The sequence below is a fragment of the Eutrema salsugineum genome, unplaced genomic scaffold (genome assembly GCF_000478725.1).
Source record: "Eutrema salsugineum unplaced genomic scaffold, Eutsalg1_0 scaffold_2, whole genome shotgun sequence".
In the NCBI taxonomy this organism is placed as follows: Eukaryota; Viridiplantae; Streptophyta; class Magnoliopsida; order Brassicales; family Brassicaceae; genus Eutrema; species Eutrema salsugineum.
In genome coordinates, this window is record NW_006256829.1 from 13,083,840 (window position 1) to 13,155,928 (window position 72,089).

The 72,089-nt window shown below is 37.5% G+C and overlaps 4 protein-coding genes across 4 annotated transcripts; 3 read left to right on the plus strand and 1 right to left on the minus strand.

The window, feature by feature from the left end:
• The first annotated feature begins 19,727 nt into the window (after positions 1-19,727).
• LOC112086527 lies at positions 19,728-22,092 on the plus strand. Its single transcript, XM_024155492.1, has 2 exons — positions 19,728-21,249; positions 21,356-22,092. Exons 1-2 carry the CDS (start codon positions 19,728-19,730, stop codon positions 22,090-22,092), a joined length of 2,259 nt encoding a protein of 752 aa, XP_024011260.1.
• Positions 22,093-22,802: 710 nt separating this feature from the next.
• LOC112086528 lies at positions 22,803-23,418 on the plus strand. Its single transcript, XM_024155493.1, has 2 exons — positions 22,803-22,988; positions 23,098-23,418. Exons 1-2 carry the CDS (start codon positions 22,803-22,805, stop codon positions 23,416-23,418), a joined length of 507 nt encoding a protein of 168 aa, XP_024011261.1.
• Positions 23,419-30,376: 6,958 nt separating this feature from the next.
• Positions 30,377-32,033, plus strand: LOC18018204 (gibberellin 20 oxidase 2). The gene is made up of 3 exons (XM_006401844.2): positions 30,377-31,007; positions 31,245-31,566; positions 31,645-32,033. The coding sequence occupies exons 1-3, from the start codon at positions 30,457-30,459 to the stop codon at positions 31,912-31,914; spliced, it is 1,143 nt and encodes a 380-aa protein (XP_006401907.1). The 5' UTR covers positions 30,377-30,456; the 3' UTR covers positions 31,915-32,033.
• A 36,330-nt stretch (positions 32,034-68,363) lies between these two features.
• Positions 68,364-72,051, minus strand: LOC18018205. Its single transcript, XM_006401845.1, has 4 exons — positions 71,094-72,051; positions 70,337-70,789; positions 69,878-69,937; positions 68,364-69,781 (listed from the first exon to the last, which is right to left on the minus strand). Exons 1-4 carry the CDS (start codon positions 72,049-72,051, stop codon positions 68,364-68,366), a joined length of 2,889 nt encoding a protein of 962 aa, XP_006401908.1.
• Positions 72,052-72,089: the final 38 nt, after the last annotated feature.

Consider the following 72,089-nt stretch of genomic DNA (forward strand, 5'->3'; position numbering starts at 1 on the left):
AATTCTTAAAACTATATTTTTTATTTATAACAAAATCCTTCATATTATATATATATATATATATTTAATTTTAAATAAAATACAGATACATTTAAAATTTGCGAATAAAAAATAAAAATATAATAAGATTAACTGAAACTAGAAATAATATAAAATTAAAAATACATAAGAAATACAATAAATTTAATACAACAACTGATTAATAAAAATCCGGTAAACTGCTTCCAGATCCACCAAGATTATTAAAATATTGTCCAAAAATTTTTTGCTCGATTCAGAGAAATCAAAGTTAAAAATACTCATTTCTCACTTTGAAATGTTTTAATTGATCATTTATGAAAAAATATTCAAATAGTGATATTTAAATTAAAATGTACTTTATTTTGTTATTTTAAATGGTGTATAATGTTATTTTTATATTATAGTGGTTGAATTTAAAATAATATTATAATTTATGGAAGTTTTAACAGAAAAAATAAATAGGTTCACTTATAATTTTTATAAATAAAACGCATTATTAGTAATTAATAATAAAATAAAAATGAAGAATATATTTAGAATATTATTTTTGGAGTTAAAAATAGAAAAATACATTAGAGAGAAATCCAACTCAATTTTGGAGTTACTTCATTTTAAAGATAAAATGGAGGAATACATTGGAGATGTTTTAACAAAAAAAAAGAAGAAGTCAATAGAATAAAAGTGTATCATTGAAAAGTCAACCTATAGTACCAGCGTAAGAATATAAAAGTTGTTAATTTACACTATGCACTATCAAAGTTTTTGTTATAAATCCTATTTCAATCAAATATTTATGTCAAATACATAACATTGACATGATATCACTACAAGAAAGAAGGGCATTCACAACAAATTTTTTACGTCGATTCTTGATCGTCGTAAATTTACGATTCAAATGTCGAACTTACGACGTCAAAATATTTCATCGTAATTTCGACGTAAAATATTGATCTCATAAAATTGTCGTAAAATTACGACGAAATTACGGCGAATAAAGAACGAATTTAATTTCGTCGTAACTTTGTTATAAAATTTACATCGATTATACGACGAATTGGCCTCCATTTTGTATTCGACGTAATATCGATGTAAATATGATGTAACTTTTATTTCGACGTAAATTTGATGTAAATATTCAATGGCAATATGTTGGTAACCAAACAAAATTCTATATATACCCTCTCTTCTCTCATTATTCCATCAACCCAAAAAACATATAAAAACACAATTTTTTTGAGTCTTTGAATGTTTGAGTAAAAATTTTAGTAGTTGAAATTTATACCAAAGTTCCTAAACAAAAAGTCAATTATTTGTTTTTGAAATGTCTATATACGATCTACGAAAGTGGATGTATATGCCCAAAAATGTTGATGGGTCGTTGACTGAAGACTTCAAAAACAGATTGGAAATATTCATGTACCAGGATTGGAAATATGCAAACTGTAATTGAAAGCGGCAAAATGTATTGTCCTTGTGTGAAATGCAAAAATAGAAAACATATTCCTATTGACATTGTCTATATTGAATAGAGGGTTCATGCCGCAATACTTTATTTGGTATCAGCATGGAGAGGGATATGGTCAAAGTAGTGATCAGATGGCTGCACGGAGTAATAGTAATCATCAAGAACATGGAGATTTTGAAGCGTCAAATGATTATCAAAATAGTCAAGTTCAGGGTGAAGATCAGGATAGGATGCATAATATGGTTACTGATGCATTTCATGAAACACATGCTGATATTGTTGACGAGCCCAATGCAGATGCAAAACGCTTTTATGATATGTTAAACGCAGCAAAACAGCCTATTTATGAGGGATGTAGAGAAGGTTTATCTAAATTATCATTAGCAGCTCGGATGATGACAATAAAAACTGATCACAATCTATCTGAAGTTTGCATGAACAATTGGGCAGATCTTATTAAAGAGTATTTGCCAGATGATAATTTGGCTGCTGAAACGTATTATGAAATTCAGAAGCTGGTTTTTAGTCTGGGATTGCCTTCTGAGATGATTGGTGTTTTGTGTTGATAATTGTATGCTTTTTTTGGAGAGATGATGAGAAGCTTCAAGAATGCCGTTTCTGCCAAAAGCCAAGATATAGACCGCAAATTGTTGGCCGTAAGAAGATTCTGTTTCAAGGAATGTGGTATCTTCCTATCATTGATAGGTTAAAAAGACTATATCAATCTGAACGGACAGCTGCGTCGATGAGATGTCATACAGAACATTCACAAACAGATGGCAAAATGACTCACCCTTCTGACGGGAAATCTTGGAAACATTTTAACACCGTACATCCAGACTTTGCTAGATCTAAGCGGAATATTTATCTTGGTCTTTGCACTAATGGGTTTAGTCCATTTGGTATGTCTGGTAGGCAATATTCATTATGGCCTGTGATCCTTACGCCATATAACCTTCCTACAGGTATGTGCGTGCAAAGGAAGTTTTTGTTTCTAAGTATCTTAGTCCCTGGTCCAAATCACCCGAAGCAGGCACTTGATGTGTTTTTGAAGCTATTCATACATGAGTTAAACCAGTTGTGGCATGTCGGAGTACGAACATATGACTGTTCGAGTGGTAAAAACTTTACAATGCGAGCGGTGCTTATGTAGACAATAAGCGATTTCCCGGCATACAGAATGCTATCAGGTTGGACAATGCATGGGAGGTTATCATGTCCTTATTGTCTTGATGTGACTGATGCATTTCAGCTTAAACATGGTCGGAAAACCTATTGGTTTGATTGCCACCGTCGGTTTTTACCACCAAGAAGAAACATGCGTTTGTTAAGAAAGAACAAATTGGTTTGTCTCCCCCCACCAGTGTACCTAACAGGGGTAGATCTTGAAGCGCAAATAGATCATTGGGGTGGACTTTAAACGGTCCCCCGAGGAGGAAATTGGCACACTCGAGCGAATATGCCTGAAGGATATGGAGTTCATCATAATTGGCACAAAAAGTATATTTTGGGATCTGCCATACTGGATAGATCATTTGCTGAGACATAATCTTGATGTTATGCACATTGAGAAGATTTTTTTCGATAACATCATGCATACCGTTTTGAACGTCCAAGGAAGAACCAAAGACAGCATTAAATCAGGGATAGACTTGCCTGATATATGTAATAGAATTGAGTTGCATATTTTGAGTAATGGGAAAGCACCAGTTCCTGTATTTCGGTTGGGTGCAGAACAAAATGCGGCATTGTTTAATTGGGTATCATCAGCCGTGAAATTTCCTGATGGGTATGTATCTAATCTGGCTAAATCTGTGGATAAAGGACAAAAGTTTTCAGGGATGAAGAGTCATGATTGTCATGTGTTTAAGCAACGATTACTTTTTTTGCGTTTGCTGAACTCCTACCGGGACATGTCCATGAGGCACTAGGAGGCATTGAAGCTTTCTTTCGTGATTTAAGTACAAGGATATTATCAGCAGATGTAGCTGCACAATTTTCAACAAATATTCCAATATTGTTGTGCAATTTAGAGAAAATATTCCCACTTGCTTTCTTTGATGTTATGGAACATTTACCTATACACCTCCCTCACGAAGCAGAGTTACGAGGACCTGTTCAGTTTGGTAGATGTATCCGTTTGAACGCTTTATGAAGCATTTAAAAGGTAAGGCTAAAAACTTAGCAAAAGTTGAAGGGTCTATCGTGGTGGAAAGTTAGACAGAAGAAACTTCTCATTTAACGTCTTACTATTTTGCTCCAAAGGTTCGTACACGCAAACGGGCTCCAAGACGTTATGACGATGGGGGTGTAGGACAAATTTATGCAGTAGAAGGTGTGCCAGATATATTCTCACCAATTGGACGTGTAATGAGAAACTAAAAGAAATTTGTTGGTCAAACGAAAAGGACTACCACAGCGCACATACATACATACTTCTGAACTGCGACGAATTGGCACCTTACAAGAGATACTACATAATTATATATATGCATGATTATATATTGATTGCCATGAATTGATACTGCCAAAAAAAATATATTCATTAACAATATTTTTTTCAGCACTCTTGTCAGTCAAGTCTGAGAATGCATTGACGGTGTTTCAGAAGATGAAATTGACAATCGAAAAGACCAACATTATGCATTGTGGTTAAAAGCTCAGGTCGATCATGATGACATGAAATATGCAGTATGATTTCATGAGTTGCTCCATGGTCCTATATCTAAGATAACTACTGTAGCTATGTATTTCACCCGTGGCTACGTTTTTCATACTTACAGTCATGGAACTCAACGGGCAACTAACAACTATGGAGTTTGTGTACGAGGTGTAGTGGACTTTTATGGGATTATAAAAGAGATAATTGAAGTGGAATACCCCGGATTAGTAAGGATGAAAACTGTTCTATTCGAATGTGATTGGTTTGATCCAACAGTGGGTCGTGGAGTGCGTATTAACAAATTTGGAATGGTAGATGTAAACGCCTCACGAAAATACAATAAGTTTGAGCCTTTTATGCTTGCATCACAAGCAGAACAAGTCACATTTATTTCATATCCTCGAGTTTGAAGTACTGGAATTTCATGGTTGGTGGTTGTTAAAGTTGCTCCAAGGGGTATAATTGATGGTATAGATCTCCCCGCCTATTTAACAAGATGATTGTGTAGACATTACTGAACCTGAGGTTGAAGAACATGTTCTTTTAATTGATCCACGTAATCGACAAGTTGAAGATCTCCATGGGGATGAAACTGAAGAAGCTGCTGATGAATTTGAAACAAGCAGTGATGAAGACGATGCGATTGAGGACGGCGAGGAAGATGATGATGAAACACAATGACATATCTCCGGAAGACGTACCTGAATGATAAACATAATTAAATAATTAGTTTGTCGTCTCATGCCTTAAACGTTATTTTAAATATTTTGGTCAAAGAAAGTTTGTTAAATGTTATGAAAATAACTTTTTATACTTCGATTATTTTTTAAAAGAAAATTAACAAAAGTTAACTTTGGACATTTATTGACCTTTGCGATGAATATACGACGATTTTTAGGAAATCGTCGTAAATTCGACGTAACGCGTGAAACCCTATAGGATTTGGATTTTCCACCTTATAGAATGTTTTTTTTGTGCATTTTCCTGATGAAACTCATGTATTCTATAAAGTTTGTAGTATAAGATCCAAAAACTTGTAAATCTATGGTTTCTATTACGACGAAATTATGATGATATGAAGAGAATCGTCATAAATTCGTCGTAATTTACCGTCAAAGTTACGACGAAATGTAACCTTTAAATCCTGTAATCATCATTTCCTTGGCTATATGATGGATTTCAAGGATGAGAATTATATGGTTTACCTCCTTATAAGATACTACCACTACAAGAAAACAATCGTTTTCCAACGGCCCATTACGACGGTTTTTAAATCGTCGCAACATTACAACGCGTTTACGACGATCTTACGTCGAATTTTAAAACCATCGTAAAACCGTCGTATAACAAAATCGTCGTAAACTCGACGTACAATTTACAACGATTATACATCGATAACGAGAGATTTGCTAGTAAATGTAAAATCGTCGTAAATTCGATGCAAAATTACGACGAATATACGACGAATTCATTTCGATGTACATATTATGACGATTTTACGTCGAAAAAGAAGTTAGGTGAAAAACATTTAAAACATGTTTACCTAACAATTGTAGATGAAAAAATTTATCGCAAAATCGTCGTAAACTCGTCGTAATATTATTGTTGAATGTAAAACCATCGTAAAAAGTCGTCGTAAAAGCGTTGTAAAGCCCGAAATTTTCCTATAAATAGATCTTCATTCCTTCATTCAATCACAACACATCATCATTCAAACATAAGAGTATCTTCATATTGGAGACCCATTGTAGGTCTCTTAAATTTTAGTATAGTGTTGTAAATCCTTATATATTGGGTTGTCCATTGCTGGAAATCCGAATTAAGAGTTATATTACTTTGAAAAAAAGAAGTAATAATATTATAAGGTTAATTTACTCCATTCACGTGGCTAGACGTGACACAAGAGACTACCTCCTTTATTGTCTAATCAATAAAAGGAGATAGTATTGTGAGTTTATTTTCAAGATGTCTATATACGAGCTAAGAAGTTGGATGTATATGCGTAAAGATTCAGATGGGGCGTTGACAGAAGAGTTCAAGAACGGGTTAGAAATATTTATGTATCAGGCTACAAATATGGAGAGAACGAAAGATAGTGGGAAGATGTTTTGTCCTTGTTTGAAATGCAAGAATACGAGGTATACACTAACCAAAACCGTGTGGACGCATTTATTAAATAGAGGGTTTATGCCGCAATATTTTGTTTGGTATCTACATGGAGAAAGATATGGCAGTAATACTCATGGGAATGCTAGTAGTAGCAGTAATTATCAAAGTCATGTTGATATTGATGAATCGAATTATGGTCATCAGCCTAATCAGTATCAATATGACCAAAGTGTAGATCATGATAGGATGCACGAAATGGTGACTGATGCATTTCATGAAACGCATACGGGTAATGCTGTTGAGAAACCTAATGTAGATGCCAAACAATTTTATGATTTATAGACAATGCTAATCAGCCAATCTACGAAGGATGTAGAGAAGGCTTGTCTAAATTATCGTTGGCAGCTAGGATGATGTCAATTAAAACAGATCATAACCTGGCTGAGGTTTGCATGGATGATTGGGCTGATCTTCTGAAGGAGTATCTACCGGAGGATAACTTGGCAGCGGGAATATACTATGAAATTCAGAAGTTGATTTTTAGTCTTGGTCTACCTTCTGAGATGATAGATGTATGTGTTGACAATTGTATGATTTTTTGGAAAGATGATGATCAGCTGGAGGAATGTCGATTTTGCCAAAAACCAAGATACAGGCCGCAAACTGGTGGGCGTAAAAAGATACCGTACCAACGTATGTGGTATCTCCCTATAACTGATAGGTTAAAACGGCTTTATCAATCTGAAAGGACAGCTGCATCAATGAGATGGCATGCGGAACATACACAAGTAGATGGAGAAGTTGTTCATCCATCAGATGCAAAGGCATGGAAACACTTCAATATGGTATACCCAGATTTTGCTAAGTTCAAATGGAATATCTATCTTGGTCTGTGCACTGATGGTTTTAGTCCATTTGGTATGTCTGGTAGACAATATTCATTATGGCCAGTAATCCTAACTCCTTATAACCTTCCTCCAGATTTGTGCATGCAAAGGGAATTTCTTTTCCTAAGTATTTTGGTTCCAGGTCCAAATCATCCGAAGCGAGCTCTCGATGTATTTCTTCAGCCACTCATACATGAGTTGAATCAGTTATGGTATACTGGCGTTCGTACATATGACTGTTCTACAAGGAAATTTTTTACTATGCAGGCTGTGCTTATGTGGATAATAAGCGATTTCTCCGCTTGTGGTATGCTATCAGGATGGACTACACATGGGAGGCTATCTTGTCCTTATTGTCTTCATCGAACTGATGCGTTTCAGCTAAAACATGGTAGAAAAACTTGTTGGTTTGATTGTCACCGGAGGTTTTTGCCGGATAACCATCCATATCGGAGGAACAAGAGGTTATTTATGGAGAACAAAAGTGTACATGTCCCTCCACCCGTTAATTTAACAGGAGCTGATATACATGCGCATATCGATCATTGGAGGGCAGAAGAAACAGTAACTCATGGGGGAAACTGGCACACTCCTGCAAATATGCCTGAAGGTTATGGAGTTCATCATAATTAGCACAAGAAAAGTAACTTTTGGCAACTACCTTATTGGAAAGATCATCTGCTCAGACACAATCTTGATGTCATACACATTGAAAAAAACTTTTTTGATAACATCATGCATACAGTTATGAACGTAGCGGGAAGAACAAAAGACAATGGTAAGTCAAGATTGGACTTGCCTGATTCATGCAACAGAAGTGAGTTGCATCTACTGAGAAACGGGAAAGCACCAGTTCCTGTATTTCGGTTGAGTGCAGATCAAAAGTTAGCATTGTTCATATGGGTTTCTTCTGACGTTAAATTTCCTGATGGGTATGTCTCTAATCTTTCCAAATCTGTTGAGAAGGGGGTAAAGTTTGCTGGGATGAAAAGCCATGACTGCCATGAGTTTATGCAACGATTATTTCCATTTGCATTTGCTGAACTCTTGCCCAAAAACGTCCATGAAGCTATTGGAGGCATTGGTGCTTTTTTCGGGATCTTAGTACACGAACATTATCAGTTGATATAATATCACAACTGGCATTGAATATTCCAATCTTGTTGTGCAATTTGGAAAAGATCTTCCCACCATCATTTTTTGATGTTATGGAACATCTTCCTGTTCATCTCCCACACGAAGCAGAGCTCGGTGGACCCGTTCAGTACAGGTGGATGTATCCGTTCGAGCGTTTCATGAAGCATCTTAAAGGTAAAGCCAAAAACCTAGCTAAAGTGGAAGGCTCAATTGTGGCGGGAAGCTTGACGCAAGAGACTTCACACTTCACTTCATACTATTTTGCACCGAAAGTACGAACACGCAAAAGAGCTACTCGTTGATATGATGATGGAGGAGTTGGCCATACATATGCCGTTGAAGGTGTACCTGACATATTCTCGCCGATCGGACGTCTTAGTGGAAAACTAAAAGATGTTTGGTGGTCCAATGAAAAAGATTATCACAGTGCACATACGTATATCCTGTTAAATTGGGAAGAGTTGTCATCGTATGAAATGTACCTTTTTAATTAATAATATCTTTATATGAGTTGTTAGTATTAATAACTATTTGTTGTTTTTCTCAGCACATTTGTTGATGAGGTTAAAGAATGCATATCTGAGGTTTCTGAAACTGAAATCAATGATCGTAAAGATCAACACTATGCCCAGTGGTTAAAAGGACAAGTACGTATTAAATTTTAATTAAAAGACTACTTTAATTTGCTATATATCGAAATCAAGAAATAAAAGCGGAATTTTTTTCTTATTAGGTGGACCCGAATGATCCGGATGAATTTCCAACATGGTTCCATGAGTTACTACTAGGTCCGATGGCAAAAATAACTACAGCCTCAATGTATTTCACTCGGGGCTATGTTTTTCACACATACCGTCACTGTGCAAAGCGGGCGACAACTAACTATGGAGTTTGTGTGAGGGGTGAAATCAATTTTTATGGAGTTGTGCAAGAAATAATTGAAGTAGAGTATCCTGGATTGTTAAGGCTGAAAACTGTTCTCTTCAAATGTGATTGGTTTGATCCAACTGTTGGACGCGAGGGGTACGTCTAAACAAGTTCGGAGTTGTTGACGTGAACAAATCACGACGGTACAACAGGTTTGAGCCATTTATATTAGCTTCTCAAGCAGAGCAGGTAACGTTTCTGCCATACCCTCGAGTTCGATCAACAGGAATTTCATGGTTAGCTGTAGTTAAAGTGGCTCCGAGGGGCAATATTGTAGGGGTTGAGGATGTTCCACTTCAACAGGACACTTGCGTAGATTTGTCTGAACCAGATGTTGATGAGGAGATTTTCTTAATAGACCCTCGGAATAGGCAAGTTGAAGATCTTCCCGATGATACAGAAGAAGAAGGTGATGATGATGAGTTTGCTGAAACCGATGATGACGATGTGGCGGAAGAAGACGACGGTGATGGTGATGAAGTAATAGAGGAAGATGAATCTGATTGAGTTTCATGCATTGTATTTAGTGAATGTTTGTTATTATGTAATTTGTAACTTTGTTTGTTTGAATTTTTTTAAAACCCTAAAATTCGATTTTACGACGGTTTTTCGAAACCCTAAACCCTAAGTCTAGGTTTTAAGCCCTGAATGAATAGGGTTTCAACATTACGACGTCTTTACGACGAACCATCGTAATATCGTCGTAACGTTACGACGGTTTTACGACGAGTACACTATTTCGTCGTAAAATCGTCGTAATGTTGAAATCCAAGAATTTGAATCTTTTATATCTTATTGGTTGTAAGGTATTTCACAAATGTTTTTGATTGGTTATCTTATTTTATATGAAATGCTATCAATCTGATCAAAATCAAAAATTTGAAAAAAAACATACATATTTACAAGTTCATGCATGTTTTCGTAAATGTTAAGTGAAAGGTTATATATTAGATTACGGAATTTCAATTTTTATTATCTCATGTCATAAATCCATCATACATGCAAAGTTGTAAACCTTTTGTTATATGTTAGAATACAATAACCTTTGCATTGTTCTTTATGCAATATCCCATTTATAAGATTTAGGGTTTACTCACTTTTTTAAAAAACATCGTAAAACCGTCGTAATATAATCGTAAATTTACGACGGTTTTACGACGATTAAACCGAAAACCGTCGTAAACCCGTCGTAACGCTTGCACCGGATAGACTCTTGATCCGAGGTACGAGGTTATAAATGTTTAGACGTTACGACGATTTGACGACGGTTTTGGGTTTAATCATGTCATGCAGTGGACCGACTGTTATACAACCGAATCGTCGTAAAACCGTCGTAAAGTTACGACGATTTTACGACGATCACAAAATCTATATAAGGGACGCGAGATTTCCTCATTCGTCGCTCATTCCTCTCTTTCTCACTTTCTCTCTAGAAATCTCTCTATCTCTCTAGAAATCTACCTCTCCCTTCTCTCCCTACTCTCCAGCCAATTAATTTGTAAGTATTTTTTTTAAATTAATTTCATTACATATTATTTTAGATCGGAATTTAGATTTAGGTTTGGAATTTAGATTTAGATTTCGGAATTTAGTTAGGCCCGGATTTTGGTAAATTGAAATAAATATTTGAAAAGTTAGTAACTAAATTTTTTTAAATTTTGTAGATTCTGTCGATATGACTCCTCGGGCTAAGAGATTTCACTACCGACAGCTCGTCGATTCTGACGGTACGGCCCCATCTACCTTGGCGACCGGATCAGCCATCCTGGAGTCCTCGGGAACACAACGGACGGTTTCCCAACCGGTCGTTGTTCCGCAGCCGGCACCGCCTTCACCACTACCAGCCAAACCAGCGGCTCCCGCACAGGCCGATCCTGAGGCTGATCCGATCCCACCTGTACCGTATGCCCAGTTTACGGTATAGGATCTTCTGGCGCAACCCGGTCGTGAGACCATGAACAAACTCGACCCGGATTGAGCCCCGGGCACCTTTTGGTACGTAATTTTTTTTCTTACAATAGTTTTGAATTAATTAATATTTATTCTTATATATTTGATATTAATTTACTTTTTTCTCTTTCCATTTGAATAGGTTTACGACCGACAATGCAGTCGGTCGTAACGTTGCGGATATCATCAAGGGGTTTTTCGTACAACCCCATACCAGCTGGAAGAAGCTGGATCAGGCCACACTTGACACTTGGTTCAAGTGTTTTGCGGTAAGTAATTTACCATTTCGTTTAATTTTAATTTTAAATTTTAACTTTTTATAATAATTACTAACTTATTTTTTTTTTCTTAGCAAAACTAGCATTGGGAAACATCCGCACACGGACGTGTGGAGACGGCCTTCAAGGCGAAGGTCAAATTCCGCCTCAACAACACCGTTTCCGACTGGAAACGGAAGTGGGAGGTTGACGGCGACAAGGCCAAGCCGGCGCCTATGGCCAATACCGTCTGGCGGGGCCTTGTCCAGTATTGGTGTGATCCGCACAACCAGACTACGGCCGCCAAGTGTTCCGGATCTAGGTAATTAGTTAATTCCAATAATATTTACATTATTTTTTTTCTTATAATAGATTCTAATGAAAATATTTTTCAGGAACGCTACTGACGATGCGGGAAATCGGAAGAACGTCCCGCACACTTCCGGCCAGATTCCTTTTGCCGGAAGACGGCTTATGATGGTAAGTAAATTAAAATTACTAATTTTCATGTTTTCAAATAATTAACTTTTATTTCTCGATACTAATTAATTTTTTCATTTTGATTTTGTAGGTCGAAGATAACGGAGGAGAACTTCCTCCGATGATGAAGGTTTTCGCCGAGACGCATAAGAAGCGTAACGGCGAATTCACGGATCCTCAGGCGGAGGAGATCTACAACGCCGCCTGTGCGGCGATCGAGGAGCGACAGACGCAGCTGACTCAGCAGGCGCGTCAAACGTCTCCCGGAGGTAGCTCGGTCCAATCGACCCCGGCGCTGACGGTGGCGGATATAGACCAGATCTTCGAAGAGGTAAATTTAATTACTATATTTAATTAATGTAACTTTAGTTTTAAATTAAATTTCTAACCATAATGTTTTTAAATATTTGTAGGTTGCCTCAAAGAAAAAGGGGCGGGTATTAGGGATGGGGTCCATCCGTGATACCCCGAAAGCTACGACGACTGGTCACGTCCGGGTCTTGGATCCGGTTATCCGCCAGGAGATCGATCAGATGCGGATCCGGTTCGAGACGAGGATCGACCAGCTCTACGGTCTCTTCGAGATCATGGAAGCCGACAACCCGGTACTCATGGCGAAGTTGGACAAGCTGCGGGCTGATGGGGTTGTCGGATCGTCTGCCGCCGGGTCATCCACTAGGACGCAACCGCCGGTGCAGACGGACGAGGAGATGTTCCGATCTCTCGGGGTTGAGCCTCCTAGAGCCGGAGATCAGGCGCCGGCGCATCAAACCGAAGACCCGGCAAGGAACACGTCTAGGACGATGGGGGGGAGGCCGGTGACAAGATCGACGCTTTAGATTTAGATTTAGATTTAGAGCTGTAGGGTTTTTATGTAAATTACAATTAATTTTAATTTCAAATTTTAATAAATTTTAAATTGTAAATTTTTTTTTTTTAATTTAAATTTTAATTCGAATTAATTTTTTTTTAATTTTCAATTATATTAAACGTCGTATAATCGTCGTATAATCGTCGTAATAGCTTTATTAAAACCGTCGTACATTCGTCGTAAATATTACGACGAATTTACGACTAAAATCTACGACGACAAATACGACGATTATACGTCCGAACTTTACGACGATTTTACGACGAAATGATTAAATACTTTACAATTGATTTACGACAATTTATGCGTCGTACATTTTACGACGATCTTACGTCGAGAATTAACGACCACTTAACGACGGTCCAGGCGAAGACCAAGTCGACGCAATTCGATGTAAAATCGTCGTAAACTGTACGACGCATTTACGACGATTTTGTTTCCCTCGATGTTACGACGAAACAAAACCGTCGTATATTATACGACGATTTTACGATGATTTGTCTATTACGACGATGACTTTACGACGATTTCGAAATCGTCGGTAGTCCGTCGTAATGGCCCTATTACGACGAAATAACGACCATTTCGGCCGTTGTAAAATGATGTTTTTCTTGTAGTGTACACCTTTATATACAAAAAAAAAATTTAAAATTTTCACATATATATGTTTATCAAGTGTTCTTAAGTACTTATATACATTTAGGGAAACATGTAAGAATTCATCTTAAACATTAACAAATTCATCATTAAGTTGTATATACATACAAGAAGTTTTACTGAATACATATACAATGTTTAGTAATGCATGTAGGTACTTACGGAAGTATAAATTTTTCATTTCATCTAATTTTTAAAAATATGTCGTAAATTCGTCGTAATGTTACGTCAAATTTATGATGATATGTAGAAACTCAGCCGTTATATTAATTATGTTTTATACAAATATATCATAAATTCGTCGTAATATTACGACGAATTTACGACGAATAGCCGTGATAGTCGTAAATCCGTATTATCACCCAAAAACAGCCACGTGTGTTTGTCTTATTTGATTTGTGGCTCGGTGGCTACTGTGCGTTGGAATTACGACGAATTCGTCGTAAAAACGTTGTAACTTTACGACGACTTTACGACAAATATAAAAACTATATATATGGACGCACCCCTCCCCACTTCGTCGCTCATTCCTCTTGTCCTCTCTCTCTCTCCACCTGCCTTCTCTCCACGTCTTCTCTCTTCTTTAAGGTAAGTTTTTTTTAATTTTTTAAATATTTAATTAATTTTAATTTTTATTAATTTAAGATTGGAATTAGTTTAGGTTTGGAATTAGTTTAGGTTTATAATTAGTTTAGGTTTGGAATTTGTTAGAATTAGGTTCAGAATTAGATAATAGGTCTGGAAAATAAATTTAATTATTTTTTTACGTTTTGCAGACGATGTCTCCTCAGAAGACGCACTATATCAACTTTATGGCAGACGGACATTCTTTTTCCCGGATGTCTGCCTCGGGAAATACCAAGATCCGAACACTGCGGCTGAGCAGTCTCCACCACCGCCTCCACCACCACCACCACCGGCACCCGAACCCTGCCCTCCGCAATCGTATGCCCGATATACGGTTGATGACTTATTAGCCCTACCAGGACGGGGGGGGGGTTACGACGTCTGGTCTCCGGAAAAGCGGAACCAGGCTCTTATTGGTAAGTAAAAATTTGTTTATCTTATTTTTTTAAAAAAAATAATTCATCAATTGACTTAATTTTTAATATAATACGTTTATGTGGTTTCATAGGTTTGGCTTGGATAATTGTGTCGGTCGGAGCGTTTCCGACACAATTAAAAGCCATTTCATCGAGCCTCACTACAACTGAGGCAAAGTGTCACAAAATACGTTCGACACCTGGTACAAATGTTTCGCGGTAAATTTCTTTTTCTCCATTTTAATTCTAATTCATTAATTATTTAAAATTTAATATTAAGTTTATATTGTTTAATATTTTGTTTTATTTTGCAGCAACGGTGGCACTGGGACATCGGGATCAACGAGGAGGTCCGGACAGCGTTTCGCCTGAAGGCGCAGAGACGCCTAGTCAACACCGTTTCCGATTGGAAGCGGAAGTGGGAGATCGACGGCGATGACGCAAAGCCAAGCTCGATGTCCCCTTAGTGCTAAAATGGGTTGAAAGCATATTGGATGGACCCGCATGCCCAAGACGTAACTGCTAAGTGTTCGGGGTTCGAAACCGGGTCGGTTCTGACGGTCGGAAGTTAGTGATCCCGCACACTTCTGACCAAATACCATTTGCGGGAAGACGTCTGATGATGGTAAGTAATTTTAATTATTTACATTTAATTTCTATTTTTCAATTATTTACAATTATATAATATATTTTGTTTATATTTACTAATGTTTAATTTTAATTTTTTTGGTAGGCCGAGAAGAACGGAGGAGAGCTTCCTCCAATGACGAAGCTCTTCGAGACCACTCACTGGAAGAAGGACGAGACTTTTGTAGATGCTCGGTCAAAGGAGATCTACAATGCAACTATGCAGAGGTACTATCCAAGTACCTTTGACTGTCCTCGAGCAAGACAAGATCTTCGAGGAGGTATGATTTCAATATTTTTTTAATTTAATATATATACTTAATTATCTGTATATATGTATAGTTATGATCTAACGTTTTCACTTTTTTTTGCAGGTTGTTCCGAAGAAGAAGGACCACACCTTAGGGATGGGCTCTATTAGAAACTGTCCCGCTGCCTCGTCTTCGGGATGCCGCACACACGAGGATCCGAGTCAACTGCGACAGGAGCTTGCTACAGCCAATGCTGAGATCACCAGTTTACGGCATGAGCAAGTGGCCCAGAAGCAGGAGCTCTCCGAGATGAACGGTCTCTTCGACATCATAGCGGCAGCAGTTCCGCAGTTGGCCACCGCAATTCGAGATAGGCAACGGCGGGCATGGATTATTGCAGGGGGTTCTTCCGGTGGATCTTCTGACCAGCCGACGACACAGGGTCAGACTTCGAATCCCGTAGTTCATACGGAAAACGACGGTACAGCGGCTACGGGCGAACATGACGGAGAGCCTTATTGGGACGTCGATCTCAACCTCGACGATTATGAAATAACTTTGTAGATTAGTTTTATTTTTAAAAACATTTTGTATTTAATTTTGTATTTTAATATATTAATTATTTTTGAATTTAAATTTTAAATTATAATTTTATTTTATTTAATATTCATTTATTAAATTTTTAATATTAATTTATGAATTAAAAATCAAATTATCATAATTATTTTTCTTTACTATTCGACGTAAACTCGTCGTAAATTTACGGCAAACGTTTTACGACGAATTAACGTCGACAAGTTTTACGACGACTTAACGTCGATATTTTACGACGAATTTACGTCGATCTTTAATAAATTTATTTGATTTTGATGAAAAAAATCGTCTCGTAATCGTTGTAAATTTGATATAACACTACATCGATTTTACGTCGATGTTGTGTTGAAATAATTTCGTCGTACTTGCATTGGAAATATACATTGTTTTTACGACGAATATTTTTCAACCAGATTACAACGATTTCCCGGTGTTGGAACTTTTACGATGATTTTATGATGATTTCTCATTTACGACGATTGTTTTATGATAATTTTTGATTCGTCGCTAATTCAACGCAATGGAACTATTATGTCAATTTTACGTCGATATGTTCCGACATAAAAAAACCGTTAATGAAAATGAAGTTGATTCAAAATAAGTATGTAACAGTAAAAGTATTGTCGGCGATGATTTGTTTAAAAATATCACATAAATAATAAAGTTGTCAAATCTAAATAAAAGGTCAGAATTAAATAAACGTAATACAAAAACTATTTTCAAAATGTTTTAATCAAATACAGAAATATCAAATCAATTATTTTTCGTTTTTTGAATAAATATAAACTTTATTAATCAATTTAGTTTATGTTAAAAGCTAGTAATTTCAAAAATCAAAAGAAGAAAAAAAAAAAGACAGCAAAGAATAATTGAAAACATAAGGTGAGACCTCGAGCTCAAAATCACCTTCTAATCAAATGAACAATCTCGACCAAAAAAAAAAGAATCAAATGAACAATTTTCTCAATAGTTACATTAAACTTACCTTTTTTTATTTTCATGACGGTAGTCTTACTTAGTATAATATTATTTTTGTAAGTATATCTTAGATTATATGAAAAAAAAAATCAAAAATATATTTACAGTTTAAAATTATTTTTTTGCATAATTAGAATCCGTAAAGTTAGTATTAAATTAAGATTGTGTTAAATAATTATAATTTATGTTTTTTAGTTTATAATTAAAAATTATAATTTGATTTATATTATTCATAAATCTGATAAGTAACTACTTTAAATAAATGATAAAATTCTAATAACATAATTTGTATTATATTGTCCTCTGTTTTTTTCTTATTTTATTTGTCTAATTATTATTTAAAAACATAATTAAAATTTAATATTGATAATTTGCGTAAATATGATCTTTATATTTTATATTCTAAATTAAGATTTTGTTAAGTTATTCATAAATTATATTTTATAATTTACTATTAAGAAATTAAGAATTTATCCAGATTGTCCATAAATCTGATAAAAAAAATTTAATAAATGATAAGATTTCAAAAACATAATTAATTCAAAAAAATAGTTTTTTGAAAACCTTTATCTTATTATATAGAAGCTGAATGCGCTAACCATAACACATATACTCACAAAATTATGATATGTGTCATTGTTAATTTAGATCATAACATATGTTAATGTAATAATATAAAATTTTAATTTTTAACTAAAAATAATAAATTATATTTTTAAAATAGAAATTACTAAATAAAATAATAAAGAAAGGTAAAAAAACAATTTATTATACTATTATTTATTAGTTGTGTTATATATTTTGATTTTAACTTCTTTTTTTATAAGTGATAAGTGATATACAAAATTTTGCATATAAATAAAAAACATTTTGTTTTCCGATGAAACAATTTTTTTCTCTTAATGAAACCATTTATTTTCTTCCAGTATTTAATTTATATTAAAAACGGATGGAGTACTTAGATTTGATACATTAAATGGTTGGACACAGCCATGTGCGATGACTGAACTTTCTATTTTGAGATTGAACCAACAAATATCTTATGTCTGTAACAAATATCTGATGAACTTTCTATTTTGGTGACACGCCTATTACGTTGTCTCGTCTGAATGGAGTTATCGTGTATTTCATGGAAACATCATTAATCGTAAATATCTTAATGTCTGTAACAAATATCTTATGCTTAATTTTAATAAAGTATATTTGATTGAAAAATCATTTATCGTAAAGTAAAAATAGTACTACTGAATATGCATGTAGCGGCAAAGTTGCCTCGGTTTTCCGGAAAAAGACGTAAACTCGTTACTGATCGATTTCACCGTGTGCAAACATTATACTTTAATTATTTAATTACTTAAACTTTGAAAAATTGTATTCAATTTAGCATCTGAAATGATTTGTATTTAAATCATCCTACATCATTCAAACAAAGAAAACTTATCTCTAATATATATCTCTAAAATCTGATATCATGTTAAATTCCACGGATTTCTAAATTTTAAATTAGTTGACAATATAGATTGACATACATCTATTATAGCATATAGGTCACTAAATATAGCCAATATAGCTCAATAAAAGTTAATCTCTAGCCAAATAAACGATTTTCAAAGGAATTATAAACCATTTTACACTTCTTTTCCATGATTCATATTTAGTGGAAATTGGAATGTGATTAGGAAGAAAAAAGGGAGAGTGAAGTGGCGAATGTGGGCTATTTGGATTCCGTTAAACGCAATAGAACTCATGCTTTCACATAGCTCCTCAGTCCTCAACTCTCTTTTCTTTTCTCTTTTCTTCTCCTTGTGGCATTTGTGGCTATGGCCCCACCTCTCTCTTCACCAAACACTTCTTCTCCTCTTTGTCCTTTTCCATGGAAAGAATGGCCAATATGCCATAAAATGAAGAGAAAAAATTTTCAGTGCCATAACAAAGTTTCAGTGTCATAAATGAAGTGAAAACCCTATTATGCCCTTAATGAAAAGCAATTGTGGCATTGCTGAATTTTCGTTTTTGGTTAATTGGTTTAATTAAAAAATAAAAAAACAAAACAGAAAATAATTTTATTGTTTTAAAAATTATATTCTGTGCTCTCTCTCTCTTCCTCTCTCTTCCTCTCTCTCTCTTCGAATTAGACATTTCTGAGAAATTGGATTTGCCTGATCCGAGCTGAATCTTGCGCTGGACTCGTGACCCAGCTCGCCGGGACATATTAGCCACCGTGTCGTCCTCCTGTACAGCACGACTTCGTTTTCTGAACTCGAGTGAGCTCCTTGCGAAGCATCAAGTATGATTTTGGAGTTTTATAATTTTGTGGGTCGATTTGTGAAATTTGTTAGTTTTAGCATGCACATTGGATATTTAAGACAACTATATGGGTCGATTAGTGGATGGTTGTTGGTGAATCGAGCTGAATCGTAGTCTTCTAGGTTGTGAATGATGAATCCGTCAGATTTGCGAGAATTGGGACAAGTGGTATAACTAAGAGTGTCGGGATAATTGGTACAACTGGTACAACTTAGATAGATTGGACAAGTGGTACAAATGGGACAACTTTAGAAACTGGGACAACTGGTACAATTGGTAGAACTTTAGAAAGTGGGACAACTGGTACAACTGGTACAGGTACAAATTGAGAGAAAGCTGACAATTGGCAATATTTTTTTTTGTTTTTTTTTGTATTTGCAGGAGAGAATGAGTAGGCCCACAAACATATATTTTGAGTATGGAGGAAATTATTCACCGAAAGGAGAAGAGTTTAAATGGAATTCTAAAAACTCCATATATGCTATATCATTTAGAAACTTATCTATGGAGGAGTTAACCTATTCGGTGCTTGTAGATGGTATATGCAAGAAGATTGGGTTGAATGACAGTATGAGGAATCTGAAATTGAGCTATATTCCGTTGGTAGCTAAGCCTTTTAGAGAGTCATGTATTGTTGATGATGGTGATGTTTATGTGTATCTTACGACAGTGGATAAAGAGGGACTTAGAGCCATTTTGAATGTGGAGCTAATGGAAGATATAGAGAGTGAAGAGCTTCCCAGAACAGAAGACGCCCCTGATATTGAGGGACAACAGGGACAACAAAGAGACCAGTTGATTGTTTACAACCCGGAAGAAGCAGAGGAACAACAGGGACAACCGAAGAGGATGGAGAATGTTGATTTACGGGTAAGCTGTGAAATTGAGGGACAACAGGGACAAACTGAGAGGATGGAGAATGTTGATTTACGGGTAAGCTGTGAAATTGCGTTACCAGAGGAGAATGCGGAGTGTGGCATGCATGAAGATGTAGATGAACATGATCATGTTGAGCCTCTACGGCCTGTGGAACAAACTCGGTTTGTTCTAGAATGGGAGGATGGAGCTGGGTTTGAAAAAGGTCAAGAATTTCGATCCAAGGAGGCTTTGCGAGTTTTGGTCGACAGAGCTTCACATAAGGGCTGTTTTGAGGTAAAAACGGTAAAGTCAGATACAGGGCGACTCATACTAAGATGCCGGCAAGCTGAACTTGGTTGTACATGGTATCTACACGCCGTACGAATTGTGGATTCAACTTATTTCAGTATTAGGGTGTATAGGAATATCCATACCTGCTCTCGGGTTGTTTCGAGCACAATTCGGAATAAAAGGAAAGGCACACCACAAGTAGTAGCAGAAGTTTTGCGTGGGTGCTATCCAGGAGAAGTAGACACCCCTGCGCCCAAAGCTTTGATTAAAGTTGTTCAAAATGAAGCTCACGTGAATGTGTCATACTCTACAGCCTTGAGAGGGAAAAAACTAGCTATTAGTGAAGTGAGGGGCAGTCCAGAAGAAAGCTATCAAAAGTTGTATTGTTATCTTTACATGTTACAGCTTGTTAATCCTGGGACAATAACCAGTGTGAAACTGGATGCCAAAAATAAGTTTAAGTATCTCTTTGTCGCTTTGGGCGCTAGTATTGAAGGCTTTAGAGCAATGAGGAAAGTCATAGTTGTGGATGCGACCTTTCTTAAGAGTGTGTACGGTGGTATGCTAGTATTTGCCACAGCGCAGGATCCTAATCATCACTATCCAATTGCAATGGGTGTTATTGATAGTGAGAAAGATGCTAGTTGGAAGTGGTTTTTTGAAACACTCAAAACTGTTATACCTGATGATAAGGAACTGGTTTTTATGAGTGACAGACATAAGAGCATCATTGGAGCAGTGAAGGAGGTGTACCCTCAGTCTCAGCATGGATATTGCATTTGGCATTTGTCGCAAAACGTGAGAGGAAAAGCTGGGATTGGCTGCAAAGATTTGTGTGCAGTAAAATTCAGAGAATGCGCTCACAAATACACTGAAAGTGAGTTCTTATGTGCGCACTGATTTTAGGATATGGTTTCCAAAAGCTGCTGAGTATTTAGATGAGCATGTTGCGGTTGATAAATGGGCAAGGTGATTCTTTAAAGGAGACAAGTACAACTTGGACACAAACAATGTGTGTGAGTCTATGAATAGTGTCTTCAAGAAGGCAAGGAAGTATGCCTTATTACTGTTGATTGATGCATATGTTGAAAAAATCTCTGAATGGTTCAACAAGCATAGGAAAGACACTGCATATGCATCAGATTCGAAGACATTGGTGCCCTATGTTGAGAACCAGTTGCATAGTCTATGTGCAATTGGTACAAGATTATTTGTCACTGAGCTTAACGCTACTCATCTGGAATACAGTGTGATTGGAGATGATGGGAAGAGTTATCTGGTCGATTTGTTAAGTAAATGTTGTAGCTGTAGGCGTTTTGATATAGACAAAATTCCCTGTGTTCATGCAATAGCCGCTGACATTGCAATGATGCGTTCGGCTGAGAGAAGAAGGGAAATCCACTTACATGAGTTGTGCTCAAAATATTACCACATTGATACTTGGCCCCTGGCTTATTACAGGACTATTTATATGGTGCCACATCAGTCTACATGGATTATCCCTGATGAAATCCAGAAGTTAGTCGTTTTACCACCGGACTACACTAAGAAACATGGAAGAAAGCAAGATAAGCGCTATCCCTCTACCGGAGAAGCTCGCCGTAAAGGATGTAACAAGTCAAAACCGGGAATACATCTCGGACGTTGGTTTGAGCCATTAAACCCTCGCGAAAATCAAAGTGGGAACCAAAGTGGAAATGAAAGTGGAAACCCAATTTAGTTTGTTTGTGGTCTTTGTATTTTGATGTAGTTTAACTCTCAGGTGCAACCGGACAAGTTGGTACAAACTAAGTTATGTTTAGAGTTTGTTTGGATTTTGCATTTTTTGCGACAACTGGACAAGTTGGTTCAACTACGTTATGTTTTTTTGTATTTCTTATATGTACTGGATTTCTGGAAAAGTTGGTACAACTACGTAAGGTTTCTTGTTAACCTAACAAATTAAACCAAATGATACATGTAACTCTTTGATATTATCGGTTTGTTGAAACAATGTATGGGTTTCACATCAACATCCTCATATGATACATGTAACTCTTTGATAATGGAGCATCTTACAAAGGGCAAAACGAAATTTATATGATTTTGATCAAATTTCCTTGCAATGTAATAGTAAATAGTAACCATGAGTCTATCGTCCCCTGGACAACTATTAAATACAGATTTATGTTACCGGACAAGTAGAATAATCAAAATGGACAACTATGACCAATTTTGGACAACAGGACGTATCGGTACAACTATGTGTTATTTTCGGTATTGAGCGCGTTAAGCACGTGTTAAATCAATATTTGCGGCGCCGCCAAATATTAGAATGAAACTCAGCGTTTTGATCAGTAGGCTCCTTTATAAGGAAATTCTTAGAGAAGAAAAAACAGAATTTCCCCCAAATCGAAATCTAGGGTTTAGCGGCCGCCGCTGGACAACAAGATGCCAAGCTACAGTTCGGGTTCTTCTTCTTCCAGTCACTCGTGGGACAGTTCATATTACCGAGCTGATGGAGAAGATGGTATGAGAGAATCGTGTTGGTGTGGTCTCCTGATGGTTATCAGGGATTCGAAGTCAGAAGCCACCCGAGGAAGAAAAATGTACACTTGCCCAGATTGGACATTTAAGGTAAAAACTTTTGGATTTTAGGTTATTTCTACAATTTTAGATTTAGATGAATTTTATTTTAGGGTTTAGAATATGGCGAATTTACTGATTTTCGCTTCACTATTATAAGAGGCCTTGCCCGAATCATAACCACATATGGAAATGGTGGGAGGACGCGGTTACAGAAGAGCTATCAACTCTGAAAATTCGAGTTGATAATGCCACATCTGGGATGAAAAGTTTGCATAACATGGGAGTTGTCCGAAACTGCCTTCCTGAGACTAGCTCGTTTGAGACACATCAATCCGAAATTAGGCAACTCAGAGAGCAACTATCTGGGATGGAAAGAGAGATTGGAAGGATGAAGGAATTGATTGCCAACCGAGGTGATGGATATGTGATAATCTCTTTTTTCATGCTGTTTGCTGTGTTTTCATATCTTTTCAAGTAGAATTTTGTATTGTTCAGGGGTTTGGATTTGGATTCCCCCTACTATGTCTATCTATGCTTATTGTTGTCCCAGTTATATAACACTGTCGTTATTGTTCCAGTTGTCCAAACATTAATAATTTCATTGTTATCATTATGTTAAATAATTGTCCTTGTTGTCCAATGTTATCATTATGTTTAATAATTGTCCCTGTTGTCCTAGTTGTCCACAGACCAAAATTAAATTACAACTATTAGTTGTCCTATTTGTCCGAGTTGTCCACATACCAAAATTAAATTACATACTAAATAGTTGTCCAACCTAAACCCATAAATATCCAACAAACATGCAATATCCAGCAAACAAGCCATATCCAGCAAAACAAGCCATATCCAAAAGCATAAGATATCAAATATACATAAGTTCATAAGAGCATAAGTTATCCTAAAACCATAAGTTATCAAATAAGTTATCAGTTCTTCTTCTTCTTAGCAGGTCTCTCTTCAGTAAAAGGGGATAACACATGTCTGGATTTAGCTTGGGTTCTCTTAGGGCGTTGTGGGACCTCGCTTGGGCCCTCGCTTGGTTGAGGTTTCTTCTTATATCCTTTCTTCGTCCTCTTAAATGGTCCTTTGCCCGGTTCGTATGTCAGAGCTCTCATTGCCTCTCTCTCTTCTTCCACTGTCGGTGAACGTGCTGCGTATAAGGAGGGACCTGGTGCAAGAGGTGTGGTGGCAACAGCTGGAGGATCGGATACAAGTGGAGAGTGCTCTGAGGCTGGTGGCGCTGGTGGCGCTGGTGGCGCTGGTGATCGTGTTGGACTCGTCGAGTGGACTGGTGAGCATGGTCGTGATGTATCGGAGACTCGTCCTGATGGATGTACCATCCCCTCAAGAGTTTTCAATCTTCTATCCATTCCTTCTACCTTCTCTACAATCTCCTCTTGCTTCTTCTCCATTGACGCCTTCAGCTCCACCAATGACGCCTTCAGCTCCACCAATGACACATTCAGCTGAGCCACTGATATGGGCTCATCTTCCCTTGGTTCCATAGCAGGGACTTGAACCCGAGAAGCAATATCAGCCTCATACAGCTCTCTCCAAACAATCTTTTTCTTCTCCTTGGTTAAGTAATCCATCCAGCCCTCAACGGTTATGTCAATATATCTGATACCATCATCGAATCCAGGATCTGCGATCTCAGCCAAAAGCTCTTCTTCATCCGAGTCAGCCTCCAAAATGCTACTAATGTTCTGATAATATCAACAAATACCACTTATTACATTTCATCACCAACCATGTTTAATATCAAGCTAATAGCAATAATCAAAAAATCACTGACCTTAGCACTAGTGCCAATAGCTTGGTTGATGTAATCCAAAGGAATACCTCTCATGGCTACATCAGTGAACCTATGCTTGCAAATCCTTGGACAGTTAGGCTCAGCATGGACAGCTACACGAAACCTCTTTCCCATACTTGGAATGCACTCAAACGCAAGAATCTACAAAGTCAAAACATAAATCAATCTGAATATTTGTCCCAGTTGTCCTAGTTGTCCACATACCAAATTAAATTACAACTAAATAGTTGTCCCATTTGTCCGAGTTGTCCACATACCTGAAATTAAATTACTAACTAAATAGTTGTCCCATTTGTCCGAGTTGTCCACATACCAAATTAAATTACAAACTAAATAGTTGTCCTACTTGTCCATGTTGTCCATCGACCTAACATATATTAATCTAAAAAGTTGTCCTAGTCGTCCACATACCAAACAGATAATCTATTAACAAAGACATACCTGTAGAGGAAGAATGAAACCACCGATTGTGCATTCAGCTCCTTTAGGCTTTACGCTGCCATTGAACTTGGTAACCACACGCTGGATCTCCCTTATAGTCTCGTCAAACGTGTAACGCCCCCAAGGAAACGTTTTGCACAGCTTCAGATCTCCAGCTGCTGCGAGCAAGAATGGGTCAATGTTTCCGTCAAGCTTTGACTTCGCCTTCAATACTTTGCATAGAAACAAAAGTAGTGCCATCCTCTTCCTGTCCAAAGAGGGTTCCTTCATTTCTGCTAGCTTTGCTTCCACTTCTCCGATCTTGATTTTGTCATCCCTGCCAAAATGCTTTTTTACAAAGTTCAGCTTACCCAACTTCTTATAATTCGCAGGGTAGTCATGGCAGTCAAGACCACATAGCAGTGCATGCTCCCTCAAAGATTATCGAATAGGCGCTCCATTTACCACAAACCACGCCTCATTTTGCTTCTCAGTATAAGCTGTGTGAAGAAGAAGCATCCACAACCCTTGATTCATATGATTTGGCTCCTTATACATATGAAACAGGTGCTTGAATTGCGGATGCGATTTGAACCACTCCATCTCTTCAGGTAGCTCCCCGATCACATCAAGTACACTCTTAACTGCACATCTTGTAATTGTCTTACACGCCTTGCTATATTCGCTTGGACCGAAATAAAGCTTCTCAGGCCCCATTGGCATCATTTCATCATCGGCATCCTGAATTTCAGAAGAGTAATATAAATTAGTTAAACTTGTTGTCCCAATTGTCCATAGTAACCTATATATATTAGTCCGACAAGTTGTCCCAGTTGTCCAATAAATACTGTAAACGAGTAATTGTCCCAGTTGTCCACACACGTTCAATAATTCTAAGTTGTCCCAGTTGTCCTATACACTATAACTATATCTTGTCCCAGTTGTCCTAATACCAAAAAATCTTAAGCCACAAAATTGTCCTATTTGTCCGCAGCCCAAACATAGATGTTACTACATAGTTGTCCTAGTTGTCTACATACCAAACAGACAATAATCTACAAGATTACCAAGGATGGGAGTCTAAAACGTACCTCTTGCATTCCTCCTTCCTCCTCTAGCATTTCTCCTTCCTCTTCGTTGACATTGGCTGGCGCTTCATCCTTCTCTTCTTGGTTCTCTTCCGCTTCCTCTTCCTCTTGCGCAGGCGCAGTACCATCTTCCTCTTCACCTCCTATCGCCTCTTCCTCTTGGTTGGGTTCCTCTTCGTTCTCTTCCTCTTTCTCTTCCTCTTCCTCATCGTTCTCTTCCTCTTTCTCTTCCTCATTGTTCTCTTCCTCTTCCTCATTGTTATCTTCCTTTTCCTCTTGGTTCTCTTCCACTTCCTCTTCGTTTTCCTTATCATTTTCCTTCTCCTCTGCTACATCTTCTCCTGCTAATTCCCCGTCACCATCGTTTGCCGTTGGTGTGGCCATGCTCACTTCGGCGTTCTCAATTTCAGGATGATTCTCGATTTGTGGGTCTGCGATTTCCTCTGCAGCCCTTCCTTCCCGCCGGGGTTCCTCAATTTCCGTCGGAGTCGGGTTCCCTTCCGCCGGATTGTTAGGGTTCCCGTTTTCTGGGTCTTCAATTTCAGCCGCATTTCCTTCCGGCCGACTTTCAGGTCTCTCTTTTTCGTTTTCCGGCGGGTTTTGGACTTCCGCCGCTGAAGAAGAAGACTCATACACTTTGACCTTTGTTTCTCACCTTCGCCATAAATCGGAGATTCGGGATTCACCCTTTTCGCGATTTTCGCCAGAAGAAAACGATTCTACAAGTTTATAAAGCCCTAGTGCTTTAACGGTTTTGCTGTGTTTTCGCGAATCGGTTTCTCGAAGAAGTGAGAATGAAGAAGACGGTTTCGTTCCGAATAAATGAAAAGAAAAGGAAGAGAAAAGAGGAAAACCTAGAAAATGAAAAGAAAAAACGGTTTTTATAAATATTTAATTCAAATAATTAAAATAATTTTGAATGGGTCGGGTTAACGGATTAACCGAAACTATATGGGTTTGACCCTGGTTTTACTGTAAATAAATCGAAATCTCAAGGAGAAGGTAGATTTTTCTAGGGTTTTGGATTTAAACAAAAATCAAAATTAAATTAATTATTACAATTATGGCGTTTTGGCCTTTTTTTCTACATTATGGCATTTTAGCCATCCGCTCTTTTCCATGTCCTAATAGTTTCATGTTTAGACAAGTAAACACACGTGTGAAGAAAATAGATTCTGCCTTTCTCAAACCTCTACATTCATCCTTCTTGTAGAGTTTTAAGATTGCAACATAGAGAAAATGAACATTCTGACTGGGTATAGTTTTGAATGAAAGATTAAGTAAATGATGTTTAATTACCTTTTGAGTTTGAAGTTTTTTTTTTTTTGTTTCATTTGATGTGTTTTGGTTGAGTTTGGTTTTTATACCCATCTTTACTCTTTCTCCGCGTAAATAATAATACTCCTTCCGTTTCAAAATATAGGTCATTTTAAGATTTTTTTTTTTCAAATATAAATTTTTGCGGTTTCCAACGTAACGTTTACAAATAAATAGCAATTTTAACTTTAAATTAAATTAATAAACTGTAAATGAATTAATTAACAAGGATATTATGGATAAATTCAAAGTTTTTTTAATCTGTGTGCAACAACTTAGAATGACTTATATTTTGAAATAAAAAAGTAATAAAGAGATGAAAACAATAGATATTATTTTAATTATTTCGTTTTATATCATTTCAACAATGAGAGATTTGAGGTTTTAAGGTGTTATTTCATTTCAACAATACATATTATTTTAAGTAGTTTATTTAAGGTTTGTTAGTTTTTAATATTTTCCCAAAGTGTTACTAGAAAATATCACTTTTGTACTGTACATAATAATTTAGGCTATGTACAATCAGATACGGCATTTGTGGACAGTACACGGAAAGACCAAAAGATGATATTTTGTTATTTGCCCGTTATTGGATAAAAAAACAATAAAACCTAAAATACTAAAAACTAATGAAACTTAAATAAAGTGTCATTTTTCGCAAATTCTTCTATCTGTTTGAACCGTGATTATGATAAGGCGATACTAATACAATCTAGACTATATGTTTCAGATACTTATTTGGATTATAGATTGACAACAAAAAAATAGTGAGTGGCTTTATATATAATAAAAGTGCAAAACTATGGGTGTATCATGTATGACTAGTGTTGTTTGTTGTATTTGAAATCAAATCCAGATATGTGTGCGTGTGATGTACAAATATTTTTTGTCAACAGCAAAATCTTTAAAACGGTTTGAAAATTCAAACCGGCGTACCAAATTTAATAATGTGTTTGTTTACCTTTAAGAATTTTAAAATGTGCTGATGCTATTAAAAAATAGTTACAAACATAAATGAGATTACTGGTTTAGTTTACTTAAATCGACGAATCTACGAACTTGCACACTCAAAATTGGTCGAACTAACTGTGAACGAGTGTGCATTACAAAAGTTTCTGCAGGCTGTGGGGTTAACAAATCGGCCCCCTATGTTGCATTAAAGTGTTATAAGAGCAGCCCAAAGTTATAACTATAAATAACTAATGCTTTCTCATATTTCCATTTTCTTTAAGATCCAATAGAAAATAGACAGACAACTATGAAATTAAATTTAAAAGATGCAAACTATGTAAGAAAAGATAGTAAATAAATATGTGGAACCAACAATTCTCCTAATACAGCCAAACACAACCTCGGGAACCTCTTCCTTCTGCCAACTATAAAAACAGACACCACCAAAAAGATCCATTGATTTACTTACTTTTTTGCTTAAAACAATAATCCCTATTCCCATGGCAATTTGTTTGTTGGAACGAAGCCAAAATTGATTCTAGAGGGTGTATTTATCTTGTAAAATATGTAGGGATATAATATGAATTTATTTTAGACTGTGTATCCATTCATCAAAAATGAGTTTGTACACATTTTTTTTTGTAATTGAATATCAAACTATTTTTTAACTGTGGGAATCCAAAAGTTGTCTAGGCCTAAAGACTAATCCCACAACTAATCAAAAATATTCCAAATTTAAAGCATGGCTAAGTGATCAAAGTGACTCGAACTCAAGACTTTCCCATTTAAAAGTGAGAGTTACCACTGAGCCAAAGCAACTTGGTTTCAAACCATTTTTTATAAAAAATGTTTCATTGTTTCGAATACTTAAGAAATCAGAATAAAAGACAGAGTCTCAAAATCTTGCTGAACCAATATGCAAAACTCTCTTCCAAGAAAGGTAAGACGATTCCTCAAAAATTTATCGATGATCTTAATAACCCTTTCGGGTGTTGAGCGAGTTTTTCCATATCGTCGAAAGTTCCGTCTCTCTATATACTATATGCCACCATTTGAAAAACATACCTTATTATGAAAAGAGAAATGTAATGCTGTGTGGAATCCGATATGTAAGTGATAATGATATTCCAAATAAATGTGGATAGTATACATTACAGAATGTATATAACGTAACCGAGAATTTTAAGATGGTGCATGTAAATAGATAGAGTCTGATTCTGTGTCTATATACACACATTTGAAAATTTTCACCATTTTCATTGCAAATATTATGACTGCAAGATTCCGATGAAAATGTATTATATGAGATAATATCAAACTATAGTAGGATAAGTATAGAATCCTAGTTTATCTAAACTTAGGCGTATCTCTAGAATTCCTACTGGGCTAAAGTGTTACATACTTTATTTATAAATACTTTACTTTGTGAATGAATACAACCAACCTTTTATTTACCCAATCTATTTCAAGATAAACTAGGATTCTATACATCATTATCTAATGAAGTTTGGTATTATCTCAATATATTATATAAGATCAAGATTGAATCCAACATGCATGAATACCAAGCACATGAACAAATACGCATTTAATTAGGGGATTGATTGTCGTCTAGTTTTCTTTGTCGTTTTGATTGAGACCAAAAATGAGTTCAATAGATGCAAAATTTTGACACACTATTATATTTACCTTGTAAAAGAGAATAGTATGAAATAAATTTTTTAAAAAATCAAATGGAAGTAAATTATTATAAAGAAAAACAAATGTACACTAACAAGACTAGAAAGCTTGCTTATATAAAGACTTAAAGGACCCTTTGTTCCCCCATCTTCTCAACAACACTCACTCCCATTTTTCCCTTTCATTCATTTAAACTCAGAACAAGACAAAACAAAAACTCTCAAGAAAAAGAGAGAAAAAAATGGCGATAATTTGCACAACAACAACAACATTTCCTGCAGAGAAAGAACAAGAACCAAAACAAGATCTTGAAAACGACCAAACTCTTCCATTAATCTTCAACCCTTCTCTTCTTAACCTCCAAACTCAAATCCCAAACCAATTCATTTGGCCAGACGAAGAGAAACCTTCCATTAACATTCCTGAGCTCAAAGTCCCTTTCATTGATCTCTCGAGCCAAGACTCAACTCTAGAGGCTTCAAGACTCATCGCAGACGCTTGCAACAAACACGGCTTCTTCCTCGTCGTCAACCATGGAGTTAGCGAGTCGCTCATATCCGACGCTCACCGTTTAATGGAACGTTTCTTCGACATGCCTCTCGCCGGAAAACAGAGAGCTCAGAGAAAACCCGGTGAGAGCTGTGGCTACGCCAGTAGCTTCACCGGAAGATTCTCAACCAAGCTCCCATGGAAAGAGACTCTTTCTTTCCGGTTTTCCAACGAGAATAGTGGCTCAAGAACAGTTCAAGACTACTTCTCCGATACATTAGGAAAAGAGTTCGAGCGATTTGGGTATGTGTCCTAAAATAGAACAAAGAACATCAAACAAACCCAAATATGTCAATATTTCCTCTGTTTTTTTTTTTGTTTTTTTTTGTTTATTATTTCCTCTGTTTTTATTTTATTTTTGTTTTATTATTTCCTCTGTTTTCTAGTCTTACTTGGATAAACCGGGTTCTTATACCAAATTCATTAGACTGGAAATAACTTGACCGGTTTTGCTAATTATTTTCCCGGTTATGTTTACAGAAAAGTGTATCAAGACTACTGTGAAGCAATGAGCTCATTGTCACTCAAGATCATGGAGCTTCTTGGGCTAAGTTTAGGCGTAAACCGCGACTATTTCAGAGGATTTTTCGAAGAGAACGATTCAATAATGAGGCTAAATCATTATCCTCCATGCCAAACACCAGATCTCACATTAGGTACAGGACCTCATTGTGATCCAAGCTCTTTGACCATCCTTCACCAAGACCATGTCAATGGCCTTCAAGTCTTCACTGACAATCAATGGCGTTCTATTCTTCCCAATCCCAAGGCTTTCGTAGTCAATATCGGTGACACTTTCATGGTAATTAATAATCATCTAAAAAAGTAAACACATTCTGGTTACTCATACACAAATGATTGATAAATTTTGGTTTTGTAGGCTCTATCGAACGGGATATACAAGAGTTGTTTGCATAGAGCGGTTGTGAACAGAGAGAGTGCGAGAAAATCGATGGCGTTTTTCTTGTGTCCAAAGAGAGACAAAGTTGTGAAGCCACCAAGTGAGATTTTGGAGAAGACGACACCAAGAAGATACCCTGATTTCACTTGGCCTATGCTCCTTGAATTTACTCAAAAGCATTACAGAGCAGATGTCAATACTCTCGATTCCTTTTCAAAATGGGCCATTGCCAATAAAAATCCCATCTAAGAAACCAAATTACTATCGAAATCATTTGTCTTCCTTAGTTACTATGTGTCTTTTGTTCTCATGGTGAAATTAATTCACATGGGTTTCAATTTTTATTTTTTTACAAAAGAGGATTTCAAAGTTCAAAACGTTTGTATATTGTTCCAACCGTTAGACCAAGAATTACACTATGGATTATGAATGCTTGTTAAATTGAATTTACGTATGGGTAAACTCGGTACAGAAATAAACAAAAACGGATTGAGACGATTAAGAAAATCTTTGATCTATTTAAACTCCATTGAAACTTGAGCCGAGATTTCTAACAATTTTTATTTGGCCAAGTCGAAATAGAGTCATGTTTTAGATCTATAGAAAATCCGATGAATTGACTACTTGACTACTACCTTAGTCTGAAAGATTAGTCGAGTGGTAAGAGTCTGAATCACTCCTTAGTTATTAGGAAAAAGTAAAAAATCTTTTTTTTTTTTTTTTGACATGTAAAAAATCTAATTTGAGAACAAGAATTCATGCAACTCAAACCATGTTCCTAAAATGTGTTTTGAATTTCAAATCAAAATAGGAATCGAATGGAAAGATAGCAAAAAATAATGACCATGTTAATATTTACGCATTTTTAGGGTGTTTTATAGAAATTTGTTATTTTTTGGAATAATATATACTAGTTGATTATCCGCATTGTGTGCGGAGTAAATAGTAATCATAATTCATTTATTCGAATATGCAAATATAATATATATAAATACAACTATGAAAATGTTAGATGATATATATAATTACAAATACATGTACTGACTATATAATTTTAAATAATGATTAAAATTATACTTATTTTGTAATACAATTGCAGAAATACTAGATAATTCTTGGTATTATAATTAATTTTAATAGTATTTTTTATATGAATGAATTGCATATTAAATATAATAAAATAGATGAATACATTCTATCTAACCGGTCCAACATCAAACTAAGTACTTTGTTTTTGATATAAAAAATTTTGAATTATAATATGTATGAAAATATTTTATATTTTCTTACTATTAAATAGATAATGTGATTTTTTTAACAAAATTAAGATCAAAGAAAAATGAGATAAGATATATATAATATTTAGTAACATAACTAATATTATGTATTAAATTTTTATAAATATATTGATAAGAAATAGAAAGAGAGAGAATATTTTTACAAATTAAATGATTGAGTATTAAGTATATAATTGATATAAACTAATCTATAATCAAATTAATGGTAATGACATATGATGTAATTAATTTAGTAAGTTGAGCATACTTTCAAAAAAAATTTGAGAAGTTCTTTGAAATTGACACCTCAGCATGACACTCACACTCATGTAAATAATACATGAAACAAAAAAAAATTCAAGTATCTTTGTCAATCAATAATATAAGATTACTATTAACTACTTTTCTTTTTAATTGATAATTTTATAAGAAAGAATGAGAAAAATCCAAGAACAAAGTACACATCAAGTGTTATTAAACCAGTGAGTCCAACTTAAGATTCAAGACAGAAATTTGTGCATCATATACATCAACATGTAGTGTAGCAAGAGTCATCAGAAAAAAAACAAAACACATGGGCCACCAAAACCTACCCAAGAATGTTCTCTTTCTTACAAACATTAGAACCAAAACCCTTATAATGCTCATCATCCTCTGAACCTTACCTGTTTGGCATTCTATATATACATACATACGCAGATACCTTTGTATAGAATTTGCACAATATATAACTATCCAACCCATCACTTGCCACCTGTAACGTTTGAAGTGGCAAAAAACAGCGAATTTTTATGAGCTTTGAGGCTTAGTTTGGGTTTCGACTTGGGATAAACCCTTTTATAAAAAAATATAATATACAACTCATTATTGAATTTGAGTTTTATATATCATTCATATTTTTTTGGTCGGCAGGTATCATACATAATAATAAAAATACAAACTTAACCTTCTTATTTAGGGTAGTTAAAAATATAACATATAAACATATTTTTTGCTTATACTTTTTACATAGTTTGACATAAAATAGGTATAACTTGGGTTGACCGTTTGATTGAGATCAACTGAAATAAGAGGGTTAGATCTGGTTGAAGTTTCACATCTCAATAATTAAATTATGGCCTACCATGAAAACCGAAACTTATGACGAGGATTTGTTTTGTTGTATCAAGATAATTAAGTGATATTCTTATAAATATTTACTTTGTTGGTGTAAAACAGTAAAAGTCTTCAAACTAGAATTACATCTTAATTACTCCATTATTAAGTTATCCGTAAACATTTTAAATGGTTATTAAAAACAAAATTTCTTTGAACCTCGAAACTAAATTCCGGTTATAAAAAAAAACTTGTGATGAGCTTATAAATTCCATATTTATGATAAATGAAAGAAGTAACTATTTGATGATAACAAAGACGAAAAGGACAAGAAGAACAGCTCTATTCATTTTTTTTTTTTTTTTGGCGTAGGAACAGCTCTATTCTTATATGTATTCGTAATCAACATCCAAAACACCTTCGCATCACGTGCATCCCTTTTGTTCTCTTTCTCTTCCTCATTATTTATTTTCCTCTAATTATTTTTAGGCTAAGAAAAAACAAACCAACAGATCTCTTTCCTCCAAGGTAAACGACAACGTTTGGGATTTTGCATCATGCACATTAGTCCAACTGCTTTCTCATTCTTCTTCTAATAAAAAAAAATAAACATTAATTGTAAACAGAGATGTTTTCTTTCTAATTTCATTTTTCCCTTAAAATTATAATATCTTTTTGTCATATTATTCCTGATAGATGCCATCTGTCTTACTAGTTGTTACAATCCTTCATGCATGAATCGTGGATCTGTAATCGCACTCTTTCTACGAACCTATGTGCGTGGCAACTTTTTTCACATTAAAAACGTATTAATTTGTTTGGTTATGAGTGATTTGAGTTTTTGGCGTGGGGCTAACAGACGATTGTAAAGACAATACAAATTTGACAACTCGATTGGTTGCTTTACAAATTAGAGTACTTGAGTAAGGTTACAAGGCCATTGGTTGAGAGATTCGAACTCTCGCGTAGTCGCGTGTATAGAACCCATTTGCTTAGCAGTCAATCTTAAGAACTCGGCCAAAAGCGACATTTTTATTCTTTTTCCTTATTAGTAACTATTAAATAGGTTTTGAATCTTATATTTCCTTATTATATAAAGCTGAGCATGATACATAAGATAATTATAATTTATGAGATCGCGATATGTGTCGTTAATCTAGATAGATAGTGACATGTATCAATACAATAATATAAATATTTTTAATTTTTAAATATTTATTTCAAAAAAATGAAAAAATGAATTATGTTATATTAAATAAAAAATACTAAAATAGAAAAAGTAAAATAAGAAGAAAAAAACAAAAACTACGAAATAGAAAAATATAACTATAAAATATATATTTTTAATATGTTTTTTTTTATTTTAAATTTATTTATCAGGTTTGTAATTAATTTTAAAATTTTTTAAAATAAATCAAAACATAATTTGTAGATAAGTTAACAAGATCTTCATTTAGAATTTATTTATATGGATCATAATACATTTATCAATTTCAAAATTTAAATATTTTAACAATTTTCTGTGTATCAAACAGAGCCTAATATAGTGTATATATATATAATCTTAAATTTTGTTGAATCTCTTACACCTTATAAATACTCATAAAACCTTTAGTAAAAATATAAACATTAAATTTCAAATTCAAGCCGCTGTCTTAAGCCTCGTTAAAGCTCATACACGGTTAAAAAATTCTAAACACTATTTCCATAAATATTAAACTCTAAACTCAATCTGCTGTTTTAAGCCTCGATGAACTTTATAAACCCTTAATAAATAAATAAAAATCTAAACCGTAAACTTTATTGGTTCATATTCAAACAAAAAGGACACCTGACTTATAAATATGGACAACAAAATCTGAAAATTGGTTCACATGACATTTTTGTCCATTTAAGCCAAAATCTGAATTAAAATACCTCAAGACGTTTGCTTTAAATTCTAATTATTCTATTTTTTATATTGGAAATTTTTTTTATACTAAAAAACAAAGAAAAAGGGATTTAGCTGTACATTAATCGCTAAACAGTTACCTGAACAACGGATACGAATTATGAAGAAAGGATGTCGGGAAAAAGCTTTCATAAATGTCTACTGATAAATTAGGATCAGAAACATATTGGGGCAAAACATATTAGGCTTTTGAGAGTTTAAAGTTATTAGGCTTAATTGGGTTTAAAAGAAAGTTTATTTAAAATACTCTTTGACGCATTGCATTAGCAACATGTTTATAGAGTAGTTCAAACCCAATAAAATGTATTGTTTAGGAGCTAAGAAGATCGATCTGTTTATATCTTGAGTTTCTATTAGGCGCGTTAAAGCTTTTTATTTTTAACCTTGTCCACCATATTGCGTAAATTTGGTTTGCCACTTAGTGCACAAATGCTGTTTCGAAATGCATGTTTTTAAATATATACACATATTCAATCCATCTTAAGCCACTACTTTTTATAAACTTGATCTACAAAAGCTGTTTTTCGAATTACCTAGAATGTACCTTGATCCACAGTTGATATATACCAATATTGAAGAAAATGTTTGGCATTGATTAGACGATTGGTACGCACTCTTACTAGGAATGTGCTGATGGGTTCAACATGATCGATCTGAACTAACTAATCGTGTTGAAGTTATATTCAATACCAAAGAAAACCTAAAAATTTTATAATCTTTAATTACATCTTTGGATTAGTATATATATGTAATATATATATATATATATATACATATCCAAAGGTTCTAAATACAGGTGAGCAACTCAATTAAATCTAGTTAAATTCACACTATACCGAAAATTTTATAACTAATTGGCAAATTTAAATCAAAACCAAATTAAACCGTAAACAGTAAACACACTTTTTTTTTTTAAAAAAAAGATAGTTTTATTTTTTTTTCTCAAAAGTAAAGCGAGTTTAAAACTAAAAACAAACAATTAGAAGACTAAAATATTTCGATTTTTGTATAAAACAAAAAATTAATTCAAACGATTAATTTTAGTATATTCTGCTAATTTCAGCATGTTCAGTTTATTCGGGTTTTTTTCTTTTTTGAACATCAAATATATTAAATTAAAATGCGATTACAAGGAGATAGTGTGAGACGCCAAGGCGTTTTTTTTGCGATGCAACGGCCAAACAGTTTATTCGGTTTATATCAAACTTTGTAAACTTGGACCTTTGATTCGTGATAGAATAAATGTAATGGGTCAGGCGTAATGTTTAAAGCTCGTTATATGGACCTGCTCAATTGTATGGACTATTATTTGTACACAAATTAACTGTTTTATCGATCTTCTTTTAATATTAGCTTGGACCTCTTCAATTTGACAATTTGAAAGGATTGAGAAAGAACAACTAAAAATGTATTATACAAAAGATCTTGGTATGGCCAGACATGAATATGAGCCCTTAATTGATAATCATCTGATCACGCTTGCTACCATTGTCAAGTAATTAAAACATTTTTTTGGCATGTCAAATTTTTCAGTTAATAACTTAATATAATCAGTCACAAAAAGTATCACCAACTTTTGGTTCCTTATGGTTCGCTTACCAAATAGATGTTTAAAAGTTATTGACACTATGTGTCCGGCTATTATTCAACTTGGCTTCAATATCACTTACAATAAACCTAAAAGCTCTTAAAACTATATATTATGACCTTTCTTCCCTGTATCTCAAATTCCAAGCTGCCCTTCCCATTCGATTCCTTTAAGTTCAAGAGAAACCAATGTTGCACTTAAATAAAAAAAGAGGAGGTTGTTTCTTTTGTGAACTATTAGCTAATTATAGATAAAGATGAGTAAGAGTTGTAGGAAGTAAATTTAGAGGAGACAAATATTAAAATGTAAGAAAACAATTTGAGTTAAGGAAAAATGAGAAGTGAAGGCGAGATGATCTCTTTCCTTAATTCATAATATCTTCCGCAATATGGCGGTTAGATGAGATAATGAATCTCAGGATACAACCATTGATATTCATATAATCGCAGCACTCGATTATAGAATGTGACGAACTAAAAATTCTACGATATACTCTCGGACATTTATTCTTGAAAGAAGAAAAGAGACGCGAGAGATTGAAGGATGTGTGAATTTTGTGAGCAGAGCGTGATTGAAAAATTAGAGAAGAGAGATCGATATATATAGTGAAGGAGAGAGGAGCGTCACACGTAATCAGTGTGTTAATGACGTGATTAATTTTGCACTAATGACGCGGTTTGGGCGTTCATCTTGGCATGATTTTCTGGATAGACATTTGACTGCAGTTTAATGTCGTGATTCTGTAAAAATTTAAACCAAAAACTTTAACAATTTGGGCCAGAAATGTTGACCAAAACGTGGCCCAAAAAGAACATCTTTTGTGGGCCGAAGGCCCACATTCACCACGACCCAAGACCCAAGACCCAAGACCCAAGACCCAAGACCCGAGCCCGAGCCCGAGCCCGGCTCGGCGCGGCGGCGCGCGAGAGGTCCTTGGTTCTCCTTCACACACTTTGAACTATGTCATGTGTGTGTCTATATTTTTATGACTCTAAATTTTTTCAATCCTCCAATGTGGGACAAAATGATGTTCCTCACATTTAAGTTGCCTTAAAAGGCTTTATTTGTATTCACACTTTAACCAAAAATACAAGCTTGTGGCATTTGTTATTATTGGGTCCAACAATCTCCCACATGAATAGAAATAACTCTAGACATACAACCGGACTGACTCGAAAACTTGACTAGACTAGACTAGACGGACTTTCGAGAGTATAAACAAAAATTCCACTGTGTTTGAGATAGTAGTATGTTTCAACCTTGAACCACTCAATGTTAATATCTGTCGGGCTTACTCAGCCAGGTGGTGAACATGATGTCTTGAACCACCCAGATTTTGATGTAAACCGAGACAACAAATACAACTCAGTTTCATTTTTTCGTAGAACTAAGTTCTCTATTATGTTCATTTTGGCCTTGAACTTGCCTGGTGAATCATGAGTGAAGTTGGAGAATATAGTCTTTTGTTTTTTCATTCTTCTAGAAACGGCTCCATTTCATACTCACTAGGTGATTTTGCCAATAGTCTTTGTTTTAAGAAGTGTTGTACTTCACTGATATATCAAAGCTATGGTATTATCATTAAAAGCTATGCTTATCCTTTGTAGATTTACAATGAGAATTGTATGTAAGCACTGTCAATCATCTTGGGACGTAGGTTAAGACTATACGTCTTTCAGTGCGTTAGATTTTGTTTGATTTAGTTTTCTCTTTTGAACCTTACATCTTGGGATCTCCAGTCATGTAGGTGGGATTTTCATCAAACAGCCTCTTTAGTCATAGGCTTTAAAGTTTAAACCCATTCCCTTTGATGATTTAAGAACTTGATCACGAGCTAGACCCTTATTGAATGGATCTGCTAGATTATCAGCTGGTTTTATGTAATTTAGTGAGATTACTCCGGTTGTGATCAAGCTTCTAATGGTTTTATGTCGCCTTCTTATGTGACGAGATTTACCATTATAGAGATTATTCAGTACCCGCGCAATAGCTGATTGACTATCACAGTGTACACGTATTGCTGTGACTGGTTTCTCCCACATTGGAATATTTTCCAAGAAATTTTGGAGCCATTCAGCTTCCTCTGCAGCTTTATCTAAAGCTATAAATTCAGACTCCATGGTTGATCGGGCCAGTAGAGTTTGTTTGGAAGACTTCTAAGAGACTGCTGCACTACCAAGGGTAAAAACTTATCCACTTGTGGATTTCGAGTTTTTGGTGTCAGATATCCAGTTTGCATCACTGTATCCTTCCAAAACTGCTGATTCTCTTCCATAATGCAGCCCATAACTTTTTGTGTATCGAATGTAATTTAATACTCTAGTTATGGCTTTCTAGTGTTTGTGTCCTGGATTACTTGGATAACGACTTAGTACATTTACCGTGTGTGCGAGATCAGGTCTAGTGCAATTGGTTAAGTACATAAGGCTACCAATTTTTCTTGCATATTCTACTTGTGACACCGCTTCACCTGAGTTTTTGGTCAAGTGAAGTTGAGAGTCAACATGAGTTTTTGCAGTTCCATTTGAATATGTTTTAAACCTTTCAAGTATCTTTTCAGCATAATGGGCTTGGGACAAGGTAATCCCATCAGAAGTTCTTGTGATTTGTACCCCGAGAATAACATCTGCTAGACCCATGTCTTTCATGTCAAACTGTGCACTAAACATGTTCTTAGTTTGTTGGATTATGTCATTATTGCTGCCAATAATTAAAATGTCATCTACATATAAACATAGTAAGATATATCTATTAGGGGTTGTTTTTATGTAAATGCATCTATCACATTCGTTTATGCTGAAGCTATCTGACATCATTGCATTGTCAATTTTTCATGCCATTGTTTTGGTGCTTGTTTAAGTCCATACAATGACTTCACAAGTCGACAGACTTTGTGTTCTTGTCCCGGGACTACAAATCCTTCGGGTTGTTTCATATAGATTTCTTCGTCTAATTCACGGTTTAGAAAAGCTGTTTTGACGTCCATCTGATGGATTTCCAAATTTCGTAAGGCTGTCATTCCAATCAGCATTCTGATGGAAGTTATTCTTGTTACTGGAGAATAAGTGTCAAAGAAATCCAGACCTTCTTTTTGTCGGAATCCTTGCACTACAAGTCTAACCTTATATTTATCAACTGAGACATCGATCTTCAATTTTGTTTTGAAGATCCATTTGCACCCTAGAGCTTTAAACCCTTCAGGTAACTCAGTGATTTCATATGTATGATTTTGTCGAATAGAATCCATCTCGCTATTGACTTCCTCCCAAAGAGGTGCGTCTAGGTTCAATCTCTTCGTCTTCTGAAGCAGGAACCCCAGATGTGGTTGCCTCATCTTCCCAAGGACGTTTTAGATTTTGTATATCCTTGCACAGGAAAATGTGTTAAAAAAAAGGAAACATTTCTAAATTCCATTATTGTGTTCACCTGAATATCCGGTACATCTGATTTGTGAACCAGAAACCGATAAGCACTATTGTTGTGTGCATATCCAATGAAAATACAATCAACAGTTTTAGGTCCTATGGTGACCTTTTTAGGAGGTGGCATAGCAACCTTTGCTAAGCACCCCCACACTTTCAGGTATTTGTACGAAGGTACTCTACCTATCCATAGTTCATATGACGTTTTGCTAGTTACTTTGTACGGTATTTTGTTGAGGATATAGATTGTAGTGAGAATTGCTTCCCCCCACAGATTCTGGGGTAGCCCAGATTCCTGCAATATTGCATTTATCATCTCATTAAGAGTTCGATTTTTGCGTTCCGCAACTCCATTAGATCTGGGTCAGTAGGGAGCAGTGGTCTGATGTATAATGCCTTTTTCTAGACAGAAAACATTGAATGGACCATCATCTTCGCCTCCTCTATCACTCCTAACAATTTTAATAGTTTTAACGAGTTGATTTTCAACTTCGGTTTTATATTTTTTAAATTTCTCCAAGACTTCATCTTTACTTCTTAGTAAATAGATGTAACAGTATCTTTGTGTGAGTCAAAACTCGCACAATCAAAATTTGTTAAGGAAAAGGAGGGATCTAAAGCTTCTAAGTGAAAATCCCAAGAACAAATATCGAAAAGTAGTTTTATTGCTTAGGGTTTCTGTGATTGCGTAAAAGTTACATAATGAGAGAATTACATCGACTATTTATACTAAATCTACAAACCGCCTAGCCCAGATTCTCTCCCGAGATTCTCAGAATTTTTCCTTTTCTCTTGTGCGGCTGGCGACTTCGATCATCCTTAGGGTAAATTCCTCTTGGGCTCGTTTACTGGATCTTCGCGGTTACCCGGCTCGACCCATCAATGCTTCCTAACCTTTGGTTCGGCCCAATACATTTTGTTTACGGGATTGCGCTTCGATTGAAGTACGCGGGAAGATCTCGGACCGAACTTGACCAGGCTCGGTTCGGTTCTATGCTCTCCCTGGTTTGGTTCGGCCGGATCGAGAGCCTTTGATCTGGCACGGTTTGACCGAACCAGCTTTTGGTTCGGCTCGGCCCAAGATTGAATCGGGATCGGCTCGGTTTAATTGCTTCTTTGGTTCGCTTCCTCCCACCAAAATCGTGGCCTTGAACCTTTCGAAACCCGATTCCGACACTTAGTCTTTTTTCGAGCAGTTAAACTCGTGAGGGTGAAAACCGACCCCAACAGTTTGCCCCCCAGCTCGTCAGTTTCGTATACGAAGATGTTGAGATTAACGAGGCCGAGGTTAACTGCCGGATCATACGATAAATCCCCTTGTCGAGGTTTTTGGGTCGGCTCGCCAAAAGAGCGCTTGACGAGCTGAGACAAAATTGTGCTCCCGTCTTTGTCGAGCTGAAGCGAAGGAAGCTTAAATGGATCGAGTTGCCGAAGTGAGATGACGGGCGATGTCGCAAATGTCACCGAGCTGGAGCGAAAAAACGATGCGTCGAATGTCCCCGAGCCGAAGTGAAGGAACAAAGCAGCGAATGTCACCGAGCTAATTTTTGTCGAGGTGAGAATGGAATTCGGCTAAAGTTGCCGAGCCGATTAATTTTGCTGAGGTGAGAATGAAATTCGGCTAAAGTTGCCGAGCCGATTAGTTTTGCCGAGGCGAGAATGAAATTCAGCTAAAGTTGCCGAGCCGATTAGTTTTGCTGAGACGAGAATGAAATTCGGCTCGTCTCATTGAGGTGTAAGCTCGGCTCGGTGGACTTTCGTCGCCGAATAACGTTACGACTTGTTTTGTCAAGATTCTTCTTTTTTTTTTGTTACGGACACGCAAGAAAGACCTTTTCTTCATTTTTTTTTAAGGGCTTGGGCGAGCTCCAAAACCTCATAAGGTACTCTCTCTTCTCTCTCTCTTTCCTCTTTCTCGATTTTTGTTTTTAGCTCTCTTTCTCTCTCGTTTTTTTGAGCCGCCGCCCCACCTAGGGTTTTACTCGGGGTGCGGTGAGTTTTTGATGTTTCCGATTGGTTTGCCGATCTCCCGATCCATCGTTAAATTTCCCGATCTTCCTCCGATAATTTCCTGTTCTTTCTCCTGCCTATCTTCCATAACCCGAGATGTCGGAACAGAGCGAGCCGAGATCTCCTGCCGATTCTGCGAGTTCCGTTTCACGCCGGGGTTCGTCGGATCTTGGACCGAGTCCGCTTTTGGGTTCGGCTTCCCGAGATGCCGAATCGATGATCTTGTCCGATAGCGTAAAACCCGAACCCGAGGATTTCGATTTCGATCCTGGCGTGGCAAGACGGGAACTTGAAACCGTGATGGCAAAGTTTGGGGTAGGTCCCTCGAAGCCTCGAAGCTCCCGAAAGGTTAAAAAGAAGAAACCGGATCCGCCTGGTTCGTCTCTTTCGACCGAGGAATCGCTACAGAAGCTAAGGCAGCGTTGCAGGATTTCCAAGGCGGTCGAATTCGTTGCGCCCGAACCATTCGATCGTGCCAATGAGCCCCCGCCAAACCATTTAACAGCCTACGAGTGCTTTTTCGAGTTATGTTATCTGTGGTTCCCTCTACCCGAGTCGATTTTGCGATATCTTTGGCTGCATGGGATCTTGTTAGGGCAGATCATGCCACGGGGTCTTCGGCATATGATCGGTATTTTGGTTCGAGGCTACGAATGCGGTATCGATATCGGGGTTAACCATTTTTGTAATTTTTTGGAGATCCGACGATCTTCAAAACCAGGAAGATATTACATCTCGGACAAGAGATCTTGGAGGATAATCGGGGGATTTCCAAGCAAAGATAATTCCTGGGACGATTATTTTTTCTACGTTCATGTGGATGAGGCTTCTGTCAGGAATGACTTCCTTAATTTAATCAAGACGGATTGGGGACCACTGGATAGTTTGCTCGTAGTTCTTGGCTCACTTTGTTTTTAGTTCCGATACTAACGTTTTCTTTTGCCTTCTTTTGTTTTTTATGTTTGCAGTTTGCGATCCGCTCCCGCCGGTTCCCGAAGACATCGCTCAGACCAAGGCAATACTCGCTGCCCATAAAGTTAATTAGACGAAGCATTTCTCGTTCGGGAGAGTCGAGAAAGCGAGAGCTTTACTTGTCGGAGCCCCTGTTAGTTCGGATTCTTCTACTTCGTCGGACGACACAATCGGGAGAATGGTGCGTTTATCTATCCGTGAAAAAAAGGAGAGAGCCGACAAGGAACAGGCAAGCCGAGCCCAAGAGAAGAAGATGTCGACCATCCAGGCCGAGCTGACCCCTTCGGCGCTTGACGAGGTGAATGCCGAGAGTGCGGGTGAAGTTCCAAAAGCCGTTGAGACGAACCCGACAGATGCCGATGTTTCGGGGAAGACTCTCGAGATCCCTTTATCAGGAAAGGGTGCCACCGGATCGTCCGAGGTCCATGTGTCTGGTAGCGAGGGTCGCGTCGTCGTCTTGGGTTTAGCGAGCCGATCGAGATCTTCTGCTTCCGTCCTGACGAAGCACAAAGGCGGCTCGACTCGGAAGGTGACAAGGAAAAAGAGAGTGCCGCGCCAAAGAAAAGGCGCACAATACTGATAGACGGAGAAGTCGCTCCTTCCGTCGTCGATGATGCTTCCGCTTCGGCAACTCTCCTATTGAAGATAAACAACAAAGGGGTTCGGCTACCGCCCGCGGATTCGCTTATGAAAGCGAAGTCTTATGCGAGTATGTCGCAGCGAGGCACCAAGGTAATTTTTCGAAACTTTAGCTCGTTTTGTTTAAGTATCGGCTCGCGTTTCACACTTGCTTGTTTTTTTTTTTTTGCAGTTTTTGGCTTCCATAAACGAGACGATCGTAGGATACGAAGCGGATGCTCGCAAGGATCAACGACGAACTGATGAGGCGAGGAAGGATGCTGTCACGCTTCAGACGAAATTGGATGAGGCCGAGTGGAAATTTTCCTCTGCTATGGCTCAGGCTAAAGCTCGGATCAAAGATCTCGAGACGGAGAAGAAGACGTCGAAGGACGAGTGTGTTAAGGCCACCGATATGGCTGTTTGTCTCGAGGAATCAAGAGCTAAGAAGGATGCCGATATCGCTTCTTTGCAAAGGCAATTGACCGAGAAAGATGCTCTTCACGAAGCGAACATCAAGAGAGTAGTAAAATCTGCGAGGAGGGACCTGAACGAGAAGATGCGAGGCCGTCTCAGCAGCTCGGAGAAGAACCACAAAGATTTGGCCGATGCAAAGGAAATTGAGTTGGATCTTGCGCAGATTGACGGCAACCTACAGCTCATCGAGCTCCTCAAGAAGGACGACGCTCCAACTCTTGACGCCGAAGCATAGAAGCTGAATCAGTGGCGAGCCGACTTGGTGGGAGCCGACGAGGGATTCGAGAGGATCGCTACTTGCCTTAGAGGCGAGCTAACCTTGAGTCCTGTTTTCGAGGATTCGGTTAGAGCTAACCTCCGGAATGAATCGGTAAAGGCTATTTCACAGTTGGTTGGTGTGTTCGAGCCGACAGGCTCCAATGTCGGGACACCGCGAGTTGCCGAGCTTGTCGAAGAAAGGAGAATTTCTGGCAGGTCTCCGAGAGAGTGATTTCCGCGCTTGGTGTCACGCATTGTTTTCCTTTGTTTTTGCTTTAGACTTTGTTGCCTGGATGGCTTTATCCGCTTATGCTACTTTTGAACTATGTTTTGTTGGTTTTGTTTCTTTTGCCGAGCCGAAGTGCTCGGAAATGACTTATGCCTTGCCGGCAGATGATATCGGTTTTAGGACTTATTGCATTGCTTGATCCTTGTGTTTATTTATGATTTCTCGATCGTATAGTTTCTACTCTCAGAACTCGTAGTATATAAAGAGTGTTGTGAAAACGGCTCGGTGTGTCTTCTGAGATGTTGATAACCGATGTGTATTGGGTTTAAGTGTTTAGGATTTGAGATGTGTATCAGCTTACTCATCCGTAAACTATTGAGGGATCGATCAGAAAATTTATATAGCGCGTTGTTATCCTGTGAAGGATGTCATTGAACCCTAGTCCATATAGGAGAAGTGGTTAGAAATCGTTTAGAGAATTTGTTTTAGTTTATCTGTTGTGGCCAGCAACGAGATAGGAAATGCGGATATGAGATGTATGTTGAATGTTATAAAGAAAATGCTTAAAAAAATTAAATTAAGCTGCGAAAGAAATCAGATGAGTGGCAAATCTATTTTTTTTTTAAAGGGAAATCAGATGAGTGGCAAATCCGAAGAAAATTGTAAATGATTCTTGTAAATATAAAGGGAAGTATGTAAGTATGACGTATACGTACCCACTCCCCCCCTTCCCCCCGTTTAGGAGGGGGGACAGCTGAACCCATCCGAAGATAGGTTGCCTACGTACCCTTTTCAGGGATCAAGCCGTCTCATAGTTCAGGGTTGTCGGTTATTGCTGCCTAATGATAATATTTCTTCAGATGCATCGCATTCCAGGATCTCGGGATCGGGGCTCCTTCCATGTTTTCTAGCTCGTAAACTCCGGGTCGGACTACCTTTGTAATTTTATAAGGTCCTTCTCAATTTGCCCCCAGCTTTCCTGCGTTCCTTTCCGCGGTGTTCTGAAACACCTTCCGTAGTACCAAGTCGTCTTCTTTGAACCGTCGACTTCGAACATTCTTGTTGTAATACCTCGCCGTTGCCTGTTGATAGTTTTGAAGTCTTATCAATGCTTGATCGCGACGTTCGTTCACTAAGTCCAGCTCGTCTAACATCATCAGATGATTTAAGCCTTCTTGTCCGGGGAGAAGTCTTCGGCGAATTCCAAGGTAATCTACTTCAGGCGGAATAACGCCCTCTGCTCAGTAAACCAGAGCAAACGGGGTCTCTCTTGTAGCTCGTCTCGGATTTGTTCGGTGAGACCATAACACTCCTTCTAACTCATCCGTCCAGCGTCCTTTTTTAGCATCGAGCCGTTTCTTCAGTCCGTCGAGAATCGTCTTATTAGCTGCTTTGGCTTGACCATTTCCTTGTGGATATCTCAGTGTCGACTTGCTCAATCGTATTTTCCATTTCTCGCAAAAAGCTTCAAACCGAGCCGAGATGAATTGGGATCCGTTGTCTGTAACAATCTCGTAAGGGAGTGTCGACAGATGATATTCTTCCAGACGAAATGTTCAACTTGGGCGTTTTTGATACTCGCATACGAATCGGCTTCGACCCACTTAGAAAAATAATCGGTCTGAACCAATAATAATCATTTCTGTTTAGACTTGTGCAAAGGTCCGACGGAGAACTTCTCGCAGTCTTTCACCATGGTCGGCCAGTAGTAACCGTGTCGCTTTATCTTGATTGCTAAAGATCTTCCGCTTGCATGGTTGCCGTATGCGCCACTGTGAACTTCTTCCATGATCTTCCCGCTTCGGCTCCTTTGACACATGTGAGCAATGGTCCCGAAAATTGCCATTTGAAGATGTTTCCGTCCAGGAGTATATAACGAGCTGCTTGAGCTTTGAGTTTTCAAGCTGCCCATTTTTCCGATGGTACTTCTCCGTCTGCGATGTATGTCCGAATTGCTCCCATCCATTCTCTGTTGCTTCCGTATTATGTTGTTTCTCGGGAAGCATCTTCGTCCATGTCGGCTACGCCGTTCTCTTCTTTGATCTCTTGCTCTTCTTCCACTACAAGAAAAACATCATTTTACAACGGCCAAAATGGTTGTTATAACTACCGCCGATTTCAAAATCGTCGTAAAGTCATCGTCGTAATAGACAAATCGTCGTAAAATCGTCGTATAATATACGAGGGAATTGAATCGTCGTTAATGCGTCGTAATATCGAGGGAAACAAAATCGTCGTAAACGCATCGTATAGTTTACGACGAGTTTACATCGAATTGCGTCGAGTTGGTCTTCGCCTGGACCGTCGTTAAGTGGTCGTTAATGGTCGACGTAAGATCGTCGTAAAATGTACGACGCAAAAATCGTCGTAATTCAATCGTAAAGTATTTAATCATTTTGTCGTAAAATCGTCGTAAAGCACGGACGTATAATCGTCGTATTTATCGTCGTACATTTAGGTCGTAAATTCGTCGTAATATTTACGACGAGTGTACGATGGTTTTAAATAAAGATATTATGACGATGATACGACGTTTAATATAATTAAAAATTAAAAAAAAATTAATTCGAATTAAAATTTAAATTAAAAAAAATAATTTACAATTTAAAATTTATTAAAAATTGAAATTAAAATTTCAAATTAAAATTAATTGTAATTTACATAAAAACCCTACAGCTCTAAATCTAAATCTAAATCTATATCGTCGATCCCGTCACCGGCTTTCTCCCCATCGTTTTGGACGTGTTCCTTGTCAGGTCTTCGGTTTGATGCTTCCGCCGGCGCCTGATCTCCGGCTCTAGGAGGCTCAACCCCGAGAGATCGGAACATCTCCTCGTCCGTCTGCACCGGCGGTTGCGTCCTAGTGGATGACCCTGCGGCAGCTTCTCCAACTGCGCCATGAGCACCAGGTTGTCGGCTCCCATGATCTCGAAGAGACCGTAGAGCTGGTCGATCCTCGTCTCGTAACGGGTCCGCATCTGACCGATCTTCTGGCGGATAACCAGATCCGGGACCTGGACGTGACCAGTCGCCGTAGCTCTCGGGGTATCACGGATGGACCCCATTCTTAATACCCGCCCCTTTTCTTTGGGGCAACCTACAAATATATAAAAACATTATTGTTAGAAATTCAATTTAAAACTAAAGTTACATTAATTAAATATAGTAATTAAATTTACCTCTTCGAAAATCTGGTCCATCTTCGCCACCTTCAACGCCGGGGTCGATTGGACCGAGCTACCTCCGGGAGACGTTTGACGCGCCTGCTGAGTCAGCTGCGTCTGTCGCTCCTCGGTCGCCGCACAGGCGGCGTTGTAGATCTCCTCCGCCCGAGGATCCGTGAATTCGCCGTTCCGTTTCTTATGCGTCTCGGCGAAAATCTTTGTCATCGGAGAAAGTTCTCCTCCGTTATCTTCGACCTACAAAATCAAAATGAAAAAATTAGTATCGACAAATAAGGATTAATTATTTGAAAACAAAAAAAAGAATAATTTTAATTTACTTACCATCATAAGCCGTCTTCCGGCAAAAGGAATCTGGCCGGAGGTGTGCGGAACGTTCTTCCGATTTCCCGCATCGTCAGTAGCGTTCCTGAAAAATATTTTCATTAGAATCTATTATAAGAATTAATGAAAACAAATAATGTAAATATATTGGAATTAACTACTTACCTAGATCCGGAACACTTAGCGGCCGTAGTCTGGTTGTGCGGATCCAACCAGTACTGGACAAGGCCCCGCCAGATGGTATTGGCCATAGGCGCCGGCTTGGCCTTGTCGCCGTCAACCTCCCACTTCCGTTTCCAGTCGGAAACGGTGTTGTTGAGGTGGAATTTGACCTTCTCCTTGAAGGCCGTCTCCACACGTCCGTGTGCGGATGTTTCCCAATGCTAATTTTGCTAGGAAAAAAAAAAGAAGTTAGTAATTATTGTAAAAAGTAAAAATTGAAAATTAAAATTAAACGAAATTGTAAATTACTTACCGCAAAACACTTGAACCAAGTGTCAAGTGTGGCCTGATCCAGCTTCTTCCAGCTGGTATAGGGTTGTACGAAAAACCCTTTGATGATATCCGCAACGTTACGACCGATATCATTGTCGGTCGTAAACCTAGTCAAATAGAAAGACAAAAGTAAATTAATTTCAAATATATAAGAATAATTATTAATTAATTTAAAAATATTGTAGGAAAAAATTACGTACCAAAATGTGCCCGGGGCTCGATCCGGGTCAAGTTTGTTCATGGTCTCACGACCCGGCTGTGCCAGAAGATCTTGTACCGTAAACTGGGCATACGGTACAGGCGGGATCGGATCAGCCAGGCTCGGCCTGTGCGGGAGCCGCTGGTTGGGCTGGTGGTGGTGGAGGCGGTGCCAGCTGCGGTACAACGACCGGTTGGGAAACCGTCCATTGTGTGCCCGAGGACTCCGGGATGGCTGATCCGGTCGCCGAGGTAGACGGGGCCGAACCGTCAGAATCGACCAGCTGTCGGTAATGAAATCTCTTAGCCCGAGGAGCCATATCGACAGAATCTACAAAATTTAAAAAAATTTGTTACTAATTTTGCAAATATTTATTTAAATTTACAAAATCCGGGCCTATCTAAATTCCAAAACCTAAATCTAAATTCCGAACCTAAATCTAAATTCGGAACCTAAATCTAAAAGAATATGTAATGAAATTAATTTTTAAAAAAAACTTACAAGTATTGGCTGGGAGAGTAGGGAGAGATGGAGTGGGTTAGGGTTTAGAGAGAGAAAGTATTGTAGAGAGAGAGGGGAGAAGAGAGGTTAGGGTTTAGAGAGAGAAAGTATTGGGTTAGGGTTCATGAAATGCATCAGTCACCATTTCGTGCATCCTATCATGATCTACACTTTGTTCATATTGATACTGATTAGGCTGATGACCATAATTCGATTCATCAATATCAACATGACTTTGATAATTACTACTACTACCAGCATTTCCATGAGTATTACTGCCATATCCTTCTCCATGTAGATACCAAACAAAATATTGCGGCATAAACCCTCTATTTAATAAATGCGTCCACACGGTTTTGGTTAGTGTATACCTCGTATTCTTGCATTTCAAACAAGGACAAAACATCTTCCCACTATCTTTCGTTCTCTCCATATTTGTAGCCTGAAACATAAATATTTCTAACCCGTTCTTGAACTCTTCTGTCAACGCCCATCTGAATCTTTACGCATATACATCCAACTTCTTAGCTCGTATATAGACATCTTGAAAATAAACTCAAAATAATATCTTTTTTTATTGATTAGACAATAAAGGAGGTGGTCTCTTGTGTCACGTCTAGCCACGTGAATGGAGTAAATTAACCTTATAATACTATTACTTCTTTTTTTCAAAGTAATATCTCTTAATTCGGGTTTCCAACAATGGACAACCCAATATATAAGGATTTACAACACTATACTAAAATTTAAGAGACATACAATGGGTCTTCAAGATGAAGATGCTCTTATGTTTGAATGATGATGTGTTGTGATTTAATGAAGGAATGAAGATCTATTTATAGGAAAATTTCGGGCTTTACAACGCTTTTACGACGACTTTTTACGACGGTTTTACATTCAACAATAATATTACGACGAGTTTACGACGATTATGCGATAAAATCTTTCATCTACAATTGTTAGGTAAACATGTTTTAAATTTTTTTCACCTAACTTCGTTTTCGACGTAAAATCGTCGTAATATGTACATCGAAATGCAGTCGTCGTATATTCGTCGTAATTTTGCATCGAATTTACGACAATTTTACATTTACTAGCAAATCTCTTGTTATCGATGTATAATCGTCGTAATTCGTCGTAAATTGTACGTCGAGTTTACGACGATTTTTTTATACGACGGTGTTACGATGGTTTTAAAATTAGACGTAAGATCGTCGTAAAATCGTTGTAAGTTTGCGACGATTTAAAAACCATCGTAATGGACCGTTGGAAAACGATTGTTTTCTTGTAGTGTTCGGCAGGATTGATCAATAGACTCCATCTACGACGCCGATGCTGGGTTTCTCGATAAACTCCACCGGTCTCATCGAAATGACTATTCGATGATCTCACCAGTTGGTGACGTTAGTCGTATCCCTACCCCCGAGTCCTGTTTTGATGACGAACCATCAACGTGCAATATCCAAGTGGACTCGGGAGTCGGCTCTTCTACTCCTTCAGTCGGAAGTTCGATTAAGAAATCGGCTAACACTTGACACTTCGTGCATGATCTGTTCATGTACTCAATGTCATATTCGCTCAGCTCCACCGCCCATTTCGCTAACCTTCCGGATTGGCTTGGCCTATGCAGGATACTTCGTAGTGGTAGAGTATCGAGGACTACAATCGAGTGCGACTGAAAGTATGGTCTCAGTTTCTGAGCCGACATTACGACAGCTAGGCGACCTTCTCCATTAGCGAACAACGCGTCTCTGCCTCGGTTAAACTGCGGCTTACGTAAAAGATGGGTTTCTGCTCTCCCCGCTCTTCCCTGACCAGTACTCCACTTACTGTAGTTGATACGACAATATACAAGAACAACGGTTCTTCTTCCACTGGCTTTGCAAGGACCGGCGGATTCGCCAGGTAGACACACCTCTAGTTGCTTTGCAAGTCTTGGAATGCTTTTTCACACCGTTCATTCCATTCAAATTTCTTATTGCCCCTAAGGGTATCGTAAAATGGCAGACACTTATCGGTCGACCTGGAAACAAAGCGGTTGAGAGCTACTACGCGTCCTGTCAATCTTTGGACTTCTCGTTTCGTTCTTGGAGACGTCATTTCTATCAACGCATTGATTTGCTTTGGATTTGCTTAGATTCCTCGATGAGTTACGAGGTATCCGAGGAACTCACCAGACGTCACCGCGAATCGACACTTTGCTGGATTCAGCTTCATGTTGTGCAGGTTCAGCTGCTCGAAACAGTCTTGCAAATGCTTCACGTGATCTTTCCCCTCGAGTGACTTAACCAACATGTCATCAATATAAACTTCCATCGTCTTGCCGAGCTGTTCTGCAAACATTTTGTTGACGAGCCTCTGGTAGGTCGCGCCTGCATTCTTAAGCCCAAAAGGCATCACCTTGTAGCAGTAAATTCCCGATCTGTTATGAATGCCGTTTTTTCCCTGTCGTCGGGGTTCATGAATATCTGGTTATACCCCGAAAAAGCGTCTATAAATGTGAGCAGTTTATTCCCCGCCGTGTCTTCGACTAGTCGATCGATATGAGATAGCGGCAAACTGTGTTTCGGGCACGCCTTATTGAGGTTGGTGAAATCTACGCACACACACCATTTACCGTTTTTCTTCTTCACTACTACGGGATTAACGAGCCAATCTGGGTATTTGGCCTCGAAAATCGAACCCACTTTTAGGAGTCGCTCTACTTCGTCGTTTACTGCCTTGGCTCGGTCGGGACCTAGCTTTCTCCTCTTCTGCTTCACCGGTTTAAACGTTGGGTCCACGTTGAGCTCATGGCACGCTACATCGATGCTGATTCCCGGCATGTCTTCCACGCTCCATGCAAATGTTCTAACATTCTGTTTTAAGAAAGCGACGAGCTCCGCTTTAATCGCCTCGTCGAGTGTTGCTCCGATTTCTACACACCGCTCCGGATGTAGTTCTTCTATGCATACCGAGATCACCGGATCACAGCTCGGCACGCTCTTCTCCTCACGCGCCTCACCGATCTGTAATTGCTATAAGAGCTTGGCGAGCTCGTTCGCAGGTTCTCGGTTCGTCTTTATTTTTTCCTGTTTTTGTCTGCAACCGAGTCTACTACGGGCTTCCTCATCTTATGCTCGGCCAGGAAGCACATTCGCGACTCTTTTTGGTTTCTCCATATCGTCTTGATTCCGCCAGGAGTCGAGAACTTGACGCAAAAATGATAGGTTGATGGGACTCGCATCGAGTTCAACCACGGCGTTCCCATGATCACATTGTAAAACTCCACGACTTTTTTTACTCCTCCTGCTTGCACGAGAAGCCTGATCGTCCCGATCGTCATCGTTGTTTCCCCTGAGAATCCTGTTAATGGCTTCGGGACAGCGGTTACTTCGGACAAATCAATTTCCATCCTTCTAAGGGTTTCGCGGAAGATGACGTCTACCGAGCTTGCTGTATCGATTAGGATTCTGGCTACATCGTGGTCTCTAATAGTAAGCTCGATTACAAGGGGATCACTATGTGGCACATCGATTCCCACAGTTTCGTCTTCCAAAAACGAAATTGTGGTAGCAGGATAGCTCGGGGGCTCCGCCCAGTTAACACTTGCATCAGCTCTCCTCTGGAAAGCTTTAATCGACGATACAGTGTCGAGACAGTATTGTGATCCACCCATTATCATATTGATCCTTCTTCTGTGGCCATCTCGCGGATCCTCATTATTCCTCCTTCCTTGCTTTTGGGCTTCGCCTTGGTTCCTTTGCTCTCGGTTCGGGGGATTAACTTCGTCACGTTCTCGCTTCTCGTCCTCGGGCTCCTTGGCAGCTTTGGTTTCTTCATGCTCTCCTGCTGCTCGTTTTGCGGCGAGTCTGGCTGCCAAGAACCGACAATTTGTCGTTAAGTGCCCGTAGCATTGGTGGTGTTTGCATAATACCTTTTCATCATAAGTTCGGGGGTTTCGAGTCCAAGTATTCCATGGTCCTTTGTCTCGCCCTGCTCCCACTTTATAATTGTGGGCTCCTTGTAGCCTCGGCCCTTCATGGTGCACATAGTCATTATTCCTCACGTTTATTTGACGAGAGAATTTCGGATCGCCGCTTTTGTCGACTCGTACTGCTCATCTAGGTTCTTCATCTCTTCTTCATTCACGACAAAGTCGGCAGAGCGATATAGGGCATCTTGGATCGTGAGCGGCGTGTTCAACGCCATTTCTCTTCGGAACTCGGACTTATACCATAGTGATCTTTTCAGGGCTTCCAGGGCTCGGACTTATCGCTCACTCCTTCCACCTTTGACACTACCGCTTTGAACCGAGCCATGTAATCTCTCAATGGCTCGTTTGGTCCTTGAGACAAAGTCCATAAATCGGCATCAGAGGTTCCTCGATCCATGAACATTGCGTACTGTTTCAGAAAAACGGTAGACAACTGCTGAAAGTTGTTAATGGAATTACGCTCGAACCTCGAGAACCACTCCAATGCTGCGCCATTTAGGTGTTCGACAAAGAGGAGACAGAAACTGGCATCTCTTTCGTCTTCGCTGAGATTTGGGGCGTTTCTCGAGAAGGCTCGTCCCATTCCGATCTGAAAAGCTGTGATGTGTACTTTCGGGTCGGTTGTCCCTTCGTAAAAGGGGATTCTTATCTTTCCTGGTTCAGAAATCCGAGCTTCAGTGATTCGCACCGTGAATGGCGTGCGCTGCGTTTCTTCCAACATTTGATTTATCTCCAGTGCCGAACTGATTGCATGATGGACTTGTGATCTGACTGCCTTCATCTCGGCGGCTGTCCGAGCTATAGTGGCTCGGAGCTCGTTCATCTCCTTCGTCTGGTTGTTCTTTCGTGGCTCGTCAACTTCGTCCTCGATACTGCCACCATTTAGAGCAGCTCGACGTGAGCTATCTTGTTTTATTTGCTCGATCCAAAGTAAGTTTTCCTCTTCTTCTGTCAGGTTTTGATTTCAGAGCGCGACGTCATCTTCTTCGTTCACCCTTGCTCCTTCCAATGCTTCTTCAAATTCGGCTTGAGTAATACGTCTTGGAGCTCGGCTCGGTTGAAGGACGAGTTCCTCTTCCTGGTCATCTTCGTCATCGACAGTGATCGTCTCCTTACCGATATCTTCTACGGCCTCACCATCGTTCTGCTTGGCATGTTTTTCGCCGTTCATTCTTCCTCTCCGGGCTAGCAGAGGTGGTTCGGTCGGTGTGGACTTCTTCACCGCGGGTGTCACCAAGTCGGACGGATTTTGCTGCGTCCCTCCGAGCTTGTTTGCGGGAGTCGCGAACTCGAGGGCGGTTGGTCGCAGGCCGAACCTTTGCAGGACATCTCCGGAAGTTCCCGTCACTCCGAGGTGTCGATTCCTGATTCGGTTCTCCGTCGTCAACGCTTCGAGTCTCTCCGCGATAGACTTTTCCATCATTGCTTCGAGCATCTTCTTCACCTCGTCCAAGGGTTCGGCTGTCGCGCCTGCATCCATCGGAGGGGGATTCTCCTTGCTTTGGGTGGGATCTCCGCCGTTGTTCTGGTCGTCTCTCCGTTCGTCTTCGGACATCTTTTCAGATCTCGTTCAAGGAAGTTTTTGGTGTAAGAAAGCTTTATCTCCCCACAGACGGCGCCAAATTGTATGAGTCGAAACTCGCACAATCAAAATTTGTTAAGGAAAAGGAGGGATCTAAAGCTTCTAAGTGAAAATCTCAAGAACAAAGATCGAAAAGTAGTTTTATTGCTTAGGGTTTCTGTGATTGCGTAAAAGTTATATAATGAGAGAATTACATCGACTATTTATACTAAATCTACAAACCGCCTAGCCAAGATTCTCTCCCGAGATTCTTGGAATTTTTCCTTTTCTCTTGTGCGGCTGGCGACTTCGATCATCCTTAGGGTAAATTCCTCTTGGGCTCGTTTACTGGATCCTCGCGGTTACCCGGCTCGGCCCATCAATGCTTTTGGCTCGGCCCAATACATTTTGTTTACGAGATTGCTCTTCGACTGAAGTACACGGGAAGATCTAGGACCGAACTTGACCAGGCTCGGTTCGGTTCTATGCTTTCCCTGGTTTGGTTCGGCCGGATCGAGAGCCTTTGATCTGGCTCGGTTTGACCGAACCAGCTTTTGGTTCGGCTCGACCCAAGAACGAATCTGGATCGGCTCGGTTTAACTGCTTCTTTGGTTCGCTTCCTCCCACCAAAATCGTGGCCTTGAACTTTTTAAAACCCGATTCCGACACTTAGTCTTTTTTCGAGCAGTGAAACTCGTGAGGATGAAAACCGATCCCAACAATCTTGTACAATCATCAATGAAAGTTACAAAATAATTTTTACCTCCTCTAGATTGTACTAACTTTAAATCGCACAAATATGTGTGTATGAGGCCTAGAGGTTTGGTAGTTCGATCGACATGAGTAGATGGAGTTTTTGTGAGTTTTGCTTGTACACATGTCTCACATTTATTTTTGCTTATTTTGCATTTGGGGATTAAGTTCGAATTTATTAATCTTTGTATAGATTTATAATTCACATGTCCAAATCGTTCATGCCATAAATCAAAAGACTCAACCAAGTAAGAAGATTCATTCTTATTAACTGAACTGGTAGAAGGTACATCATTTTTTAGGACAGTCATTACACCCATTTTGATTAAGTCCTCTTTAACATAACCCTTCCCAATAAAAACTCCATGTTTCCTTAAAATCAGCTGGTTAGACCCAATGCGGACGTCGAATCCGTGCTTGTTGATCATGGTTCCAGAGATCAGATTTTTCCTCACTTTTGGCACATGCTTCACATTGGTGATGGTGACTTCTTTGTCCGAAGTCATCTTTAAGACCACATTGCCTATGCCTTCAATCTTGGAGTATGACTCATTTTCCATCAATAAGTGTGCATCTTTAAGAACTGGTCTTTGTCCATGCAGATGTGAGTGGTTGCACCAGTGTCATACCACCACGTTTTTGGGTTTGGCTCAACCATGTTGACTTCTGTGACCATCGCACACAGATCAGCTTGAGTCAAGTTGGCTTGGCCTTTGTTGTCTCTCAGCCTGCTTCGACATTCATTGGAGGTGTGTCCCTTCTTGTTGCAATAGGTGCACTTCCCAACAAATTTGGTTTTGGGAGTTACCTTTTGGAAGGAAGTGGATGATGATGGAGCAAACTTGTTTTGCCTTCCTTTGGGAGGAAATTTCCCGTTGCCTTTGACTTTTCCTTTTCCCATGTTCTTGAACTCTGCTACATTTGTATTGTAGGAGTGAAATGGTTCAGGGTTGACAGGCGCGGCAGCTTTTACCTCTCGTTTCAAAGACTCATTTTGCAGCCTGGAAATCAGATTTGACAAGGTCATAGACTTCTGCTTATGATCCAGATAGTTTCTGAAGTCTACCCAGCTCGGAGGTAGCTTGTCGACGAAGCAATTCACTATGTAGGTTTCACAGATCTTCATTCCTTCATCAGCGATTTCTTGACAAATCATCTGAAGTTCATGGACTTGTTCCATGATGGGCCTTGAGTCTAGTACCTTGTAAATTTGGAGGTTGCATACCTTTCAGAGGATACATTGAAAGTCTTGTACTTCTTATCCAAAGCTTCCCAGAGATCCTTGGATGACTTGATTTCGCAATACATGTTGAACAGTTGGTCAACCAAGCGGCTCTGAATGTAGTCTTTGCAAAGGAAGTCCCCATGGACCCATGCTTCAACGCTTGCAACAGCGCGCACATCAGTATTCCCAGCGGACAAAGCAGGTTTGTCCTCAGTGAGATACCTATCCAGATGCAAAGTGCACAGGAAAAAGTGCATCTTTTGCTGCCACTGTTTGAAGTTGGTACCATCAAACTTATCCGGTGAGATACCTGCAACAATAGCGCTGGGTAAAGTCAGAATGTTTGTGGGCAGGGATCCGGGTGCTGCATCTCCAACCGCTATGGGTGTTGATTCAGCGACATCCTCTTGTCTTCCATCCACGGATTTCTCCATGTTTTTCGACATCTGTTCCAAAAAAGAGACAGAAAAATATCAGATTCGATGAATGGAATCGATATAATAGCAATTAACAATACAAGTCGCTAATTTTTGCGTTCAGCAGAAACGCTATAGAGCGGTCGTACAATCGCGTTTGAGTTTTGAACTCGAAAAAAACCTTCACAGATGTAACCGAGACGATTTACAGACGCGGAAAGGAAATTATGAAAACTGTCCTTGTGTGGTCCAAAAAAGTTTCGAGTAACTTGCCAAAGGTCTTCGCGGAAACCGTTTGCGTTTGTAAAAAACAAATCGTTTTTTCCTTAAAACGTTTTCTGAAAATCGTTTGTAAAGCAATATAGGATCCGAATCAAGCGATAAGCAGGATCGGATTATTTTGAATTAAGACTGTATGAAGTAAATTTATGGGAGACAAATATTGCAAATATTACAAATATTACAATGTAAGAAAAAAGATAATGAATCCCATGATACAACCACTGATATTCGTATAATCGCAGCACCCGATTATAGAATGTGACGAACTAAAAATTCTACGATATACTCTCGGACACTTACTCTTGAAAGAAGAAAAGAGACACGGGAGATTGAAGGATGTGTGAATTTTGTGAGCAGAGCGTGATTGAGAAATGAGAGAAGAGATGTTGATATATATAGCGAAGGAGAGAGGAGCATCACACGTAATCAGCGTGTTAATGACGCGATTTGGACGTTAATCTTGGCGTGATTTTCGAGATAGACATTTGACTGCAATTTAATGTCGTGATTCGGTAAGAATTTGAACCGAAAACTTTAACAATTTGGGCCAGAAATGTTGACCAAAACGTGGCCCAAAAAGAACATCTTTTGTGGGCCGAAAGCCCATATTCACCAAGACCCAAGACCCAAGAAGACCCACGACCGAGCCCGAGCCCGAGCCCGAGCCCGGCTAGGCGGCGGTGGCGGCGCGCGAGGGGTCTTTGGTTCTCCTTCACACACTTTGAACTATGTCATGTGTGTGTCTATATTTATATGACTCTAAATTTTTTCAACCTCCAATGTGGGACAAAATGATGTTCCTCACATTTTAAGTTGCCTTAAAAGGCTTTATTTATATTCACACTTTAACCAAAAATACAAGCTTGTGGGCTTTGTAAATATTGGGTCCAACCAGAGTTTGTGTTCTAATTTAAGTAAAAAAAGAAAGATGATGGAGAGAACAAAACTTTTCTTTGTACTTGTATTTTGTGTTTCTTGTTAATGTATATTCTCTTCATTACACCATCTATTTATAGATGAAGAGTTAGAACAAAATCAAGACATGTGTAATGGTGATTAGGATATCACCTCTTTCTAATACAAAAATTAGTGTCCAACCAATATGACAAGTGTCCATGGAAGTGTAGGAAGATGACAAGTAATAATATGATGGATAATCACACATTTTTCTTAACACTCCCCCTTGAGTATCCATCACCATTGATGTGTTGCATGTTGCCTCATTAAAACAATAAAACCTTATCATGAAAAACCCATTTGGGACAAATACCATGAAAAGGAAAAAGAGTATAACCATGCAACTCCCCCTGGATATAGTCTTCCTTTTATTGATCTTGTAGACGTCGTATTCCAATGCTGTGAACATGTTTTCTGAATATTGTAGTAGGAAGCGCATTCATAAAAAGATCTGCAGTATTGTCACTTGAACGAATATATTTAATGTCCACTTCTTTATTTTTTTCAAGCTCTTGAGTGTAGAAGAAAAATCTTGGAGAGATATGTTTTGTTCTATCACTTTTGATGTAGCCTTCCTTGAGTTGAGAAACACATGCAAAATTATCTTCAAATAATTTTTTTGGCTCCTTATTCATAATTATTCTACTTGCTTCTTGTATGTGATGAATCATAGATCTGAACCATACACACTCCCTACATTCTTCATGAAGTGCAATAGTTTCTGCATAATTCGAGGAAGTGGCGACCAGTGTCTGCTTTTGAGAACGCCAAGAGATTGCAGTACCTCCAAATGTAAAAACATATCCGGTTTGCGATCGAGTTTTATGTGGATCAGATAAAAAACTTGCATCTGTAAAACCAACTAAACCGAATTTGGAGTTTTTAGGGTAAAACAATCCCATATCAATTGTTCCTTGAAGATAACGGAAAATATATTTTATTCCATTCCAATGTCTATGTGTAGGGGACGAACTATATCTAACAAGTAAATTTGTAGCGAATGCTATGTTCGGTCGGGTACAATTCGCAAGATACATAAGTCCGCCAATAGCATTCATATAAGGTACTTCAGGACATAATATTTCTTCGTTATCTTCACAACGTCGGAACGGATCTTTTTTCGTATCGAGAGATTGATTAACCATTGGAGTACTCAAAGGAATCGCTTTATCCATACGAAAGCGTTTCAATATCCTTTTAGTGTAATTTGATTGATGTACGAATACTCCATCTCGGAAATGCTCTATTTGTAATCCAAGATAAAATTTTGTCTTTCCGAGATCTTTTATTTCAAATTCTTCTTTCATATGATCTCTCGCTTCTTCAATATCTTTTTGAGTTCCAATTATGTTCAAGTCATCAACATAAACAGCAATTATCACAAATCCAAACAAAGATTTCTTAATAACACACAAGGGCATATCGCATTGTTAATATATCCTTTACTCCACAAGTATTATTCACTTAGGCGATTATACCACATTCGTCCGGACTGTTTTAATCTATAAAGTGATCTTAGTAACTTGACTGAACATATATCTTTTGATTTGAAACTTCATGCTTCATGCATTTTCAATTCTTCTGGGATTTTCATATAAATATCATTATCAAGTGATCCATATAGATATGCTGTCACAACATCCATAAGGTACATTTCTAGATTTTTAGATGCTGCAAGACCCATTAAAAATCTGAATGTTATTGCATCCATAACCGGAGAATAAGTTTCGTCATAATCAATTCCTGGTCTTTGAGAAAATCTTTGAGCGACAAGTTGGGCTTTATATCTTATCACCTCATTTTTCTTAATTCTTTTTCTTACAAAAACCCATTTGTACCCAACCGGTTGTACATCTTTAGGTGTTATGACAATAGGTCCATACACAATTCTTTTATTGAGGGAGATCAATTCAGTTTCTATGGCCATTTTTCACTTCTCCCAATCAGATCTTTTCTGGCATTCTAATATGGACATTTGATCTGGATCATCACTTTCATATTCAATTTCTTTAGATACAGAGAATGAGAAAATTCCATCATTATCTTTATATCATTTCTATCCCATAATTTTTTGTTTTGGGCATAGTTGATAGAAATTTCATAATGTTCTTTGCCATTTTCGTCCCCAATACTTTTCTCTGTATGTGGTTCTTCTGGACCCTTATTATTTTGTTCTCCATTTTTTTTCTTTCGGGGGTTTTTATCTTTTGATCCTATTGGTCTCCCCCTTTTTAACTGAGCTTTGGGTTCCATTTGTTATTTTTTCATCAATTTGTTCTTCCAGAATACCAATTCTTGATGGAACATTTGCAGCGGGTACATATGACTTTGTCGCCCATTTTGCATCAGTGAATGCATCTGGTAACTGATTTGCCATAATTTGTAAATCTATAATTTTCTGAACTTCAAGTTCACGTTGTTTTGCAGGGGAATCAAGGTACAACAAAGATGGTGTGTACCATGTAACATCTTTTGGAACTTCTTTAATCCCTCTCCCTAACGCTGGAAATTCATTTTCATCAAAAAGGCAATCGGCAAACATGCCGTAAACATGTCACCAGTTTGTTGTTCAAGATATCGAATGATACTTGGTGATGTATAACCAACATATATTCCCAATCTTCTTTGCGGCTCCATTTTTGTTCTTTGCAGTGGGGTTATAGGAACATAAACCGCACATCCAAAAACACGAAGATGTGATACATTTGGTTCTTGGCCAGATGCTAATTGCATTGGGGAATATTTATTATAAGAACTTGGTCTTATCTAAATCAATGCCGCTGCATGCAATATAACATGACCCCATACAGAAATTGAGAGTTTTGTTCTCAATATTAATGGTCTTGCAATCAATTGTAATCGCTTAATCAAAGACTCGGCCATGCCATTTTGTGTGTGAACATGCACAACAGGATGTTCAATATCAATTCCCAATGACATACAATAATCAATAAAAGCTTGGGAAGTGAATTCACCAGCGTTATCAAGTTTTACTTTCTTTATGGCAAAATCAGGGAATTGTGCTTGCAACTTAATTATTTGGGCAATGAATTTTGCGAAAGCATTATTTCTTGTGGTCAAAAGACACACATGTGACTATTTACTGGATGCGTCAATTAATACCATAAAATATCGAAATAGCCTGCATGGGGAGGGTGAATAGGTCCACATACATCACCATGTATTCTTTCCGATAATAGTTGAGATTCATTCCCGATTTTGGCTGGCGATTGTCGAGTTATAAGTTTTCCTTGAGAACAAGCATTACATATAAATTCTTTTGATTGAAAAATCTTCTGCTTTTTCAATGGATGGCCATTAGAATTTTCCACAATTTTCCGCATCATGACTGAACCAGGGTGCCCTAATCGTTCATGACAGATTTTGAATGTACTTGTAAACTTCGGGTTTACCGTAACATATGATTCAGTCATATTTATCTTTGTGGAATATATTCTGGAGGATAATGCTGGTAATACTTCCAATACAACTTTTCTCTCTGAAATAACTGATGTAATGCAAAGATATTCAATGCCAATTTTTTTCATAGTTTCTACATGATATCCATTTCTGCGGACATCTCTGAAACTTAGCAAATTTCTATAAGACTTTGGAGAATATAATGCATCATTAACTTCAAATTTTGTTCTCCTTGGCATTGAAAAACTGTCTCTTCCGGAGCCCATAATAATTTTTGCATTACCGGATATAGTATTCACGCTTCCGGCGGAATCTTTCATTTTAAGAGAGGAGAAATATCTTTTATCCTTAAGTATTGTGTGCGTTGTAGCACTGTCTGCCAGACATATATCTCCATCCTCGATCTTAAATTTTGCCATTTTTGAATCTAAAATATAAAGATGTATTATCAAAATAAAACAAAATATTTATTTTATAAAACTATCTTACAAACAGAGAAATATATAAACATTAGATTTTTTTTTCTTAAACATAGTTATTTATCATGTCATATTTTCTTTCTCGAGAAGATCTTAGTTATTTTGCTTTTCGTTGATATCTTCAGGATCAACCATAAAATTTGCAATGTCGAGATATGTATCACTTATACCATCGAAAGAAGGCCCACCATGGATGAAGTTAGCTTCACCTTCTTTTCCTTTGGCCTTTTGTGATTCTTGATATAGATCAGCCAAATATTTTGGCGTACGACAGCTACATAACCAATGTCCTTTTATGCCGCATCTATAGCAAGTAGTATTATCATACTGCTTAATCATTTCTTGGCCATCTTCATTTCTTTGAATTTTATTACTCTTTTCACTGGTGAAGTCATTGGAGCGGTTTACCACGTCTATATCCCCGTCCATATCCATATCCTCGTCCACGACCTTGATTGTTACCACGGCCGCGTCCACGTCCTTGTTGCCAATTATTATCATTTGATGATGCAACATTCACTTCTTGGAGTGGAGCTGATCCAGTTGGACGAGATTGATGGTTTAACATCACGAGTTCATTATTTTGTTCTGCTACCAGCAGGACTTGCATTAACTCAGAATACTTCTTGTATTCTTTTGCCCGGTATTGTTGCTGAAAGATTACATTTTCAGGATGAACTGTTTGAAGAGTTTTTTTGATCAAATCGAAATCACTTAATTCAGTTTCACATAACGTCATTTTGGAAGTGATTCCAAACAGAGCAGAATTATATTCACTAACGCTTTTGTAATCTTGAAACCGGAGGTTCAACCACTCATGCCCAGCTGTTGGTAAGATCACATACTTTTGGTGATCAAACCTATCTTGGAGTGATTGCCAAAGATCTGCGGGATCTTCTTTTGTGATATGTTCATCTTTTAAACCATCATGGAATATGGTGGAATAAAAATATCATGGCCTTTGTCTTTTTCTCTTCCGAAGTCGTTTTCGACTTATCGATGGTATCAAGGAGCTGCATTCCGTTTAAATGCATCTTTGCAGCCACTGCCAATCTCATATAATTATTTCCTGATATATCAAAGGCAGCAATCTCGAAGTTTGCCAAATTTGACATGATAACTGAGTCGATATATAAAAAAAAATTATAACTTTAGTAATGTTTTGATTTAAAATTCTGATTTAACGAAACATGATAAAAACTTTAAAATTTTGTAAATATAATAATAACAGAATTGAAGGTAGGAGGCAAACCTTCTATATAGATTATGATAATAAACATAAGATAAGAAAGAACAATAATCTAAAACATATGATATTTGCCTTGGAGACAAAATATATTTTATGAAGGCATGATTTAAGGAAACATCTACCATATGATCATGAACCAACCATATATATATATATATATAAAGAAAATAGAGTATGGCATATACTTTGGATTGAATATGAATGTAAACATATTGAACACAAATAAAAACTTACCTCTTCGGTATAGGAACGGTTTGTGCTGATAACGTTTTGTGGACTATTAGCTAGTTATAGATAAAGATTAGTAAAATTTTGTGTTCTAAGAGATAAAAGAAAGATTGTGGAGAGAACAAAACTTTTCTTTATACTTGTATTTTGTGTTTCTTGTTAATGTCCATTCTCTTCATTACAACCATCTATTTATAGATATATAGATGAAGAGTTAGAACGAAATCAAGAGATGTGTAATGGTGATTAAGATATCACCTCTTTTTAATATAAAGATTAGTGTCCAATCAATATAACAAGTGTCCAAGGAAGTGTAAGAAGATGACAAATAATAATATGATAGATAATCACACATTTTTCTTAACAGTTTTTCTTTTTTTTCTCCACTTCATGTGTTGACTAAGAGCATCTCCAACCTAGACCCTTATTTTAAGGATGTTAAATCCCTAAAATGAGGGTTTTAATGTGCATTGCTACAATGGTAAAACTTCAAATCTATTTTAAAGAAAGCTTGTATTTTACATTATGGTCCTCAATATCCATAATTATTAACTATAATGATAGAACTTTTATATATAAATATAGAACACATAAAAAATATATATATATAAAAAAATTACATAATAACAGAAAATTACATATAAAATAGAAAACAAAACACACACAAATCAAATTATAAAATTACATGAAAAAAATTCTTGATTTATTTTGTGTAATATTTATATATTTATGTAGCTTTAATTTCTTGTGTTGAATTACTTTGTATGTCTTGATGTATTTTTATTATGTTTATTTATAAGAATGTTATGTAATATTTCTTTTTTAATGGTAATTTTAATTTTAAAATTTAAGTATTTATTTGAATTTTATTAATGATATTTAAATTTATAATGATATATTTATATTTAAAAGATATCTAATTATATGAACTAAAATGAAAAGAAAAATAAAATGTAAGTTTATTGATAAGATATATAATTGTAAGGATTAAAAAGTAAAGTAAACAGTGTTTTAAAGGTCTGAATAGTGGATCCTCAAATTTGAGGTTTTACTATTCAAAACCTCAAATTTTGAAGATTTGGTGGTTGGGTTGGAGCACAAAAAACCTTATATTTAAGGGTTTAAAGAGCATCTCCAACAAGGCCCCTTATATTAAAGGGAGCTGACCCTCAAAATAAAAGTTTGAAGGTGAACTGCTCCAACAAGGACCCTTAAATTTATCCTTAAAAGTATTTAAATATTACATACTAATCCTCAACATAAACAATAATGAAATAATATGATAAAAATAATATAATAGATACAAAACATACTTTAAACTAAAATGTTACATAATATATTAATAAATAAAACATTACATGATAATATAAATAAATAACAATAATACATTAATAAATTAAATAATAAAATTCCATATAAAATAACAAATTATTAAAGAAAATTATTTTCATAATGCTCCTATATATGATCAATCAATGCATTTCGAAGTGATAAATGAGTTTCTTTGTTTTTTTATCTGTAGATTACGAGTTAAAAATTGTTGAAATCGGATATTTTCGTTTACTGCTATTTCAACTGTTGTTTATGGTGCTGATCTCGCTTCTCTAATCGGCGCATTGCCATAACGTTCATCCTTGATAATCATGTTATGCATTATAATGTTTTGGTGAATTTGGAGATTCTTGATCAAGTTGACCTAAATATTAGTATAGTAGTGTAATTTTATTTTGTAAAATATTTTGTATGTTTGTGACTTTATTATCATGTAAAAAATTATTATTATAGTGTAATTTTATATTTTGCTATAATTTGTTTAATGTAATATTATTGTTATATGAAATTTGTTTTTGTGTTATATAATATTTTTATTTTAAATTATGAATTAAAATTTAATATTTATTTATTTTAATATATAACAGCTAAGTTTATAATGGTATATTTGAATTTTTTTAAGTATATAATTATGTGGACTAAAGTAAAAAAGATAAGAAAATTATTTGACTATTTGTAAGATATATGGATTACAATGACTAAAATGAAAAATAAAAAGTTTTTTAAGTAGATGAACAGTACCCCCTTATATTTGAAGGGTCACTATTCAACCTTTTAAAAAATAAGGATTTGAAGGTCTGTTGACCAAAACCCCTTAAAAAATAAGGATTTAAGGGTCTGTTGGAGATGCTCTAAAGATTGGATTAGAGATGCTCTTCGCTTTCAATAGATTGAGAATCTTCGCTTTCAATAGATTGAGAAAAGATTCATTGGTTCACCTCATCCCAAATTTGATCTAACATTCCCATCTCATTCTTCACAAGTTTTGGGTTTTGTAAATATTTTTTATTTATATAAATTTTATATTTCTAAAACAAACAGAAACCATACCAATAAATAATTAATAATATTAATAATAATTTTGGGTATGAAAATAAAGGTTAAATGTGGCGCAGGTGATTTGAGAGAGAGAAAGAAAGATGAGCCGCCATTTTGCTTAGCCCGATGTCTGTTTCTCCAGACAAACACCCTTCCTTCTCATCAGTCAACAACCATATTTTTTGTTTTGGTTTTAATATATACATATATATATATATATATACTTTTTTATATAAAAGTCTTTCTAAAGAGATTGATCAGTTCCTCCTTTTGTTTTCTTCATAAAAACTAGGCCTAGGCAAAAAACCCAGATCCGAATATCCGAACCGGAACTGAAATGGAGGTACCGAATCCGAACCGAAATTTTTAAAAATATCTGATGGATCTTAAACTCTTATACCTGAAGAACCGGAACCGAACTAGTACCGAACCGATAACCGATTGGATATCCGAATTATCCAAAGTATAATTATATATCCTTCTAAATATTAGTTTTTTTTTGATATTTTTGATATTTGGTATATATTTCTGGTTTTACTGATATATTTTCTTTATTTTTGGGATTTTTGGGTATATTTTTAAGTTTTGATATATATATTTTTGAATTTTTGTTATTAAAAAAGTGTGAGTCGAATTAAAAATTTGAGGCAAAAGATCCGGATCCGATTATCCGAACCGGAACCGAACCGAAATAAAGGTACCGAACCCAAACCGAAATTTATAAAAATATCCGATAGATCCTAACTTTCTCTACTCGAAATATCCGGAACCGTTCCGAACCGAAACCAAACCGAATATCCGAATGTCCAGGCCTAATAAAAACACTCCGAAAGAAAACTACATAGCTGCCTAGCTGGTTCAAAAAAAAAACCTATAGATAGTAAGCTACAATTACTTCTATTTACTGCATATCATGAACAAATTTATCTCCAAAGAAAATATATTACCATCTCTCGAAATATTCGAAACGAACCTTTACTACCGAAGCTAAATTAGTAGGTTAAAAAGCTACCAAAATTATTAAAACGGACAAAAGTTGACTAGGCTGATGGTCAAATCCTCCTAATTCACTTCTACATTTTAGGTTTCCAACCTTCACATATGAAGCAAAAAAAAAAGTTTTGAATTTTTTTTTTTTTTTTTGGTTAACGAGTTTCTATAAAATCAAGAAAACAAAATACTAGCTAATACGACGATGAACCGGCAGACTGAACCTGGAGAAGGTGGTGGAAACAATCGGCTGCGGTCGGTCGGTTCTCTTGGTTTGGCTCCAAACACTTCCCTTGAAGCTCTCTCAGCATCTTTGGCACATTACTTAACCCACAAGTCTTTATCATATAACCCACTCCCCACACATCCACTTTCACCGCATGCAATCCTCTCTCCATCTCCGGTGCGTATCTCCCACGCTCCTCCTCCTCCTCCTCCTTCTCCTTGGCTTCACGGCGGTGCGGGTTAAGCTGCGGCGACTCAGCCGCTTCCTCAAACCCACAAACAATCCATTCCACGTCCGATGTTTCACTTCTCATTACATTATCCCATCCCATGTCACGATGCATGAAGGAAAGGTCGTGAAGCGCAACGAGCGCTCTCGCCACACACATCAGCGACTCGATGAGCTGGTCAACGTTACGAGGTTTGACTCTTATCCCACGTGGCTTAAAACTCAACGAGAGATCCTTCTCGCTTGACCTATGCAAATGCTCCGCGTGTGGAACTCTTTGGTCGAGAAAATCGTAGATTCCTTTCACTCCACTCCATTTTCTCTTGCTTGAGTAGTACTTAGTCACCGTGTGAGGCGTTATCTCAGTCACGTAATCTCCATGATCGATTCTCTCGAAGTCGTTGTAACATAAATGCATCGTAGTGCACCGATCTGCAAGCAAAGGTAAAAGAGAAGCGAGACGGTAACAAGGAACCAAGGCCTTGATTCGATCGGACGGTGATGAGATGTCGAACGAATAAAGATCGGTGCAGATGACTCTATCTTGCGAAGAACGGCTCAAAGCGCAGAATGTTACGGTGAGCCCTATTGCGTGGTATCCAAGAATGTATGGAATATCGTTGTGCGACCAAAGAATCTTCTCGACCAATAGAGAAGAAGGATCAGCTGCACATTCTCGTACCTTATAAGTCTCTTCTCCTCTCCATATTCCAAATCCTTTTACGTATCCCATCACGTTTGGCCATTGGTCTTGAACGTTTTCAACGCAAGAAGATGAATCCGGTTTACGCAAAACCACCATTTCACAAAACTTTGAAACCATCCGGTTAATGCAGTCATCCCACAGCGGGATCAGCGAGTCTTTGCTCGAGATGACGAAACGGTTTTTAGGGTTTAAGCGGAACATTATGGGGCTGATGATATCATATGTGATTGCTCTACAATCTAGTAGCTCCGTGGAGGAAGTGGAGAAGAAGAGCTCTTTCCCGGGTGGCAAGTCTTTGTAGACATCTCGCCTGAGGGGAAACCGGAGAGTTCCCGGCGGTGGTTGTTGAAGATAATGTGCGAGCTCAAATAAGCTCGGAAGATTTAAAGCCGGCACACGCAATTTACTCAAGTAATGCTCCGATGGGTCTTGGAACTCCAATGTTGATATTGCTGTAATAGCATTAGTTCACATGTTATTAATAATATTAGATATAAATAATGATAATTTAACAAATTTTAAATCTATGAGATTAGAAACAAATTTACATTTATAAATGGGTTCTGAGAGTGGAAGCTGAGCTCGATCAAACAAACCTGCCATATTAACTCAAAAAAAGGCAAACATACGAATAATAAGATTAGAGTGTTGAACTGATTTTTCTCTTTAGTTTTCTATACATTATCTATAACTTTAGGTTTATTAATCAAAACAAGCCTGCCCCACTAAAGGGTTATGAAACACTCTAGAGAGTTTATATTTAATTGTCCCCAATCATCTTGTTTGTTTCTCACTAAGGTTTATTCTTTACATTTTACTCAGCTCTATATGATTAGAAACTTGCATTAGTAAATTTACTCTTTACTTGTGTATATCAATCATCATTGGAGTTATGCATAACATTTCATCGCTCTATAAGAATAGAGAGGTTCATTGCGTTGATTTCCTCTTTAATTAATTTTTATAAAATAGACACTAAATTAGGAATGTATGTGTGTGTGTGTTACCGGAAGGTGAAGGAGCAGATGATGAAGTTGACTTTTGTCTTCCAAAGACTTTAAGATGTTGACCAGAAATGAATTTATCCAAAGAAAATCCCTTGAGAGGTCCCTCTTCAAAAGATTCCATTGTACAAGCCACCATGGAATCATCCAAGTAGGTGAGCTCATCTGCGTTCAAGAAGCTCGACCCACTAACCCTAATTCTCCCATAATCAACCTCTCCTTCCTCAGCCCACAAGTTAACCGATTCCTCCCAAGTTAACCGGATTTTCCCAACACGGCGAAGATCTTTTAGCGAAGAAGACGAAGAGGAAGAAGATGGGATCGTCTCGGAAGAAGGATTGTAGTATAGTGATTTATTAGAGAATAAACCTGATCCTCTAGCAATGTTGTGTGAATACGGATATTGTGAATGATGATCATCTCCAACTATTGTTAATGCTAAGCTCTTCCCTCTTCCTACAAAATACATAATTAATTTTGTTTTGTTAGATAAAAAGTACATAACTAATTTTGCTGAAACATCAAAAAGAAAAAGAATAACAAAACAAGTCATAATCTTAGACGACTTCAAGTTCCTTCAACTCTCATCAATAAGACAAATAAACAGTCATACCAATCACAGACAACCAAAATAAATAACATAATCAAATACGCAGTATGGTTTTATATGACTATTAAATAACACTGAACTTTTAGACAAGTCAATGAATAATAAATAAAACTAAAAACGTTATAGAAGTAAAATAAAATATAATTTTACCTATGGAAGGTATAGGATAATTATCAATATCCTCGTTGTTTCTTGAAGTCATCAACGGTGGATGAAGAAGATGAGGAGGAAGCTCCTCAACAGACGGAGGCGTTAAGGTAACATCCGTCGTAGCTCCGCCGCTACCACGGCGGCTTAAAGTCGGAGCTCTGACACGTGGACCCATGAAAAGAGCCAATTCTTGATACACTTCTTCATCAAAAGACGCGGGAAGTCGATGTTGTTTCCTCTCGTAAGGAGAGAGCCTAAAGTAACTCTTACCGAATTTGTCTTTATCTCCACCTTTCTCCCACTCGAACACTTTCCTAAACTCGCCAAGCATGTTGTCCCATTTCGTACCGGCGATCTTCGAATCCCGGTTTATACCGTGCCGGTTTAGAAACTCGGCTACTTCCCTGTCTTTTTCCGCTCGGGTCTTCCCTCTTCCCTCGCCCGACCCGGATCCGGATCCAGACCCGGTTCCTTGGTTTTGGTACTGGACCCTCCAGGCTCTTGCTAGCCAAAGCATCTCGTTTGGTTTCCACACGGGGCTCACGTATTTACCTTTTCTGAATTTATGCTGAAACGACTCCGTTTCTTGTGGTTGTTGTTTCTCGGTGTTGGTAGCTTCTTGACCCGGCGGGGAAGATCCGGCGGTTTCGGTGGATGAAGCTGTTACAATGGCGGTGGAAGGAGAGAGTGATGTGGCGGTGGTTTGTACGGTGGAAGGAGACGGTAAGGCTTTCCATTGAGGTGGAGAGAGAGCACCGGAAGTGGCGAAGCGTGGTCGTTTTGAGATGACCGGAGCTCCGGGAGAGGAGACGGTGGGGATGAAGATCGGAGATTGGTGGTGGTAATGGTGGTGGAGGAGTGATGGGTTTGGTGTTTGGTTATCAAGTGAAGAATCTTTAGGTGAGGAGATTTGATTCGGTGATGGTTTTGTAGCATCTCCTTTTGTTGTCTCACCCATTTCAAGAAGCACTCAAATTAAAGAGAAAATTTAAAATA

What these genes read in the sequence shown, in the direction of transcription:
- LOC112086527 (XM_024155492.1), top strand. Translation starts at nt 19,728, where the DNA reads ATGGAGGAGTTAACCTATTCGGTGCTTGTAGATGGTATATGCAAGAAG. An exon ending in CGCTCACAAATACACTGAAA is followed by an intron (nt 21,250 to 21,355) that starts GTGAGTTCTTAT and finishes GATTCTTTAAAG; the next exon opens with GAGACAAGTACAACTTGGAC.
- LOC112086528 (XM_024155493.1), top strand. Translation starts at nt 22,803, where the DNA reads ATGCCAAGCTACAGTTCGGGTTCTTCTTCTTCCAGTCACTCGTGGGAC. An exon ending in GCCCAGATTGGACATTTAAG is followed by an intron (nt 22,989 to 23,097) that starts GTAAAAACTTTT and finishes CACTATTATAAG; the next exon opens with AGGCCTTGCCCGAATCATAA.
- LOC18018204 (XM_006401844.2), top strand. Translation starts at nt 30,457, where the DNA reads ATGGCGATAATTTGCACAACAACAACAACATTTCCTGCAGAGAAAGAA. An exon ending in AAAGAGTTCGAGCGATTTGG is followed by an intron (nt 31,008 to 31,244) that starts GTATGTGTCCTA and finishes TTATGTTTACAG; the next exon opens with AAAAGTGTATCAAGACTACT. An exon ending in ATATCGGTGACACTTTCATG is followed by an intron (nt 31,567 to 31,644) that starts GTAATTAATAAT and finishes TTGGTTTTGTAG; the next exon opens with GCTCTATCGAACGGGATATA.
- LOC18018205 (XM_006401845.1), bottom strand. Translation starts at nt 72,051, where the DNA reads ATGGGTGAGACAACAAAAGGAGATGCTACAAAACCATCACCGAATCAA. An exon ending in TTATCCTATACCTTCCATAG is followed by an intron (nt 70,790 to 71,093) that starts GTAAAATTATAT and finishes TGTATTTTGTAG; the next exon opens with GAAGAGGGAAGAGCTTAGCA. An exon ending in ATCTGCTCCTTCACCTTCCG is followed by an intron (nt 69,938 to 70,336) that starts GTAACACACACA and finishes CCTTTTTTTGAG; the next exon opens with TTAATATGGCAGGTTTGTTT.